Below are 62,999 nucleotides of genomic sequence, written 5' to 3'. Positions count from 1 at the left end.
ATAATTTCCTTTTTTTAATCCACCAACATTTTCAATTTGACAGTCTATTTGTTACTTATCAGCCATACTGAAGTTTACAAAATGAGAATTGCAAATTTCACACATCCCCATAACAGGTTACTACCAAATATTTAGTGACAAAATAATCAAGCTCTTTGATGATGACATGGATTACGTGGGTTTATTTGACAAATTTCAAAATTATTATATTTTTCAAAATATATTAAACTGTTTGAATTGATTGCTTTATTGAAAAGTCATGAATATATTCACAATTTAATAAAAAATCAACACAACTATACCCATATTATTTCATTATTTCCCCCTGAAGTCAGGGCACAGACACCCCGGGGTCTGCGGACCCCACTTTGAGAACCACTGCTGTAGAGAGTATCATTTAAATCATTCAATGCCAGAGACGTATTAATGAATTAATTTCAGATACTTAGGAATTAAATCGATACATAAGTATCTGGGAATTAATAATGTTATGGGGTTTATTGGGGAGTGATGATGACAGGAGTGTGTGAGGGAACAACGATTGACTGACGAAGCACCTGACAGACGATTAAAATTTTCGACTTGAATAAATGGCGGATTGACGAATGACGAAAATTAAAAAATGCCCACCTCTAAGTTATCAGTAGTTTGTCTTCTATCTCCCTTTGAGCTATGAAGTAATTCTTGTACATATTTCTTGAGCTGTAACCTAGTTATTAAAAACAAATCCCCGCCAAGGTAAAACAATTCAAAAGGTGTCTGTTTGAATTCCTGTATCGTAAAATCTACGTACAGTACAAGTCCGGTCACAACCTGTAGGTGGAGCGACATCTGCTGGCTCCAGTTGGTTATTGCCAAACTCAGCCCTGATGCCAGTGGACTGTAATGGCAGTGTAAAATACTCAAGTGGATATCATACATACAGTATTTGTTTCACTTCAGAGATTTGGGAGATAGGGAGGCAATTGAATTAGTGTAATCGTCTCCCTTTGTGTGTGCCACGAAATGGTCTCTGTGTACTGCAGGGATGTCAATCCCATTTTTATCATGAGCCACATTGGAGTTATAGTTTCTGTCAAAGGGCCGAAACAACTGTAAGGTCGAACACATTTTCGAGTTTGTCACACACTTAGCTAGTTTTGAAATCAAAGGTCAGTAAAAACTGTACAAAAGAGAGATTCCTCAAAACCTTTTAAAAGTTGAAGACAACTTGCAAGTTTGGTATTTTAGTGGGAAACATGAAGTCAAATCAGCATTTTGCGAGCCATATAAAATGATGTTTTGGGCCGGATCTGGCCCCCAGGCCTTAAGTTTGACACCTGTGGTGTACTAGCTGTCTGCCAGGACTCATACAAATAATAATTTATTGTGAACCATATACTGTCATCAGTCTTCCTTTATTATGCTCTTGTCCAACTGCATGTATCACATATTTTGCCTAACATATGAAGAAGCCAAAGCTTTTGTCTAAGTGGCCATCAACACGATATTTCTTTACTAAAATATGTTCGAGATGCATTTATTACTCAACAACTAATCGATTACTAAGTTAATCGATACATGTTTTCGATAATCATTTAATTGTTTCGAGACCTAATATTGTCCAAATGCTCAGCTTTCTTAAATATTGTCAATTTTTTTTTTACTTTTTGTGTAGAAGAAGACTGATTAGCATTTAGTGGATTCAAAATAAGACTTATAAGATATGTGTAAATATCTGCTTTTACTTTGGAAAACAATGATTTTGCTGATTTTCTAGGTTAATGGAACAAACCAATGCGAATCGAACGAGAAAATAATTGACAGATTAGTTATCAAAATAATTATTTCTTGCCCTAATCTGTGCCCCAATTTGTCCTAACATGGCAATCCGATTGTTAATGTGTTTGTGCAACATGAAAGAAGCAGCAAAACCCAGCGGTTTTTGATCCACTACTTTCTGTCACCTCAAAATGACATCACAATTTCTCACGGCTCAGGTTGCGCGTGTCACATGAACAAACTCAGAAAACAGGTGAGCCTAGACAAACATCCTTTTATTCAATTCAATTCAATCCAAACATATTTCCACAACAGGACTGACCCAACAGAAATAAAGCCAAACCCACTCTTAACACAGTCATACATGGACATAAAAATAGTTGTGCACATTTGTTTACATAATGACAAAGATATTAAATATTGGCTACGAATCAAACATTTGCGACTACTGTGTAAATTAAATCAGCGTAAATTAAAGTGACATAAAAGTGATATTAGTGCGCTCCATTTGCCATTTACTCAAACTTCATTTGTAGTGTCATAGGATAGGATAATTAGCCTCTTTTTGGCAGAGACACACCCTTGCATGTATTAGGTGTGCCAATATAAAGGTTGAAGAATAAGTCAACAATGCAATTGACCCTACTTACACAGCTATTTCTTAAATCGGAGTTTATGTATCGATTGTTATAGCTTGTTTGTTCATGAACCAGGATGTAGACAGTTAATGAACAAATAGACTTAAGAGGCATACAGTACTATACGTTATTGAAGTGTTTTTTTGTTATTGTTGCTTTGACTCACTGCTTGTGACGCTAAGGTCGCTGTGGCCTCTAGGGGGTGCTCAAATTAAATATTACCGTTGACAAATGGAAAAGGAGATACTGTACATGAATGGTACTAAAACATAAAGCAATGTCAATCTTATATTACTACAAAACACTGAGCGGTTTGCCTCAATTTGTTACACTAAATAACCATTGTGGGTGTGGAGTTAGTTATGGACTCGTTGTAGAGATGAAACTGGACTCAGTGTCTCTTGGTCTAATGTACACATTTATTATTTGTTATTTTCAGACAATCCAAATGCTCTTTCTTCATAATATGCATCCATTTTCTAGAGCCGTGTATCCTCACTAGGCTCACTGAATCTAATAATAATAATCCATAGCATGCCTACATGTTAACCTTTCATTTACATGTTCAATGCATCTGCTCAGGAAAATTTCACAGTGATAAAAGTAAGTAATATGCACGAGTGTCAAAGTCATTTTTACCATGAGTCACATTGTAATGATAGATTTTGTTGGAGGGCCGTTTTGACTGTGAAGTAAAAAAAAAAAACAAAAAAAATAGACGTACAACGATTAAAAAAAATTCAAAGTTGAGGACAACTTGCTAATTTTGCATATTAGCTAGAAACTTGATGTCACAATTAGCATAACATGATGTGACAGGCCAGATCTGGCCCCCGTTTGACATCTGTGCTCTAAAGGGAAAAAGGCATTATGTACTATACACACGTAGATGATATGTTTCATATTTTTAATGTCACAAATGTAAATATTTCAAATTATGTTACATTTTATATAAAAGCATTATGATGGAGGGGCTACACTATTTAAATGAGACTAGTGCCCTAAGAAAACCTGATATAATTTTCAGTCAACAGCAAGTGGCAATATGGCTGCCATCTGAGATAAATAAATAACCGGTGGATATTGCTTCATATTCCACAAGCACAAATGTAATCAGTCGTGTTTAGATGAGTGGTTCTTCACAAAACAAGTTATTGCAAATGACTGATTTGACATCTCCTTTAAATGTCAGTTAGAAGTCAAATCACAAAAATATGCATAGGAATCTGTGGCTTTCTTGCCTCACCTTTCCATGTTTTATGAAACAATTTGTAATATGGGGTGTATAAAAACTCATGTAAACACTATGCAAATATACTGTATATAACATACATACTGTACATCAATACCTACATGTGTGTATATTATGCACCAGTGTTAGGCAAGTTACAATGTATTACGTATTACTTTTATCATACCAAAGTAAAGTTACATTATAATATTATTGTATTTGAAATACAGTATATGTCCTTACAATGCTATTGTATTACTTTTACATTACAATCACCAAAATACCTGAAAATATGGATTTGTCATTCTAAATGTAGCTCATAATGCATCCAGTGGAATGACCTTAAACCAAAACAATTAAACTTACACGCTCAAAATGATCCCAAAATAAATGTTATTGCTCCCTTGGACTTGTAAATGATGCCTAAATCGCTAGAAATGGAAAATAAAAACGTACAAATAAACGAGCTAAACAAAGTTCTCAGAATACCAACACCGGCGGCATCTCAAGGCAACCAAATGAACTGCATTCATGTTATCAACCGCTTCAAATAATATTATTAATTTAAAGGGTTTAAGAACATTTTTTGGGCTATTTATTATAATGTATTGTAACGTGCGTTACTGTCATTTGTAAAACATGACTACTTTTTTATGTGTAATGCCTTACACTACAAAGTAACAGTAAAAAGTACATTACAAAAGTAATGTAATTACTTTAATGCGTTACTCTCAAGACTATTGTGCAGGCACAAACACACGCACACCCAACTGAATTGTATTAAAGGTTTTACTGCGGTTTATGACAACGCAGTTCAACTGCACATTCCTCTTAGATAACTACTGTGGAGGACACAAACATTTCTTTTACCAGGCACACAGGGGTTGGAAAGAAATGTGTTTTGGTCATGCTTTCGTCAATTTTCAAATGTATAGGAGTATTGTACTCTGGCATCCCTCTCTCTAAATGACTGTGACAAGGACAGCAAAGCCACCTTGTCTGCACTACTGAATCGAGGCTACAAGCTCAAGGAGCAGTATGGGGTTGAAAACATTCATGAATATGCCACAATGTCCTCAATTCATGACAATTACCATATTTCTTGGTTTACAAGTTGAGTTTTTCCCCTCATTTTAAACCCCCATATCGGGGAGGTCGACTTAAGTCAAAACCAGACCAATTTTCTCCACATCTGTGTTTAAAAAGCATTCATTTGAATGTGAAATAAGTAATATGTCATTTACAAGGCTTGAAATTATTATATAAACCTCTAATTTCATATAGTATGCATCCATTTAAGAGCTTTCAAATGCACTTTCGTCAAGCGGCGCCTTATTGCTTCATTGTTGCCAACAACGAGGCTGCGTGGATCATTTTTCCAGCGGACTTTGACCCATTATGAAAAGGAAAAGACAGCTTGACTTGTTCGTTTAAGATAAAAATGTGAGAGTAGTGGCTTGGCTCGTGTGAATGTCAGGAGGTGGGTGGGGGGGAATGCGCAAATGACAACAGGAAGAAGAGAATGTCTGGGATTTAAATGGGAGCAGCTATTTGGCATGTCAAATCGCGATGATGACTTTTAGGGCTTTTTGACAAATTTATATTGAGCTGTGTTAAATAAATAAAGCGTTGAAATTCCAAATCGTTTTATTGTTGCAGCATTAGTTTCTGCATTTGCGTCTGCATGTGTACATTGCCTAGCACTTGTCTTGTTTTCACCTCAACTCCTCTCCCTCCATACCCACAACAATATGTAATTCATATTCGTTGAGGAAATGCATCTAAACGCACCGTAATTTCAACATTTTAATAACACACACCATGTGATTTAATTAGACAGCCATGATATGTATAACCACTAAAGTCAGGGTTATACTTATACTCCCGTTTTTGTAAAATTCACGCATATTTAAGTTAAAAAAAAGGGGGGAGGGGGTTCTGACTTATGCACATGATCGACTTATAGACAAGGAAATACGGTAGTTTTAAAGAGCAAGAGCAAACAAATCAGTGTTATTTGCAAGTGGCTCAGCTCAGATAAATTCTTTCAACAGCAACAATTGCAATGATTCATTGCTGAAAACTTTAGTGGGTGTTCCGCAACTGTCGAGTGTATTGTGCCAAATATTTCTTCCCTGAATCAGCTGTAAAATATTTTGGATACTTGAAATTAACATTGACACATATGTTGTAATACTTAACATTTATTTTGCATTCCATTGCTGGTTTTCATACCATCGGTTTTCTGACTATTTATACGCACAGTTCTTAATCGTCCCTCTTTTTTTGACTATGTAATTGTTTCTGTTTGTGCCTCATTGTTACAAGTGCTGTCAAAATGCAAAACAGGAACAGGGCGGGGAAGGATATACAGGCGCACCACAGCTGGCTCTCCCCGAAAGTCTCCAGCACTGTTTCCTTTCTTGTCACGTAGTCCCAGAAGAGAGCCTCCAGTTGAAACATTGTGCACAGGGACAAAAACAGGTGAAAGATCTGGTGACCTTGACCTAGAAAATCACAGCGGCCGGGGAAGAAGCGCTCAGGTATGTGGCAGGAGAAGAAAACTGCGCTCAGAAGGAATGAAGCAATCTGGAGGGCGTGGAAGGGCAATGAGGGCTCCTCCAGCCAGGCTGCGGTTAAAAGCCGGTGAATCACAGGACTGATGTCCAGAACATACGCGAGGGTGGCCGGGATCAGCTGACAGATTTTACGACCCATTGGATACGGCCGCTGATATCTGGATTTGGCGAAACAGCTGCTAGCGCAGGAAAGCCACCCCAAGAAGGCAGCTCCGGGCAGGTACAAAAAGCTGAAGCAGCTGTCTCTCCAAGCTGGCTCAGACACATAAAAATAATGTCCAAGGGAACATCCATATTGATAAACAGCCACACCCACATAGTCCAAGAAGAAGAAAAAATAATGTGCATGCTCAGAGTAGGACTGAAAAAGATGAGCTGCTGCGCTGAAGAACAAATACGTGAGTGAAGACACAAAGAAGAGGCATAAAGGTAGAGAGGCTGCCGTAAAGGTGTAACCCATGGCGACTATTTTATCCCAACCGCGACAAAGGAGCACAAGGGCCGCGAGCAAGTGAGTCCACACATTGAGGGATTCGTTGTGTCTCTGGAAGAGGCTGAAAAGGTAACAGTGCCACTTCTGATGGACGGGACGATATCCCGACAAGATGTAAGGTTCCCGAAACAAGCCGGGGACTTGACTGGAAACGACGGTGGGGCTGGGCAGAAGTAGGGAAGAAGAAAATAAGCCCGAAAGTCGGGGGAGACGCCCGATGTGCTTTGCGTTTGGGATGAAGGTGCCGAGTCGCTGTAGAAAGTCTCCTGACATCGCTAGGTCTTGCACATGGAAGACACTGTCCCAGAAAATGTGGATGACACTGGAAGGAAAATAATACACGTCAATTGTGAATGAACGGTGATAATTTCCATATGTCCCATTTTCCGTTGCAGGATACCAAATCAAATCAGCCATTTTAACTGCTTATTAGTTATGGGACAAGATTTTATACTATGAGATCCAGTGAGGTTAAAAGATACAAGTAACATTTTTTTTTTGTCCTTGCAAGAGCACATGATCTATTTTCTTTTGGGCTGTTTTGGGCTCTATTGGACCAGAAGTGCAAAGGAGTACACAGGACAATGTCATGCCTGTTAATACTCTGCGTGACAGTAAAACACGCTGCCAATGTGGGGAGAAGTCCAACTTCAAAATAATGACAACCTTGAGCAAAATTATCACAGTATTGAAAATACACCTCCAAAACATATAATTTTAAAGTAGATAGTAGTAGTAGTAGTCGCCATTTTTATTTGTTGCTAAATATTAATTTTCCTACATTATAAATGTTGTATTTTTGAACAAAATAAATAATACATTTAAATATAATGCATTTCTTACAATAACAAACATTTACCATGCTAAATGAAAATAGATGTTAATAAAATCTAAATAAACCCTGACTAAGCAATACAGGTTTTGCTCACCCAAAAATGTTTGCGATTCTTTTTTCTGATGAGGGTTTGAGATGAGATCATAAAACGCGAATCTGTGTTTGTTATGTGTTGCATCGTACGGCGTTTGGAAAGCCTATTTTTGTGCCGAGTAACGTTCGAGACCGCAACTGAAACACCACTAGACGGTTAGTGGTGACCGACGTTCATGTTCAAATCACCAGGCGGTATTTGGAATGTGTTTTTTTACACAGCAATGCCGTCTCTGATGCGGATTAGTATTGTATGATCTCATCCGCTTGCCATTTCGCTTGCTCGCTTACTACTAACCCGTAGCTCACTTGCCATTGCTCGTTTTTGAAAGCTGAAACCTTCCCAGACAGCCAACTTTGTTTGTTGGGAGGGATGTGATTTATTTATTTATTTTTATTTTTTTTTGCTGTGAACAGGGTGGATGGCTTGCGTCCTACCTTGTACGATATCACATGAAATTATGATATTATGTTTGGCACTCTACCCGCTAGCTGCAGTGGCTTGCCTAGTGGTACTAAAGCTGAAAAACAATAAAAGGACGATATGATTGGCGACTGCAGCAGAGGAGGACTTATGTGTGATACACAGTGAAGGAAACACTTGAAGGAACTACAGGGGGTACTTGAAATTTTAAGTAAGACAAACAAACTTGATGCCTTTAAAAAAATATTATTGAATTAATGAAATGTTTCAGGAACATATAAGTTCATAAAATAAATTTGGTCAGTAGGTCATTCAGTTTCACGATTTTAAAAAGACAGATTTCCCCCATACTAGAATGGTTCGACCCAACTTGTCACGTGCCTCCTCTCGTTACCTGTCAAGTTAATGATTTATTTTTGTGAACAGATTTCTACTATGGTCACAAAAGAGGACGCTTTAAGAAATATTTTTCTGTGGACAAATAGTAATTTAGAATTATGTCCTTTTGAAAACAGGTCTGATACTTTATGTTGATTATTTTTTGTGGAGAAATATTTCTTAATAATTAAAATAATGATTTATTTTTAGAACAGATATCTAACGGCTTCTCAAAACACAGATTAAAAATGAAAAAGTACATAAACAAAATGCCCCACTTATCCCCCACTTATTTCAATAAAAAATCTATTCTTTCTTTTCTCAGAAAGACTTCAATGCTTGTACAGTTTGGCTGTGTGTTTCAGTTCCAACGGTGTTTTAATTAGCTTTAAAAAAGGCAGAGAATGACTGCTCTATAGAAGAATCGGACACATGGATTGTCAAAGCCAAACAGCCAAGCTTGCTTGCCCTGCATAGCGCTGCCTCCCACGCTGAGCATCCAATCACAGAGCGTGTACACGTGAGGCTTTCTAGCAGGCCTTACTGTTGCCACCTTGTGATCTGATTGGCTATTGCAATTGTTTTTAAGTCTATGTACCCGCTCACTCACAGTGCACAGTCACCTGCAACTGTTGATTGTGAAGGCCTCGGACAGATTTCATACAGCCTGGCGACACAAGTTACCGGTAATTGAATTCTGATTGGATAAAAACTCTAACATAAAACTACAATACTGCAAGGACCGTAACCAAATGGATATAATATGACATGAAGAGACCTGAATATGAAGTATAATTTAATTTATCTATCTCTCTCTCTCTCTCTCGCAGGAAAAAAAAGGATGCGGAATAATAGAAAAGGGGAAGTTGTTGCTCTTTTCAGTTTGTGCAATTAGATGTGGCAACAGCAAGTCACTCGTAGATTTGTTCAGAGTAAACATTTTACGAGTTTGACTAATGCAACGGTCATGAAGAAAATGTTCTATTTTATATTTTACATTGTGTGACATCCTGACAATGTTAAAAATGCAACTTCTCTTAAGTGAATGTAAACTGTCGATGGAGGCAGGCACCAAATAAAATCTCACCTCGGGTGCCACATTGGCTAGGCTAGGGTATAGAAAACATACAGGCTGATATAGGAAACATATTTCATCCAAAGATTTTCTGTTTGTTGTCATGCCTCCTTCAGATCATGTGGTCAGTGTTGGTTTTTGACGTTTTCAGCGGCACCACTACAAAGTGAAAAACCTGACACAAGGCGGGTACAATTGTGCAGCAAAAGTATAAGGATAAGAGTTATTTACAAAATGGTTGAATGAAAGTAATTCCACATTCCTAAGATTGAACAACCAGAGTTGCTTTTACTTAAGCCTGAAACAATATTAACTAAGATCATTTTTTCGTTTCACAAAGAACTTATTCATAAGAATAAAAAAGCAAAAGAAAACTGGCCAGCTAGTCTGTAGCACGTGCCATTCCAAAACCCAGATAAACTCAAACATTTTTCCTCCTACAACAATAAACGTCTAACGGAGAAACACTCAAAAGTTTGCAGAGTCATTCCCTCAGAAATGTAGAGTACGTAACTGATATGCAGATAAACATGTGAGCATCACGCTCATGCACACAATGTAATCTATACTGTTGTGAATAAAGTAAATATGCGACTGTGAAATAGTGAGAAGGGACCCACATCCTCTATTCTACAATGGTTAGCTATACATGCACACATTTAAACTTTCTATAATTCAATACATTCAGTTGGTTAGTAACAAAGGTTAAATGACTGAACAACAACGAAACGTGAAGTAAAAAGGATGCTATTCAAACCAAATAGCAACGTCTTGAATTTAAATCAAGCAAACAAATGAGCTGAGCGCACCTGTTTGTGTGGATGAAGCTCGTTGTCCTACACGAGCACGTCTGCAGAAAAGATGCACCACAATAATAAACGCCACTTGCTCGCCTCCCGCTGAACTTCCACAGCCTGGGAGCATGACGACACGCTTCAGGAGAGTTTTTATTCGTGAAGCACGACAAGGAAAAGGAATAACAACACAGATGGCCTGGGAGTTTGTGTGTGGGCGTTTTGTGGTCAGAAACGCCCCGAAGCAAAACTATATTCTCGCGAATCTCGTCAAATCATTTTTAATGAATATCGACAAATTATACTCTTCTGTACAATAGACATGAAAAAAAATGTTATTTTTGCGGAAAATCCTTATTCTGATTATTTTTTCCAGGGATAGTCACCATTTGCTAATCTGGTTAAGTTTTCAGTCGAACAGTACTATATTTGTACATCTGAAATATTTGCGAGAGTTTGAATTTGCTGAAGAGTCAAAATATTATACACAGGTCAACCTACCTGTGTACATTAATATCTTCGCAAACTAGTGTTTTGAAATCGACGTTGTGGTGGCGTGTGGGAGTTCCAACATGAATACAGAGCAAGCAACGTCATTTCTCCAACGTCATATTCTGAAAGAAACAATAAAATGTCGGTCGCCATCTCCTGGACAAACAATAAAATTGTCGAATGTTCTTGTGGTTTTCTCTTCCTGAACTTCTTCGTGTCATATTTTCGCGGGAGATCTTCGAGGGGCTATATCACGTGAACGTATAAAGGACTGTCATTGGACAATTGCGACGGTCTTGCGTAGGATACGGAAACATATTGACCAATCACATGTCACGTTCTGCCTACGTCAGGACGCCGTGGCGCGAAAAGTCTCCATTGTGGGAATACGGAGGCTACCCATTCGTCTTGGATTTGCATCACTTATTCGTTAAATCCTTTCCTTTTACACAAACTTTTGCATTATGGCTACCGATGTTGTAGATGACCGCTTGATGAGGGAGGCGCAGAGGGATTATGTGGATTTCCTGGATGATGATGTAAGTTATATTATATTATGAAGTTATTGCGTGCCAAATGAAAACATGCGGCGTCGACGCGAAGAAATTACCGTATCTCTCTTACTACATCACACATAATATACACTCATTTGTCTAAAACGCTTAACGTATAATTTGAGCTTTGTCACGCCACCGATTTAAGAATGTTCTTATATTTTCCCGTCGTAGTTGCCTTTTCATTTCAGAACTTGTGACGACCTGCAAATATCAATATTCTTTGTATTTCAGAATGACCAGGGTATTTACCAGAGCAAAGTCCGGGACATGATCAGCGAGAACAAGTCTCGTCTCATCGTCAACATTAACGACCTAAGGAGACGCAACGAATCACGGGCTGCAAAGTGAGCAAATTCAAACACGACGAATATGCAGGAGTAAATTCACAAACGTCGTTGTCGTCTTTGGCAGTGGTTTTCAAAGTGAGATCCACGACCCCCCGGGGTCTGCGGCCTGAATGCAGGGGGTTCCTTGGAATAATTTGGTTTGAAAAAAAAAATACACACATCATGTGTGTTATTTTATGTTATTTTTGTATTAAATTGTGAAAGTATTCATTACTCCTCATGAAGCAATCAATTCAACCAGTTTAACTCATTCAATGTCAGGGATGTATTTACTTTTTTTTTTTTTTTTTTTTTAAGAGTCCAGACATTCAATACCAATTACTCAAGTATCGTTTTAATGGGGATGCATAAAACACATTGTAAATGTAAAATGTAAAAATATTTTTTGGTCTCTCCTTTGACTCTGTGTAGGTGTGATAGAAGCGTCCCAGTACTTTTGCTCTGACTTTTTTTGAAGCACCAATTGGATCTTTCTCAGTGTTAGATGCTTCCTCCCAGGTTGATGAACAATGCTTTCGAAGAGCTGATGGCCTTCCAGCTGGCCCTGAAGGACGTGGTGGCCTTAGTGGATGGCACCTACGCCAAACAGTACGAGGAGTTCAACATCGGCCTGGAGGGAAGCTTCGGCTCAAAGCATGTCACGCCCAGGACGCTCACATCGAGGCTGTTGGGCAGTATGGTCTGTGTGGAGGGTATCATCACCAAGTGTGAGTTTCGTTGCGCTATCTGTCAAGTCTACCTTCAAATTGTTTTATAATATAATACTGCTTCGATGTGCCTTAGGTTCTCTTGTTCGCCCCAAAGTGGTGCGCAGCGTCCACTACTGCCCTGCCACCAACAAGACCATGGAGAGGAAGTACACAGATTTGACCTCCTTGGATGCTTTCCCTTCTAATGCCATCTACCCCACTAAGGTACCTAAACACATGCTAGCTTTTGTATTCTTCTTTAGAGTTGCAAACATTCTACTGCAAATTCTCTTGAATATTCAGATTAAAATGAAATACTGGTTATGTATTTTTTTATTGGTTAAAGGACAATTACAAAGACAGTATTAATACACTGTAATATCTCGTTTTTCATGCTTAATGGGGACCGGAACCCCCTAGCGATAAGAAACCGCAAAGTAGCATCAGCCCCCAATCCCGACGGAATTTTCATGAATGTGTATGTGGGTACTTGAATTTTTTAATTTTTACGATGCATATTTAAGACAGATATTACTGCAATACACATATTTACTTAAATCTTAAGTTATTAAACCTAATACAATAACTGTACTGTTATCTCTTCCCATCCCTTTGTTCTCACGGAGAGCCGCGGTTATATTAGTGATGCCCAGAAGTCTAATTAGAGTGAAGACGATAGCTGCTCAAGGCATTTTTTTTTTTTTTTTTAAATCAAGGCATGCAGACACGTTTCATCACTACTCTTCTCTCTGCGGGACACATTAATCATATAATTTCCCTCTTGGGTGCTTCCTAACAGGATGAGGAAAACAACCCTCTAGAAACAGAGTTCGGTTTGTCCGTCTATAAGGACCACCAGACCATCACAGTGCAAGAGATGCCCGAGAAAGCCCCTGCGGGTCAGCTGCCACGCTCTGTGGACATAATTCTGGACAATGACCTCGTGGACATGGTCAAACCAGGAGATAGAGTGCAGGTCATCGGAACCTACCGCTGCCTGCCTGGAAAAAAGGGAGGCTTCACATCTGGAACATTCAGGTGAAACTTACTTGAAAAGCCTATTATGTGGACTGGTTTCTTATTGGGATACGTTTTCTTGAGCAAATACGGAGTAAGGTCGGTGTCAAAATGACATGCGTGTTTAACAATTCATATTACTACGACTCTAAATTGTGTTGAGTTGATGAAATTTGCGAGTGCAAAGTATTTTGAATACAGCTCTCGTTTGCACGCCGTGAGTCACCACTTCACGTCTGCTTGAATCTCTCCTTTGGATTTGTGCATCAGATCCTTTGGATTTGAGTTGAAGATGCAAATTGAGATGCTGTCATGCCAAGCTAGCAGGCAAAGTCAGTCGAAATAACAAAAACAGTCGTAGAGCAATAATAGCAGTATTAATGAACCACTAATAAATGAATAGACATACATTCTGAGCATATTATGGAGTAGATTGAGTGGAACAAACTCTGGATCTTACTCCATAGGCAAAGACATTTGTTCACTATTAATTTAATATTTTCTATTCTTAATATTTTTCTTTGCTTCACAGGACCATCATGATTGCCTGTCATATCAAACAGATGAGCAAGGAAGCATCCCTATCCTTTAATGCCGATGACATCAGCAAAATTAGAAACTTTTGTCGTAGTCGCTCTGTTGTAAGTTCACATTTTACTCATTTAGTTTCATAAAGTGGTGAAGATTTATCAACAAGCACTATATCTAATGTCGTTTATGTTTATTAACATGCCGGTCTTTCTGCTTTCATCTAGAATGTTTTCGACCAGCTGGCTCGCTCGCTGGCACCGAGCATCCATGGCCATGATTACATCAAGAAGGCAATTCTCTGCATGTTGCTCGGAGGTGTGGAGAAGGTGTTGGAGAACGGCTCGCGAATCAGAGGAGACATCAACGTCCTGCTCATTGGTACGAGAATTAGCCTTGTTTAAGTAGGAGTACACGCATATTGATTTGCAATATCTTATCACAATATCTTTATCACATTGCAATTTGAAATAGTTTTTTTTTTTTTGAAAGGATGTTTTAAAATGCTAACTTGTATTTGTCACGTGACATATTACATAAGGTCAGAGTAAATATTACATTGGTACTTCTCACTGATGAATTTTGTTACGTGAATCTTACATAGGTAAAGCCGCTTTTTAAGTTATAAAAAAGGCATCAAAAACTGTAACAAATACATATTAGAATTACATTAATGCATAACAATAATATCATGTAAAGAATAATAAACATTCCTAAACCCTTCAGATTAATCACATTAATTGTAGCAGTTGACAATATGAATGCAGTTCACTTGTTTGCCTTGAGATGGTGCTGGTGTGCTGTGGTTAGTGCAAATAGAGACATCTTTTTAGGACATTTAATTTGGAAGTGTTTATTTTACATTTCCAGCAATCGTTTATAAGTTCACAGGAGCAATAATATTTATTTTTTGAATTCTTTTGTTTACTTAAGATTAGTTTGGATCATGCAAAGTGCTTCCTGTGTGATGTCTTTGCTAAAGTGCTCACAACGCGCTAAAAACGTGAACGTCAGACGCAACAGCCCAAAGTGCTTTGTTCCAAATGTGTTTTTGTGTATATATGTACAATGTCAGCCGTAACTAATGTCAATTTTATGTTTTATTGTTTATTCTTTTTTATTGTTTTATTATTAGCTCTATGTTGTTAATTATTGGTGGGAAGTGTGGGTGAAATGAGTAAAGATGATAGGTGGAAAACCATAGTAAACATCAATGCAAGCAAGCAAACCGGCATATTAATAAATGATAAAATTGCATCACAAATTAACAAATACGATTGACATCATGGATTGTGATGACATTAAATTACAGTCATGTTGGCACGAGCGCTAGTGTCTAGTGTCTCATATGCTAACAATGTCGCCCTTCATGTACCTTGAACTTGCTCTCGTGAATAGAGACAATATTTTTCCGCCAAGGCATTTTGTAAGATAAATTTTTTCGTAACAAGGCATTTGTAAGTAGAGGTACCAATGTTCTTGATTACAACCTTCACTATCGCTGTTGTGGGTGGACGTGAAACATTTGTGTGGTTTTCCCACGTCCTTATTTTCAGTCACTTATATGGGGCAGTACAGCTTTTGTAATGCTAGAGAAATTTAAAAAAGATTTTAAAGTGAAATAAAATAAAGAAAATTAAGAATTTTTCTATTCCAGACTTACTGATTTTGTCAATTGTCGTTGAATTCAGTTTTAGTTTCCAATATTTTACACAGTATTGTTTACTACAATAACATTAGTATGTGCCACACTATAGTAGTGTAATCCTCTTAATTTGAAGAAGTTTACAAAGGACTCCCAAGATTTTATTTGCAAGAATATGTTGTGCAGTCTCTGGTCCCAGGCTAAACATGGTTTTCAAATTGCCTTAACTCTTTCAGTACCATGGATGAGAATTTTCATCATGTCAAACACTTTTTTTTTTTTTTTTAATGAATGAATGGATAGATGACACTCATGGCCAGTGCTCCTCCTAATTATATTCCAATTGATCACTGTTGTATTTCCATATGCAAACTGTTATTTTGCCATCAAAAACACGTTTTTGTTCATGTTTTATGAAAGGGACGGACTGTTGAGATTGTTCGGATGTTACTAAAAAAAAAAAAAAAAAGTGTCAAAGTGTGTATGTGGGAGGATTTTTCTCCTTTTGTCCTAAATAGCTAAGTGTCACTCAAATGACCTACCTCCAAATAGTGATTACTAAAGAGTGGAATAAGGTAGAATCTTATTTTTCTTTTTCTAGGTAAAGAATGGAATCCAGTCATATGGTATCACCAATGTCTACAATCCAATATTCTGTCTGCCTTGAAAGATGCGTCAAAATGCTCGAAATTGGCTGGGACTTTAGGGGTTGCCTCTTCAGATAATGCTAGGCACTGAAAGAGTTTATGCTGTGCTCATGGAATGAGAACTAAGTAATCCATTTGGGTCAGGGCACTTTGATGTTAAGTCAGTTGACAGCAAGCTATAGTGCTGGATTAAATGTCAACCCTATGAGATGGTTCAAAGTAGGCACATTAATCTTGCTTATTATTCCACCATAACATTATAAGAGATTACTAGTGCTGGGTATTTTGTTTTAAAAGTGTGTTGTGTTATATCGCAATACGCATTGCGATATATTGGGCAATATTTAGACTTGTCAGGGCATATCGAAAATATGAATATGTAAAAATGTAAATAGCTCCCCTGTATGTAAAAGTAATGTATTGATGTGCATTTTAGGTGATCCTTCGGTTGCAAAGTCTCAGCTTCTGCGTTATGTTCTCCACATCGCGCCCAGAGCCATCCCCACCACTGGACGGGGCTCATCCGGGGTGGGCTTGACCGCCGCCGTCACCACTGACCAGGAAACCGGTAAGAAATTGTGCATAAGCTAATGTCCTTCCTGACCAATCTGATTGATTAATCTTTGCGTCCCCCCCCAAAGGGGAACGTCGCCTAGAGGCTGGAGCCATGGTGCTGGCTGACCGCGGCGTGGTCTGCATCGACGAGTTCGACAAGATGTCCGACATGGACCGCACTGCTATCCACGAGGTTATGGAGCAGGGTCGAGTCACCATCGCCAAAGCTGGCATCCACGCCCGCCTGAATGCTCGTTGCTCTGTTCTGGCGGCCGCTAACCCAGTCTACGGCAGGGTAAGGTTACAGCAACAACCTCGAGTCGGCACCTGAACACAACGTGCTCAATCTGCGCCTCTTTTGTCCTCATAGTATGACCAGTACAAAACCCCCATGGAGAACATCGGACTGCAGGATTCTTTGCTGTCACGTTTCGATCTCCTTTTCATCGTGCTGGATCAGATGGACCCGGAGCAAGACCGCGAGATCTCGGACCACGTCCTCAGGATGCACCGCTACCGTGACCCCCGTGAGCAAGAGGGTGCAGGTAATGCGGCTGGACCACATCCTCGAAGTAAACGTTTTGGTTTGAAACTTCGCTTATTTTGTTACTATGCTGATTTTTTTTTTTTTTTTTTTTTTTTTTTTTTTTTTTTAGCAATGGCTCTGGGCGGCTCAGTAGACGTCCTGGCCACGGATGACCCCGATATTGTGGCGCAGGAGCACGAAGAGCTGCAGGTCTACGAGAAACACAACAACCTCCTTCATGGAACCAAAAAGAAAAGGTGGAGTCATTTTGGGGGCTTTGAGCTGTTGCTTTTATTTATTTATTTTGCAAGTCAGATTTTAGGCTACAAGTGAGCTTCAAATACACCACTACTTTGGTCAAGTGTAAAACATGGTCTTGTGATTTTGATTATTATTGAATTAGTGGAAAACAAATTAAGCAGCAAAATCCATGGGGTTGGCCATTTTGCTGCTTTCTGGCTTTCAACTGAAAATTAAATCGCAGTTGCTCAGTCGCGTTTGGGCATGTTTCACGGTCCGAGATCTCGCAGTCTTTCTGCGGGGCCATCTGATCCAGCACGATGAAAAGGAGATCGCAACGTGATAAGCTGAGACGTGATTGGTCATTACCTGATGTCATTTTCAGTCGATAGCAAGTGGCAAAATGGCCACCTTTCTGACATACATATAAACTGGATTTTGTTGCCTTATTCAAATACTCACAAACACAGTATTAACCCCTTGCTGGGCACAGCGGCCACTTTTGGACAAGAGTCTAAACAGGCGAAACGGCCGAAAGCGTCTGTAACAGCTATTGCTTAAATTCTAACGTACCCCTAAATTTCTCAAAAATCCTGAAAATTCTTGCCTGCTTAGGACTTCAAAATAGAAACGGACTACTCATGGACTACATTACAGTTATTGTTACTTTGGCCTTGCCCAAATGTACTGTCATTACATTCTGAAATCTTCTCTTAATATTCTGTTAATTTTATGCAATTTGAAAACATGCAACAAAAGAATCATTTTTGTAAATGGGCATTTTCAGTCCATTTCATTGGAGAAAATTGATCAAAAGAATTTGAGTCAATTCAGTCAACGTTTTAGCCATTTTAGCCATTTTCAAATGTTGAACATTCACATTTTTTTGGTCATGTCCTTGGCTGGGTTTCAATGAAATTTTGAATGGTTCAGAGAGAAGATAGTGAGCAAGGAGTTCATGAGGAAGTACATCCACATCGCCAAAGGGCTGATGCCGGTGCTGACGGAGGAAGCGGCCAATCACATCGCAGAAGAATACTCGAGGCTGAGGAGCCAGGAGCAAATGGCCGCTGATATTGCTAGGGTGAGCAGTAGGACTGGGGAAAAACAAAAAAATTGAATTCATATCAGCATCATAATGTGTGTCATTTTCAAATTGCAAAGGCTGCAATATTGGGGGGGGGGGGGTCCTGCTACAGTATGCACATTTTTGTTTTTCTAACATGGCGTTCACTTAGTTAGCATATGCATTGTTTTCTTTTAACCCATTCATTCCCATTGAGACAATGCATTCGTTCTCTTTTGAAAAAAAAAATAGCGGTGTGTGTATAGGAATGGTAGCAATAAGATGAAATGGCATCCCAGTCATTCATTACAAACCTAGCTACGGATTCTAGTGGCTACTAGCAACTTTTTCATCAACAACAAGTCAGTGCTGGGCTCACTGTCAACAAAGTAGCTTGTGTTGTCAATTAACCATAAATATATTGATAATATGTACTATATATGTGTGTTACAATAGATTACACTGATAACTATGTATTGTAGGCATTTGGTGGTCATTTGAACTTCTCTTGCATGTTTATAATTATTATTATGATTTAAAAATACTGATGGGATTAAAAAAAAAATCCAATGGCCTGCAGCCTAATCTATGGAAGTGGGAATTTTTAATCTATTTTTCAAAGTACCCTGGACTTATAAACAAGTACTATATGCCATAAGTTTTAGTTTTATGGGGGAAAAAATTGATTTAAAAAAAAAGGTTGTGAAAAATGGTTCAAGCAATAAGCAATTTACTTTTGTTTTAGTGAAAGGCTAACCTACAAGACCAAAATCATCTATTTACAATGATTTTATGATAAGAGATTCATGCATTACTTTTTGCCGGGGGGGATATATAGGAAAAAGACAAAATGATCTCATAATAATCCATAAAATAATCTCAAAATTGAGGAAATAAAACAAACAAACTTTAATTAGGTCATTTTTCCAAAGTTGTTAAGCCCTTTCAGGGATTTGTACACAGAATGAAATGTCCCTTCTCCATCTCAGACATCGCCAGTGACTGCCCGAACCCTCGAGACTCTAATCCGTCTGTCCACGGCTCACGCTAAGGCCCGCATGAGCAAAGTCATAGAAATGGAGGACTCGGAGGTTGCGGTTGAGCTGGTCCAGTTTGCCTACTTCAAGAAGGTATGTTCTGATCAAGCGGACGCGGAAGCAAATTTGAATGTTCAAGCATCGGGTCATGAATGTGTCCGTTCGTGCAGGTTCTGGAGAAAGAAAAGAAACGTTCCAGAAAGGAACCAGCCTTCGACTCAGAGGATGAGGAAGAGGAGGCATCTACTCAACCAGCACAGAGATCTCTGCGAAAGAGGTCCATATCAACACAAATATTTTAGCACACAAATTAGACAATTTTGCAGCCCCTTACAAGAACCTGTGTGTTTCGAAGGGCGCGCCGTGGGTCTCAGGGCAGCGAGCCCTACAGTCCATATGACTTCAGTGAAGAGCAGGATGTTCCTGAGAGTAAGTTTTATATTACTGTACATTTACCCCAAATATACAGTATTTTCATAGGGTATTTCATAAACATGTTGAGTGTTGCCACAGTTACCTTGAAAAAGTAACTTACCGGATTTCTCCAAGTGCAAGTTGGTCTTGCTCCATCCTTCTTTTTTTTTTTTTTTAAACCTTACTTTGGGTCAATTTACACGCAATCACAAACTAAGGACAATTTAGTATGTCTAATACACCTGCCATGCATGTGTTTGGGCGCGGGGAAAATATGCAAGCTCTATACAGGGAGGCCAGAGCGAGGTGGAATTGAACTGTGGTCCCATAACTGTGAAGCGAATGTGCTAACCACTCATCCACCGGGTCACCACTGTCACCTACTGGATCCTGAGTTTTCATTTATAACACAATATCTCAAATTTTTAGCATGTTACTTAAAAGGACTCTGTATAACATTTAGAGCATTTTTTTAATTAAAAATGAATACATTAAATTATTATATATTTCAAAAACTTGCAAACAAATGTGTTCTTAACGACCAGTAGTATGTTTTAAAAATAGTTGTAGGTCTAGTTACCGCTAAATCATATTATATAGGGGTGGCACTTCTCCGTAGGCTGCCATATTTGTTTTAGCTGCGGACAATGGTAAATGCAGCACCTCCTGCTGTCCTTAGGGAGAAACGGTCTAAATATTGCAGTTTCCCTTTAAGAATTTCACAATTACCAGGGATGGAACTAGAGCTCGTACGCGATCTCGTGACACTAAAAGGCCACACGATGTCTTGAGATGTGGTGGTGTGACCTTTTGTACCATAAGTGCGGTTATAAGTTGACCCCCTTTAACATGGGGGTTGAAACTCAGGGAAAAAAAAAAAAAAAATCTGATCACTTGTTCTAAAAAGTATCATAGTTTCTAGGGAAGTCGCAAGTATCCATTTACATTTTGTTCAGAGACCTGAGTTAAAATCCAGCTGACTTCGGTCTTCCTAGTGGAGTTTGCATGCTCTCCCCGAGCCCACATAGGTTCTCTCCGGGCACTCTGGCTTCCTCACACCCTCCAAAAACATGCATGGCTGGTGTAATCAACATACTAAATTGTCCTTAGGTGTGATTAGGTGTGTGAATGGTTCAAGAAAATGGATGGATGGATTTACATATTGAAGTCAAATTAACACATTTGACAGTGTATAACCAGAGCAATTACTATAGAGTCTATTGGCTTTACTTGGATTGATTACTTTCATTTTATCGACCCCGACAACAAGTTCTTCCTCAAAAGTCTGACAGTACATTTTGCTCTTCAGTTCAGTCTACCTCTGTGAAAAAAGCAAAGACCAAGCAGGTAGAAGAGGAACAAATGGATACTTCCTCACTGGCCGATAGTGCTGAGCTTTCTACAGAAAGGTGAGTGCCTCATGTCAAAAAAACTAACAATGAACTGCGAAAGGATGGAATATTTACTTTAAGTTTTCGCCCACAAGGCTGAAGGAATTCAAGTCCTCCTTGTTCGCCGTGTTCCAGTCAACTCACGCTCAGTCAATCAGCATGCAGTTGCTAATGGACGGCATCAACAAAGAGTGTCAGGTGCGCTTCACCGAGACGGAGATCCGTGCCGCTTTGACTCGCATGCAGGATGACAACCAGGTCATGGTGGCCGATGACATCATCTTTCTCATCTGAGAGTCGGCAAAAAAACAATCTGAACGATCCTGTTCCGCGGACTTCAAAAGAGCAAGCATTTTGGCGTTTCCCCCTGCTTTGTTACGGTGTTTTTGCATTTGAGGGCATATGTTAAACAATTTGCTTAATAATGGTTACGTTTAGCATAAATTATCATATGTTGTCTTCAGTCAAAAATCTTTTTTCCCACCCCTTCAAGTTCTGTAAATAGAATGGAAAAAAACTGAAAAAATTAATCACAAAACTTGTTAAAGGAATAAAATACTTTTGTTCACAATTTTCTTTTTTTTTCTTTTCAATATTCGATGAAATGCCATTCCAATATTGAACACACACTTTTATGTACAGTAGAGAACAACCAATCACACCTAGGGACAATTTAGTGCGTCCAAAACATCTGCCATGCAGGTTTTTGGAGTGTCGAGCCGGAGTGCTCATTTAAATATTAATTTAAATATATCCAAACAATCAAAATCAAGCAGAAAATAATAAAAGTAATCTATTTAAAATCTTTATTATTATTTTTAAAGATGTCTAATACTTGTATTATTGTTCCATTTTGAATTGATTATTTTTTTCATGCAAGGTCCGGACACAGTGCTGTATAAACAAATGATTGTGTACAGTAACATGTCAAACATTACTTTGAAGAATGAAGGTCATAACAAATCATTTTATGGACTCAGTGACCAGCTGCATTTGTAAAAAAAAAAAAAAAAGGCAAAATAAAAGCAAGGACGAGGTGTTCTGTGCCGTTGGGACCATTGTAAAACACTATCCAAGAAAAATGTTCATAAAGGTCACACACTTTTACTGGAAAAGAAAACTTTCACATTATGGGAAAGTCTATTTAGCTCAAGAGAATAAAAATAATCACATAATATTAATGGGACTTGGAGCTTTTTTCTGAGGCAATTTTAAGAAATTGGGCAAGTTTCTATGAGCTACAACAGAGATCCAGGGCCATTTGTGGTCTTCACATTTTTTCACTTGGCTCAATCTTTCTCCAACAGTGGGGCAGCTCCCCTCCTGGGGGTCATGATCCCAAAGGCTTTGTTTTTTCCATGTCAAAGGTAATTGCAATAAAAAATACAATGTATTTCAGGAAATGCCACGTCTGCCTCACAGTTCAAGAGACCCCGAGTTTGCATGTTCTCCCAGAGCCCGCGTGGGTTCTCTCTGGTCACTATGGCTTCCTCCCAACATTCCAAAAACATGCGTGGTAGATGTATTGGACATACTAAACTGTCCTTCAGTGTGATTGGGTGCATGAACGGTTGTTCGTCTGTGTGTCCTGCGATTGGCTGGCAACCAGTTCAGGGTGTTACCCGCCTTCTGCCCGAAGCCAGCTGGGATAGGCACCAGCAAGCCTGCGACCCTTGTGAGGATAAACAGCTCTAGAAAAAGGATGGATGGATGTATTTCAGGCACTTCATGCACTTTTTTCAGTTTTAGAATAACTTGTATAAAGGCTGTAAAAAAGTAGTTGGTGAAAGTTGATTAATTTTGCTTCTTTATGACAACATGGATACAGTTTTAGGTATACTGTACTCAACTTTTTTTTTTTTTTAACAATTTATAGTCTTGATTGTCAAGTGGGGGGGTGCAGTTTTCTCTTTTTTTCCATTTTAGACTAACCTGTAACCTACATAAACGCTGTAAAAAGTAAGAAACAGTTGGTGAATGTTATTCTCTTAATAATTTAAGCCTTGTAAATGACGTGATCTGAATGATTTCACATTCGACTTAATGTTATTCAAATATGTGAAAAAAAAAATGAGTTATGCGCTTTAAAAGTCAACCCCCCTGATATGGGTGTTTAAAATGAGGGAAAAAAACTTGACTTGTACTCAGAGAAATATGGTATATGTATTATGTATGATTTTAAATTGAATTAAGTGTAGAATTTGAATATACCATATAAATAACTACATTTTCATTTTTTCAAAATGCTAGAGCTGATCACATATAAAATTTGACTAATACTAAATAGTTTTTGGTTTGTCACTCATAACCCAAAGTTGAGGTGTATAGTATATGTGTTTTTTTTTCTTTTGAGGTGACCTTTTCCTTCCATTTTCTACTATATTGCCCTCAGTGAAAAAAAAAATGCTCATTCCTAGTCTTAACAAATAATCTCACTGCTACACATATTACTATTCCACAAAAATCTCACTGCCCTACATCTGTTAACATCAACCTTTTAATAGTTCTCAGCATCAAAGTAGAGAGCCTTACCGCTTGTCAAAGACACAGCTTCATCTCATAGTGAGATGTTCCACTTCACAACTTCCTCTGTCTTGAGATGCACACCGATAATAAGTCACTTGCTGTTTGAACTCATTTTGCTGATTCATGACATGCAACCACAAGCTACATTACAGCTTGGGTGTTGGTATTGTGATGCAGGAAGAACAAACAAGCCAATCTTTATCTGGTTAGTACATCAAGTGAGTGGTTTTAAAACCAATGAAGAGAGTCACTCAGAGCAGAAGAGTTCTGAAGAAGACGCGAGAGTTTTGCTGAGGACTTGGCCATCCTGATCATGTTTGCGGTGAGTCTTCTGTTATGGTCATTTTCTTCAAAGTATTGTTATGGTGCCTGGAGAAATAATAAAGCTTTACATATCAATATATATTTTTTTAGTTGAGAGTGCTCTTGTTGTTGGGCCTGGCACGCACACTACAAGCTACTCGCGGGGGTCCAGTGGACAAAGTCCGAGTGACCCCAAAAGATGGACATAAGAAAAAGACAGTGAGACTGGTGGTGGAAAATTTGTTGTATGGATCAGACGATTTATTGGTGGCCAGTTCTGCTCCAAATATTGCCAACATGTCTCTCTCACCTTGGACCTACAAGTAAGACATGTCTATTCTAAGTAAATAATAAAGTGAAAACAACAGACAAAAAAAAAAGTGTTATTTGTCTTCAGCCAATTCACAATACATGTTTTAAGAGTAAAAAGAGACATTTTAACCCCTGTGGTAAATTTGGACCCAACTTGGGGTTTTCAATGTTTTTTATGTGTGATATCAAATGAAAAGCATACAAAAGGAGGCTAGAATATTGCATAGATTGTCAAAACATGAACACTTTCAGTATGCCAAGCTGCCATCCCTTCTAAATGCTTGCAAACGGAAGGTCCAGCGGTACACTCTATAGGTGTCAAATTTAGCCCATGTCGTGCTCATTCACTGCCATTGCAAATTGGAAATATTGCCAATTTTGGACATATTGAAAACCAATTGTTACATCATGCATGTCCCCCAATTTTTGCATTAATCCTTACAACGGGCAAATTAACATAAATAATAATTTATCATAAAATTTAACAGATATTTCAAACCAAACTGTTATTAGTATTGCCTTACTAGAATGTGCTGCAGAAAAATAAAAGGATGCAAAAGCCACTTTGACTTTTTTTTTTTTTAACTTTAATTTATCAAGCCCACAAAAAAATCAGTCAATCAAGAGTTAGAAAACGCTTTCTAATGATGTGTTTTTATAACCCACACCGTAATATAAACCACGGATCATAACATCAGATTGTTATGCAGAATTATTTTTGTCAAAATATATCTTTTTAAATTTTGATTTAAATTTTGATTTAAAACTTTTTTTTTTTCAATTGTCCACTTACAGCCGCCCATATTATACAGACTGGACATCCCTATATGTTTTGCATCAACATATTTATAGGAAATGGATGGATATTTCCAACATAACACAGATAGAACACTGCAGAGTTAAATAGCACTTCAAACTCAAAATATTTCCATACTGTCCTTTGTTTGAATATTCATATAAACATATCGATCATAATTCATACACACACACACACACACACACACACACACACACACACACACACACACACATATATATATATATATATATATATATATATATATATATATATATATATATATATATATATATATATATATATATATATATATATATGATTAGATGTAATTTTTATATTTGATTCATTTTAACTCGATTCATTTTAAATCTTTATGAGCACACACATTGATGGTCTATTTAAAAGTTGTTCCAGAAATTGACACCTTGAACACATACACACATTTGCTTTACTGGTCTCCTGGTGGCTAGCAAAAAAAAAAAAAAAAAGATAAGGCACACCGGATTATAAACCGCAGGGCTCAAATAACGAGAAAAAAGATTTCACATGTTCTAAAAAATACGGTACTTTGGGATACCTTTTTTCCAGAGAGTCCCGTGTGGCGTCTCGTTTCCCTAGGGTGCTCTCCAGTGCACACTGCCTGACATCTGCTTGTCTCAGCCACGAGAGTGGACTGGAAGATGTGACCTTGGAAGTCAAACCTATCATGTACCAGGTCCTGGTTCTACACAGGTTAGGCAGCCGTGGGTTTGGTACATAATTATATATATTGATTGCACTATGATGCACAAACTTGAGGAAGAATCCATTAGGATCAAATTTGGAGTATGAACATAAACATCTAATTAAAATGTGCCTGGAGAAACTTTTTTATTAATCTCTTTTCAGAGTCTCAAACCAAAGGCCAAACAGCAACTTGAAGAAGAAGAAGAATAGGAGGACAAAGTTCAGACTGGGAACACAGATGATAACAGTGGGCTGTACATGCATAAGGCGCAGTTTTTGATTTGTCTTCATAATCCATGCCCCTTTTAATATTATCATGTTTTTCCATACTTACTTCTCTATATACTTATTTCTCTAACTACAAGTCGAGGTTTTTTTTTCCTCATTTTCAACCCTCATATGGGGGGGCAATATCATGTCATTTACAAGGCTAAAAATGATTATATACACCTTTAATTTGATAAAGCATGCATCAGATATAGAGCGTTTGCCCAGAACATCGTGAAAACACACTTTTGTCTTTGTTGTCAACAATGTGGCTGCATGGGTCATTTGTCCGGTGGACTTTGACCCATTATGAAAAGGAAAAGACAGCTTGACTTGTATCCTTCAGCCCTTGGATGTGTGCTTGAAAAAGCTGGCATGGATGTCGGCAGGTGGGGGTAAAAACAGCAAAGCGCAACGTGATTTTCTAACAGTTGTCATTAAAGAACATCCCAAGTAAGATGATCAGCAAATCATTATGTTTGCTCAAATAATTAGCAGGAAGAGGAAGACGTCCGGAAGTTAAATGGGAGGAGCTTTTTAGCGTGTCAGATCGTGATGATGAATTTTATGACTTTTCAACAAACTAATATTTAGGTGTGTCAAAAAATAAAGCACTGGAAGCTCAAATCATTTTATTGTTGCAACATTGGGTTCAGCATTTGCGTCTATGCGCACACGTACTTTGTACACTTGTCCCATTTCATCATTTTAAGAATACACACCATGTTTTATAATTGGACAGGCATGATCTATGTAACCACTAAAGTCAGGGGTAGACTTTTAACTGTGTTTTTGTAAAATTCACCCAAATTGAAGGCGGGGTCGACTTATAAGTGGTGTCAACTTGTAGTCAGAGAAATATGGTAGTTTAGTTTTGTGTCTATGTTCTTTTTGATGCAAACAGCCTACGTGAAATTGAATATTGTTAAAAAAAACTTATATATTTGAGCACCTACTATTAAGTATTCATCGGTGATTAAAATATCCTAAAATTGAGTGCATGTTTGAATTTTCTTCTCCCTAGGGTTCCAGTGCAACTAACATTTAAGGTAGCAAAAATCCTAGATGAACGAACAATGAACTGCATCAGTGGGGTGCGGTATTACACCAAAAATCACATTACAGAAATAATGACAACTGCAGCCGCATGAGCATTCAATCAAGTTTTTTTTTTTTTTATAATGACCATGCCAAATGGATACACTCAAATCAACACATTTTTCCAAATTACTGTGCAAACATTTTCAGCGTTCCAAGAAAAGCCATGACTCAACAACTCAAGCAAATGACATCAATCTTTTCTCATTTTTGGGGGAGATCTTTCACAAACTGACAGAACACACGGACACATGCCAAAGATGAAAACCAACAAACCTGTCCATCTAACCCTACAAATCATCATCACATACGTGTTTATTTCATGTCATGTATTTAATGTGTGCTTCTGAGTTGTGCTTGATAAAATAAGAGTGCAATTCGTGCTGAAGATGTAAAAGACTTATAAACAACCTCACTACAATGAATGATCTAAAAGACCCTGAAAATTGCAAAATACAGCAGATTAAATTCCCTCGACCCAGCTTCTGCTCTAGATATCATGGAATAGAGTGATAAATCCCATACGGTGACTAAAACTAACTTGAAATGAGCCATTTTAAAATTGAATCCCTAGAACGCTTTTAATTTATATACAGAAGAGGCAAAAGCCGAATGCGTGTGCTCGCTAATTTCCTTTACCCTGCTACTCACTAAATAGGCAGTAAACACCTAGCTTGGCTAATCGCTAATTGAGTATGCTATATGACTAAAAAATAAGAATCGAGCGAAGCAATTATAAAAAGCAACGGCCATTTAGTAGTATTCGATTTTGATACTTTATTCTCAGTCGGAAAATTCCATCTTCATCTCCTCATTTGTTGTTTTAGTCACAGCAAATATAAAGATATTCGCTAACATTAGAAAAAAGCTTTAATGTGTAAAATAAGTAGCTTACATTGACAACATCTTGAAGTACCGCTAAGATACTGATTCGTGTCAATTCACAAGACCTGTAGCAAACTTGCGTATCGTGTTTGATCATGTGAATTCTTTAAAAAAAAAATGTAAACAGTAATATTTTGGATGCCGCTTCCACCTTCTATTCAATACATGAAATATTTGTTGAAATGCTTCGCCCACCATTTCCTTGGGAAAAATGATTTCATTTGTTCAACATCAAGCGTTGGTTAAGCTTTTTGTACAGCTCGTTCTGAAATACACCGATATGAAAGTCTTACTTCACTCATCTTTTTACTTGTTTTATGAGTTCTTTTTTTTTCTCTCCCGGATCGACTTGCACAGCTGATTTAAAAAAAGAAATCAAACACAAACCATCTCTATCTGTTCTTAATGTATTTCTTCTTCCTCCTCACTCTTTTTGTTGTCTATCGGCAGGCCTCCTCCTTCAGCTCCTTGTTCTTCCTCACTTCCTCCGCATGCTTGTCCTACCGAGCAAACAGATGGACAATGGTTGGCATTATAGAACTATTTGCATTCATTAATACATTAGCGTCAATGGTGGAGAAGCGAGCTGCACAGCAAATGTCTCATGAATAATTCAAGAAGAAACTGCTTCACATTATAGAGGAGTAGAAAGTATTGGCACCTGTGGACAAAATTTAAACATCCATCTGCCTCATTTTGTCACACTGTACTAATGTACGACAATAAAGTATAGTGTGTAGTGTGTACATATAATGTTGTAAGAAAATGGCAGTTTTATATTTGTCATAAAAAATTGTCTATATATATATATATATATATATATATATATATATATATATATATATATATATATATATATATATAGAGAGAGAGTATATATATACAGTATGTATATACAGTACAATATTGGTAAAAGGCCAATTTCATGTCTAAAGCACTTTTTTCATATAGGTCCTTTCCATGTGGGTTGATATGGGCCAGTCGCCTACCTGAGCACATTTTAAAAATGTTTTTGGATGTTTAAAATTGACACATTGACACATTGCAGACATTTTGTTTAACATGGACATGAACTGACACTGATGTTCTATCAAGATAATTGGTAGATGTTCAAATAAAGCCGGGACATACCTTCTCTTGCAGCCTCTCCAGCATGGCGGCCAGCAAGGCCTCCCTGTTCTCCTTGTTTGCCTCCATCTTTTGCTCCAGCTTCTCTTTAGCATGCTTGATAAAGTTGTTGTTCTCCTCAAAGGCCTTCTGGATCACCTCTCGCTCATGCTCCCGCTTCTCTGCCAGGTGCTTCAGCAGCTCAGCTTCCTGACACTGCAGACACATGGACAATTGAATAAAATGCAGTAAAAAAAAAAAAAAAAAAAAAAAAAAAAAAAATATATATATATATATATATATATATATATATATATATATATATATATATATATATATATATATATATATATATATATATATATATATATATTGTAGAACGTTTGTCTTCATTAGGGTATATCCCAGTTAACTATTGATAAGAGGTGTGGTATGCCTGGGTATCAGCCAATCACAGAGCACAAGATGTTTCCTGTCCACAAACAACCATTCACAGGTTTGGACAATTTAGAGTACAGTATAACATGCAAAACCTTTGAGAATGTTGAAGGACACTCACATCTGAGACCTCTTGACTGTAAACCGAACATGCTACTACACTAAAGCACATCATTTTCCAAACTATTTTAGAAATTCAATCCTGCGTAAAGCACACATTTTAAATACCTTAATTTCCCAAATAAAGAGACACTTTATCTTTTCCAAAAATGAAGGCCAAACCTATGGATGTGTCCTATAAACGGTAACTGAAAAATCAGATTTTTTTTTTTCCGACACCATTCGAGAAAGATTGCTCTGTCTAGCCACATAAGCTGAGTTTTGATGCACAGAAGTGCATTTTTACATCATCCATGTTCTTACTTAATTAACAATAATTACCGTAACGGGACGAGTTAGAGGGTTGACATCAGTTAGCTGTTAGAAGCAAGTGCCTGTTGCAGCAAACACCGGCTCGTGTTAGCTGAGTTTGTGACGGCATTATTTTCAAGAAAAGAAGCGGACAGACTGAACCAACGTCCAAGTCGATCCTTTTTCACACACAGAATTATTACTAAAACGAAGAAGATCAGGTAAAAGTTATGATGTCTCCAGCTGATTCAATAAAAAGTGCACCGGCTAAAGGAGCGGCCCCCATTCACCTCGCAGCCTGGTGCTGCTCCGTGGATCAGCTGGTACAGGGTTGCATGGGCCGCACCTGAAATAATGATGTTTTGGAACTGATGTAGTTTATCCTTTAACAGTTCATTCATTTGTGCTTTGTTTGGCCTGATCTTTGTTTTTGGTGCCGCCTCTGGCCGCTGTTGATATTACATTTTGTAGTGTGGAAGGACAGTGTTAATTCAATTGAGAACAGTCAGTCATTGTGTCTCTCTGTGAAATCTGGCCTATGACTGTCTGTAACTTGGACTTTCTTTTTAAGAATGTGGAATTTGTAATAATATAACCAAAATAAGTTTGTTGATTCAACAACCTGTGACTGTGGATAACATTCAGGCTAATGTTAGCTTTTATCTTCAGCATGGTGTTTAGTGCTGCCTTGTATGCATTTAGCTCATTAGCATTTTTATTTATGTTAGGTATTTCCTTTTGGTATATATTAGCATATGCAAAGGTTTTGCATGGATCAGAACTGGTCCATGGTGATAAAAAGGTTGGGGACCACTGGGTTAGAGAACACGGAAAGGTAATCCATTTGACTCGTTTATATACTGTGGTCTTTTGGCAGATACGCACACAATATCAATAAGCTTGATGAAACACAGATGCTACTCAATTTCGGGTATTTATGGTACAAAGAACTTGCACCAAGTTGCGAAGAAAAGAAAAAACAAGCACATTCAATATTACAGTGGCAAGGGGTTCACTGACCACTCACAATGTGGGAAATCTCAAAAAAAAAAACTCAACAAATCTATTACTTACGGACATGAACACAAGAAAATTTGAAAAGTTTACAAAAGATGAGATTTATTCTTTTTTTTGCTATAGTTTGTACATAGTTGCCAAAGTGTTGGTGCATCTTATCTCACGATAACATAGAAAATCTCAGAATTTCACCCCAAAATCAAGGGCACCTCTTAGATCTAAGGTGCGTCTTTTAATTGAGGAATTACGGTATTTGTCTAATGTATAAATAGGCCGCACGTCTCAAAATATTCTCAAGGTTTACTGTTGAGTGAAATATAGATAACAATCACTCACTTAGGTAAGAAATCTGCCACAATACGGCACTGCTCTTGTCTGTGACGACCACTTCAACAAAGCTAGATGGACAAACCCAAACACTAGTGTCACCTTGGCCTTTGCGTGTCGACTGATTTATAAAGGGAAACGGTAGGACACAGATAAGAGGAAATAGGGAGGGTGTGTTCAGGTGGATGGAAATAAAGGGAGGAAAAAGGAGAAAGGAACGATGAAAAGGTGGACATGAAAAGGGCAATCATGCACACACACACACACAAGTGCTCATTGTGGCTCATTTCAATGAGCAAATTGAACCTGGAGGAGAGGGGAGGGCAAGGAATGTGATAAATTACAGTCTGTTCCACTTATTTTTTTATGTGTTATGCGGCAAGGCATTCATTCCTGCTTGATATTCTGTTTTGCTCAGCATGCAGCTGGTCACAAGGACAGTGTAGCAGTCGCTATCATTTTCTCACTATTACTCCACATGAATCACGAAAGTCGACATGTTTTATTCTTAATTTAATCAAGTAAAACACTATAAGAATGTGCATAAATAAGAAAAGCTAGAGCTTAAAAGACCATGCCAATTATACCCCAGATAATAATTTTAATCAAGGAGCCTCACCACTGAAAAGTGATAGACTGCGATAAATGCAATGCAAAGATCAATATTTATTGGGCTGCCATAAGTGTTTCGAATAATGCATTACAAAAGTTATGTAATTACCGTAATGCATTACTTTTTGCTCTAATGCAGTAATGTAAGGCATTACTCTAGTAATATTTTACTCCATACAAATGACAGCAATGGGCATGACAATGCATTATAAATTACAGTCCCCAAAACACTCCTAAACCCTTTAAATTCATATTGTTAATTTAAGCAGTTGATAACATGAATGCATTGTTTTGGTTGCCTTGAGATGGCGCTAATGTATTGTTGGTATTCTGAGAACTTTGTTCAGGTCAATGTTTCTCAAATAGTGTGCGCAAGGTGATGCCAGGAGGACACGGAGACGACACCTTTGTTTTTGTAATATAATTGAGAAGTACGGTTTATGTCGTTTTATTTGTATAGTTTTATTTTACATTTCCAGTGATCTAGGCGCCATTTTTAAGTCTGAAGGAGCAATAATATGTATTTGGGGATAATTTTGAGCATGTGAGTTTAATTAATTTAGTTTAAGGTCATTCCATTGAATGTAATGAGCGTAAAGAGCTACATTTAGAATGACAAATCCCTATTTCCAGGTATATTGGTGAGAGTAAAGTGAAAGTAATGCAATAGTAGGGTAATGCTTTACATTTCAAAACAGTAATATTGTAACGTAACCAATTATGTTGGAATGACAGCAATAAGTCATAAATAATGCATTACAGTTTTGAAGTAACTTGCCCAACACTGGTTTTAGACTAGTAGTGACACATAGAGCATGTACATTATAAAGAAAATTTTTCCCACCAATTGTATGGTAGAAAGTATGTTAATTTTCGATTTTGAGCATGTTCACACCATCGTGTGTTCATTGTTAAGGGTGAAATTGTCTTGATGTTTTTGAAAATTTGCTTTGCACAGTGAATTCGATTGGCAGGAGCGAGCCTCTGTGAATAATTCACCTCCTGTTGTAATGTTTTTGACACCTCTGTAGGAATGGTCAAATAAATTAAAGGCAATCTGAGATGAGACCACCATTTTCCTCTCCCACCTTTCGTCTCTCTTCTGCGGCCTCTAGCTTTTTCTGGATCTCCTCCAGGGAGGGGTCTCTGCGTTGAGGCATGGATGTATTGAGATCTGGTAAACCGTCAAATGATGGCGGTTTCAGGATGACTTCAAAGGCCTGACCCGACGCCCTCTTGTTTAACTCTTTGACCTCCACGTCCTTAATGGCACTCCATCCCAGATCCACTGCATCTAAAAAGTATAAATTCATTTCTGTTATTTTATGCCATATTCCATTTTTGCTGAAGAGATGCGTTTTACCTTCTGCCTTGTATGTTGGATTGTCTAAATTCTGCGGCCGAAAGCAGGCGCAAAACAGAGACACCAGGGGGAGCTCTTTCACCTTCTCTTTGTAGGCTGCTTACACAAAACAATTCATGATTTTACAGTACAGTAGACACAAAACAAGGACAATTCATTTTTTATAGTAATATCAACAGGATGGATGATTGGCATGCTGAAACTACACTTTGAACTTTACCTGCGAGAGTCATCTTCTCACTGCTTATGTTACTATGCAAGGATGTCTGAGATCCTTTTCAGTCTGCAGAGAAAGATTTATAAGATTACAAACTAGAATAAAACAAAGTGAACAGGAGAGAAATTAAAGGCTTCAAATGAAAATAAAAACTGAAAAACAAAGGGGAAATGCGGGGAGAAAAGAAAGATAAATTAGTTCTCGAGCCAGGGAGCTTCTGACGGTTTAATTTAAGACAGAGAAAAGCCAACCGAAGAAGTGGCATTAAATAATGAATTGCAGACACACACGCACGCGCGTACACACACGCTCCTAATTATTGGCAAGAGACTTGCGCAGTGTTTTTAGGGGAAATGATGATTAATCATCATCTGGGCACTTCTCCGAAAAAAATGACAGTAACATACATTTTTCTATCCCGGCAGTGACGCACAGCAGATAATAAAGAAACAAATGATACTCTAACCTTTGTATGTAACACAAAACAAATTGTAGCAGCTAGCCACTTGTTTAATAGACCTCAAAGCTTAAGAAGTGTTTTGGACTTTCTGTTACCGGCTCTTGAACTTATTCTAAGTTGTACTCAATTTACACTAGAGCAACCCCCCCCAAGTTTTTCAATCCACACTAAAAACATTTATGTTAAGTTAATTAAATACTGCAAGCTTTTTATCTCCCTTTTCAGTGCTTGGTGATTGACCTTATACCGGATCAAGTTTTACGCCGCCTCTCACTCATAGTCCGCATCCCTCGTGAGGACAAGAGGTCAAGAATCTGGATGGTTGAAATGTTATTAGCAGATATAGGAGCATTTCCTTTCTTAACAGCAGGTGGAAGGAGTGGCTGGTTTTGAGTAGATGAGGTGGGTTTTACATGTGTGTGTATATATGTGTGTGTATATATGTGTGTGTGTATATATATGTGTGTGTATATATATATGTGTGTGTATATATATATGTGTGTATATATATGTGTGTGTGTATATATATATATATATATATATATATATATATATATATATATATATATATATATATATATATATATATATATATATATATATATATATATATATATATATATATATATATATATATATAATGATTATCATTATTGTTCTTGTTGTCAGTGCTATACTATCATCACAAAACATATAAAGCATTCAAAAAAGCAAGACATAGCATTCACAGTTGAAGCAACTTATATCATCTGATGCAGCAGTATAAATATTTATGGAGAGTGGTTCCACTGGACAGTCAAGTTGACCTTCTCATTGTAGCATGAATTACTATGCTTATCTTAGTCACCCAGTGATAGTGGTATCTGAAATTCATCCGTTATTATCATTTTTTTTTGTGTGTGTGCAGGCAATCCAAATGCATCGTAGAGCCATCTTCCCTTTCATTCACTTCAAGGAAATAAATCATAAAAGCAAGATGGCTATTTTTCAAAAGGCTGAGACAGTGCTTCTCAAATGTGGTGTATGTTTACCCCTGCGGCCAAAGGCACTCAAATGGGTACGTGGGATTTTAAAATACATTTCAAAAGTATCATGCATGAAAAGTAATTAAAAAAATAATAACATTATTCAGTATTTCAGGAAAATATACTGCAAATTCATAAAAAGACTTACATTCAGTAGGCTAATCAATTTCATTATCCTAAAAACCCAGCCACCCTCATTTCAGAATGGTTTAGCCCAAACTGCCATTAAGCCATCTGGCAACACCTTTTAATCACTTTATTCAAAATGAAGTTAATGATTTCTCTTTGAGAACAGATTTTTACGATGATTCCAAAAGAGGACACTTAATGTCGATCACAATTTCTGTATGTGTAAATATTTGTAATGATGTTAATTAATTCTATTTTTATCATTTTATTTTGTTTTAGTTTAAATGAGACCGCCATGTAAATGAAGTTCAGATGTTTGAGAAATCAGACTAAATCAGCCGTGTTTTATGCATATATTTTTTTCTTACCAAACAAAAATCCTTTGCAGTGGTTAGGGGGTACAGTAGTTGATTGAAAAATATTCATCACTGAAAAAAAAATGAAAACCACTGGTCTTAGGTACCATGAAACTTTCAATATATAGAGAATTTCACACCTCCCTTCTAATTCTTGCATGCGCTATTTATGGTTTTAACCCCTGTGTGTCCGGGGATTTTTCACAAACCTGGCCTTATCATCACCCAAATTGGGGTGACTTTGAAAAGCTCATAACATTGTCAAATATAAATATATTTTTCCTGTCAACCCCTCAAAATGTTCATTGGCATCAGCCATATACATAATTATTTATTGTCACATATACTGTGTGTATTCCAAGGCTGTTTTGTTTTAAAGAATTTTCATTTTGTGAGGGGAAAAAAACGCTAACAGCTATTCAATGCTGCAGATTTCGCAGACTCTAATATGCAGATGTACATAATGTTATGTGTTGCATGAAATAAAACGCTTACCTGCAGCAAATTAAAAGCTTAACTGCAACATTTAGTTCTTGGATTGAACCTTTTTGTCAATGTCAAGTCCCACAATGCGTAGCAAGAAGTTTGCATTATGAGAGTCAAGCTAAGCCACTCAATGAAGTCATTGAAAGGCTTGCAAATGTCATAAATTGTCCGATAGCGCCCCCCGATGGTTTTGGGGTCCCAATAAAAAAAATTCTATTGCACACCGTTTGCGATTTGCCGTTGAAAGGATTAATAAAAAAAATTAAAATAATAAGTAATAATTAATAAAAAAAATAGGGGACATGCATAAAACATTGGGTTTTCAATATGTCCAAAATTGACAATATTTCCAATTTTTAATGGCTGTAAATTAGCCTGACATGGGCTAAATTTGACATCTGCGCGGTGTACCTCTCGACCTCCTGTTTGTAAGCATTTAAAAGGGAAGGCAGTACGGCATATTGAAAGTGGGCATATTTTGACAATCCATGCAATATTTTAGCCTCCTAGTGTTTTTTTTTTTGTGTGTGTGTGCATGCTTTCCCTTAGATATCACACATCAAAAAACATCTAAAAGCTTGAGTTGGGTCAAAATTTCCCCCAGGGATTAATATCTCAAAAACAAAGGTATAACAGCTGTGGTCCAAGACTTTTGCACGGAACTGTTTGTTCATATGACTGAAATCTCAGTCAATTTGAACGTCTACGGGAATAGCTAAAATTACCCTTGCTCTCAAATGTATAGATGAATTGCACTGCTCGGTTGAGCGCTTGCTCGTGCCTTGCTTTCGTGTAAGCTCCCAAGTTTCAGATCGATGCTTTGTTTCCTGGTGGACAAGAAAGAGCCATTCATCTCGCTTTGTCGATAAACACAAAAGGCACTTCATTAGGTACGCCTTGACAATGTAATCTAGCCATCATAATCATCCATCCATTCTTTATACCCAGCGGACTCTGGGCAAAAGGTGGGGTGCAGCTTGGACAACAATCGGACAACAATAATCGAATAGACGTAAACGGTGAGATTTATGATGCGGCGCTTGTAAGCTGGAGCTATCCTGGCTGATGGCCGACAGGCAGACTACACCCTTGAGAGGTCAGCATGTAGTCAATCACAGAGAACATACAGTGACAGACAACGGTTCACACTTACAAATACACCATCACTGAGTGGGAAGTGAACCTTAGCTGAATGAAGTCAGGAAAGTGAAACACTGAACAGTCTGTTTTTTTTTGCCTTTAGTGAATCGTAATGATGTGGGATTTTAATGCATGGCAGCCAATAACAATTGGAGAAATAAACACACAATCACAAAGGGATACTTCAATTGTTCAGACATTTTCAGCAGTAAAAAGTTAATATTTAGTCTGTAATTAGTTTGATAATTAAAGAATTTCTCAGATACAATTAACGCAGTAATTCCCGAAATAAAAGACACACTTTTCTTTCCCCAAAATGAAAGCCAAAAATATGGGTGTCTCCTCAGGGTAACTTAAAAATGAGATTGCTTTTTTATTTGATAACGTTCAGGGAAGATTGATCTGACAGCCACATGAGTTGAGTTTTGGCGTACAGAATTATAACAGCCGTATTCTTACTTACAATAGTTACCGTAATGAAGTGTTTCTCAATTATATTTTGCCGGGCCCCCCCTAGAAAAGACCCCCCGATGCACTGAATATAAATAAGATTATTATTGATGAAAATTGTTTAAGTATACCTACACATGTATCCTTTTTAACATTAACAACAGAAAAACGCAATGCAAATCAATTTTCAACAACTGTTAATTATTTTTATCGTGTTTATACGGGTTATAGGTTAGTCTAAAACGGAAAAAAAAGAAGCAAGTTGCACCAAAGTGCCTGAAACTAAAAGAAAATGATGAAAATGATTACTTTATTGCAATTACATTCCACATGACAAAAACAAACCCTTTTTCCTGGGATCATCCGCGCCCCCCCGGCATCACCTCGCGCGTTCCAGGGGGGCCCGCCCCACTATTTGAGCAGCACTGCCGTAATGGGATGAGCTAGAGGAGGGGGTCAGTTGGCAGTTAGGATCAAGTTCTTGTTGGAGCTAACAGCAGCTCGTGTTAGCTGTGGTTGATATTGTTAGCTGTGTGTGTTATTTTATACGGCATTATTTTTAATAAAAGAAGTAGGCAAGGCTGAACCAAGGTCCGAGTCCATCCTTGTTCACACACAGTAATGTTACAAAAACCGAGAGGAAAAAGTTATGATGTCTCCAACTGATGGAATTGAACGTGCACTGGTTAGAGAACATGGAAAGTTAATCCATTTGACTTGTTCATTAATTGCGGTATTTTGGCCTATCTGTACACACAATCATATAATATAACACAATCTGCTCAACTTCGGATATTTATGGTAAAATGAACCCAAACCACGTCACGACAACCGCTTTGAGCGCACTCAATGTTTACAGTAGCGAGGCGTTCACAAACCGCCCACAATGTGGGAAATCTGTAACACGCTCAACTTAACGCACATCAAATATATAACTTTCACACACATGTCCACAATAAAATATGAAGAGTTTACAAATGGACTTGGTAAATGGACTTTCATTTATATAGCGCTTTTATACCTTAAGTACTCAAAGCGCTTTACACTAACCAGTCATTTACCTACTGATGACGCAGCATCAGGAGCAACTGAGGGTTCAGTGTCTGGCTCAAGGACACTTAGACATGGTCTTGATGGTCGGAGGATCGAACCCACAACCTTTCGGCTGGGAGACGACCACTCTACCACCAAGCCATGCCGTCCCAAAAGATGAGATTTATTCTGTTTTTTATTCTGTTTTGCTATAGTTTGTATATTTGGGGAATTAAGGTATTTTTTAAAACATATTTTGCCACTTGGTGTTGACAAAAAATTGACATCACATTTGTTCAGGGTTCAGGTAGCAACCAATCACGGGCCAACTTGTGGTCTGACCACATGATAAACAGGTGAGCCGGGATTGGTAGTTACCTTGAGCAAATGTGCTGTCATTTTCAGTTGATAGCAAGTGGGAAAATATGTTTTAAAGGAAAAATTGTATTTTCGTCATGGCATGAAGTGTATATTACTTTTACTGGCACGAAGCATTGACAAATAGCTAAAAACGGGGTGACTGCTATATAGCATACTTCATGTCCTCCTTTCCCAATTTGTGGCAAAGATGGCAGGCGATTCGAAGGCCTACGTGCGATTACTACTCAAAAGTTGTAAAAACAACCAAATAAGAGAAACGTTTTTTACTGAGGGGACATAAAAAAGTTAATAGAAAAGAAAAAGGGAGGTTCAGGATCTACACTGATCCGGTTTTCACTCGCGGCATGAGCTCAAAGACGACAACTGGTGGACTAGTAAGTATCTTTCGATGCTCAAATCAAAATGGTAATGCTAATGTTAGAGATGGCGATTAGCATGGTAGCAATAAATAGCAATTGGTTTGATAGATTGCACTTCCACACTGGCAGGTCCATCCATGTATCAAACCTATATAAGGCACAGTTCAATTCATGATGTCATCAATATTTATCCAATTTAACAGAAATGTATTTCAGTCCAAATGAAGGTGACTGATGCTCAGGCTTTCACCATAATCAACAAAACCTGAAATGTCTTATTGTTGCTTTCAGTGTATTAATTGTACATAAAAAGATAGTTATCAATGCATTATAGACAAAATCTAAATGTTTACTGACAATAGATTAAAGAATAAAATACCCCTTGTAGTTAAACTTGATTAGCATTTGTTGACTGTGTTTAGGCCAGTGGTTCTCAAACTTTTTTCCTTAACCCTAACCCTTCATTAATTTAGGTTTGCTGGATCCTGCAGAAACTGTAAGACTCTGACGTGCCTTCAGATACCCAGAGGTTTATTAGAATTTTATTAAAATTCATTTTAAATTTGATTTTAATCCGCAAGCCCAGCAGATACATTGTGTAAGATCCTCTGTTTTGTTCATGTCTCCTGTGTCACTAATGGCAATGCACCTCCCCATGAAATCCATCCATCCATCCATCCATCCATCCATCCATCCTGACTAGAGTCACAGGCTTGCTAGTGCCTCGCCCAGCCGTCTTTGTCTTCCAATTAATTTGCTCTTAATTTGGAAAGAAAACTGTCCCGTTTCTGTCACAGCATTAAAGGGCATTCAACAGCATTTGCTTATACCTAAAGGAAACACACCACTGAAGTCCTATCACATACGTACCGCCCCAGGGTACACATACCCCCATCTAGGAACTGCTGGTCTACTCTAGGCCATTCTTAATGCAGTTATTGTGTTATTTGATTTTGTTATTCTGTTTGTGATTTTGTTTTGCGGCTCATGAGTTGCTTTTTTTGTCATCTACTGTACACCAAAGTTACATGTGTGTATTGTCACTATAAAAAAAAAAATCAATACATCAACTAATCCTTTGCATTGTAGCCTTTCCAGTTACCATTGCTTTTACTATTAATGCAATTACAAGAAATGTGAAATTAACTGAGTATATTTTATTCATCAGCGTTTGATTTTCCACAATTGAACAGAAAGTGCCGGTATATATTTGCAATTTATTGAAAGCTTATCGTTTAAAATTCTTATCGTATTATAGACAGAAATTCAATATACATATACGTTTCTAAGAGCATTATAGATCTTTATGAACGTACAATCCACAACACTTATAAAGTGGGCCAATTCTTTTTTTTTCAAAATTCCATAAATGGTCCCTTGCTAATTAATAGGCACCCACCAAAGATGATTACGTGATATAAAAGCAAAGTTAAATATCAAACGAGAATAAACTTTCAACACCATTACCATAGCAACATACACACACCCTTTTTGACGCACGCACATATACATCACATACACCCTTGTTCTCTGCTGTTCTACTTTTACTCCCCCAAACCAGAAACAAAGCCACATCTCCACATTTGGCTTATCAATAATAAATGACACACACGTTGCGGGCACGCCGAGTTCTCTCATTAGAAGGAACAAGAACGATGCTTTCCCCACCCACAGCCCCATTCATTTGCACTGATGAAATCAGACGTTTTAGTCATTGTATCTAAGTCTTCAATAAACCACCTCAAAGGATATAGGACAGAATTGTTTATGATGTAATATGTGAGACTCACCCCCACTGGCGGACACTTCTTGCTGATGCTGACTGGCGACTTTGGTTCCCCCTCGTCTGGCAGCACAGATTCAGGCACCGGGCAACAGCATCAGCAACAGCATCACTGCTCCCTAAATGACATCACCTTGAAGAAGTCTCATTGGTCAGAGACTCTGCCAGCATCAAGAGTCATTAGCCACTAGGAGCAGAGAATCAAGATACAGGGAGGAGGGTTCTTAGCTCTTTGTGTTGTCATGCAGGGTGGGTGGCACAATCAGTTTTATCGTCTAGCGCAGGGGTGTGTGCATTTTTAGGCCTGCAGATATGCAGGAGTTAGGTGGCGGCGTGTCGGAAAATGTTGAGGCATGGATGCATGTTTGTGTTTGTGTGTCAGTGAGCAACCCACTAAAGACGCACACAGGATGCTCAATAATTCAACTTCTAACTGTAAACACAAAAGAGAGTTGGAGGCATTTACAGTGGGAACCATACTCTTGACTAAGTCCACCATTGTTGTTCTTGATACAGCAAAAACATGACTCAACAATTTAACTTGATATTAAAGCGTCACTACAGCCAAGTTTTGCTTTAAAATGATAGCTTTGTTAGTTTTACCTGTATATGGCATTTTTTTTTATAAAACAAAGAAAATAGGATCTGTCATTATCATTACCTCTGTTATTTGTCCTATGCACAGTAAAAATGCAACAGTAGTAGACTAATGAAAGTTGTGCTTTGTTTTCTACTAATATAACAATATAATACAATAAAGCTATACATTATTATTATTACTTTTATTATTATTAAGTACACCTGTGTTAATTATTTTAAAACAGATTACACCTTTGAATTTTGATTATCCTTGCCAGGATTCAAAAGTACCTTTTTTTTGTTAATTAACAGGTTAATTAACAAATAGTAATTAACCAACATAGAGAAAGAGAGAGAGATCGCTATTGTATAGTGTGAACGTTTGTATGGGCAGTAATAGAGAAGAAAAATATTGCACAATGTGCTCGACAGATTGTGATTATGGCTCTTATTTTCTCCTCAAAGTCTTTGCCTCCTGTTCCCTTCGCTTCTGAGTCTTTGATTGTTGCAAACTATGACAATAATCAAACCGCACTGAATTTGCAGCAGACGTACTATGTTGGGTAATAATAAATGTATTTCTCCCAGTATAAGTTAACCCACCCCCTTTTTTTTAACTTTAATTTGGGTGAATTTGACAAAAATGTGAATATAAAAATCCCTGACTTTAGTGGTTACATGGGTCCTGGCTATCCATAGCACATTGTGTGTGTTATTAAAATGACAAAATCACAATACTTTTAGACACATTTCTTTATCGTACATCAAATAATATACAGTTGCAGTTATGAGGGGAGGGAGTAGGGCATGAGGAAATGTACGACTTATGCGTGAAACTAATGTTGCAACAATAAAATTATTTGAAGTTTCAATGGTTTATTTTTTTTGACGCAGCAAAAAATAATTTTGTCGAAAAGCCCTTAAAGTCATCATCACTATCCAAATAGCGTCCTCTTCTCCTTGCTCATCAATTGCATAAACATCCTCGTTACTCCGCCTCAGGTAGACATCTTCTGACCCTACCAATTTGTTTGGAATGGAGGTCTTTGAAGATGATTTGCTGATCATCTTTCTTGGGATGTTCTTCACCCAAGAGACGACTGTTGTAGATGAGAGCTTGTTCTTGGCTGTTTTTCTACCCACCTGTCAACATTCAATCACATCCTCAAGGGCTAAAGGAGAAAAGTCAAGCCGTAATTTTCCTTTTCATAATGCGTCAAAGTCCACCAAATAAAATAGCAATGCAGCCTCGTTGTTGACAACAAACACTCAAAAACAGATGCGTACTATATTGAATCAGAGGAACATATAATCATTTTAAGCCTTGTAAATGACATGATATTACTTATTTTACGTTCTAATTAATGTTATTCAAATACAGATGTGTGGAAAAAATTGGTCTCTTTTGAGTTATGCACTATAGGTCGACCCACTCTAAAATCAGGAAAAAGTTGACTTGTACTTGGAGAAATGCGTACAGTATACTAAGATGTTTTGTTATACTTTAAATTGGAATTGGGTCGTATTCATATAAAACTTTTAAAACTTTGGCCTATGTAAATAATGACAATGGCATAGCTCATGTTGCCATGAAATAAAAGTAATGTGGCTTCATTAATTAGCATAACGCAGAATGTTTTCGACAAACCCATTCAAAGCATATGGGATGTCAGGGCGCAATAACAAAAAAGCAGTTGAGAGCATCTTGGCATTGTAATGGCATCACATGCCACACCCAATACAAGAGGAGTTGACTTTAGAGCACTAACAGCAATAGAGCAACTATTGCGAAAAGCACCCATGCTAATTCCCAATAGGCCCCTCAAAAACTGTTCAAATATGAGCAAGCTTGCAGTGGAGTGACTATTTTCAGCAGTGAAAACCAAGATGACAAGTGCAGTCAAAGATTCTTTGTTTCACATGTATGCATAATTTCACTGAACAAGCAATGTATGTTTACCTTATTTTATTATCGGTTGGAATGATCACATTAGTATGATGCATGCTACTTTTTGAGCCTTTTATTCATGCTCTGTTCCAATTGCCACACCCAAAAATGAGGCACAGACAATAGCGGTGCACAACGCCACTTCTTGACATTTTACAGGCAAACATATTACAGATTAACGCAGAAATGTCACTTGAAGAAAGACATAAAAATTACAGATGTCCTTAATTTTGGTCCTCTGTTTGCAGTGACAAATCACTCTTCCTTGTTAAATTAGTTATTACTATGTCGTATTATTTATGTTTCTGAGAAGGCTTTCCCATTTGCCTCCACCTCCCATTGTGTACTGAAATGCAAGCCAATTCATGGTATACTCGTCGGTGTCAAGCTAAACTCAGCTTCACTTATTATTCATTTAACTGTAGATTCTTCACGTTTCATATGGAATAATTTGCTTTAAGAAATCAGAAGAGCATTTGTTCAAATTAAAAAAAAAACATAAAACGAACAAAAAAGCAAACAAGCAAAAATAGAAAGCAGGGGGCTGTCACACCCTTTGATGTTGTATGCAGCTCACAAGCTACATGATGTCACCACACCATGCACTGACACACACGAGCTGCATGAAGAGGGTGAGAGAGAGGCTAAGAGAGAGTGAGAGGCACCAGGTCACATCAGGGTGTGTCCTGCACCGCCTCCCTTCTCTCCTCTCCACTCCTCTCCCCCTCGCGAGTCGCCGCCACTGATGGGAAGTGCACATGTGACACTGGCCACTGAGCATGTCCTGGAAATGAGCTCACTACCAATAAGAGAGCGTTGATACTAAGCGAGAAGGGAGGGCGGTAGGAAAAAAAGATCAAAACGATTGTCTCAGAGAAGGAGGGGAAGACCCGGTGAAGCAGGGAAAGCTAGTCAGGGAACACCCAGGAGACAAAAGAACTCTTCAGGGAGTGGGGGCCCTCCCCCTGCAAAAAAGAAAGAAAAAAAATCCCTGGAGATGCTGAATGGAAAAAAAAGACATAAATACAGACTTCACAGAAAATGCAAGATGATGAATTGTTAAATGAAAGCTAAAGACATTTTATTTTTGCTGGGTTGGTCACTTTTCAAGTGGAAGATATGGATTGTTTTAACTAATTTGGATTACTATAATCCAATAATATATTAATAAATATAATAATGTACCCACCACATTTATACGTTAAAAGCCCTGCCATAACACAGTTACAGTAGCAAAAGCCCTAATCTCAAGTCTGACATCATCTCTCTGTGTAGGATGAGATCTCAAGATGAGATCATCCCAGTTAAACTGCAGAGGCGTTACTTCTGTGTGTGTGTGTGTGTGTGTGTGTGTGTGTGCAACTTTGTGCGCTGAAAGTGTGTGCTTATTTTTCTTGTGCTTTTTGTCATGCGAATGCGCTTTAATTCAAACAAACACATATGATGTGGCTTGCACATGGGTCATGTTAAGGTTATAATAATCACAAATGGTATCTTCATTGTGATGTGCTCCCAAGTTTGTATCTGGCATTAGGCTAGCACTGCACTCAAGTCAGGTTATTGGTCACATATTGGTGTGATCTAATTGAAAGTGAAAGGCTTTTAACAGAATTGATTTGGAGAGCCAGGTTCTGTTCGCAGACTTCTACCCACGTGAATTTTAATCCTGTTGAACTTGAGCTGAATAATGGACCACTGAGCAAAAACGTGTTACGAATGGTTTACAGCAGAAGTTCCCAACCACAGGTACGGTACCGGTCAGTGGATCAAATGGTACCGGGCCGCATGAGCCGTACCCGAAATAATTACAATGATTATAATATCCGTGTTATCTGTTAATCTGAGTCCGAAAGCTACTTTGTTTTGAAAAAACGCTTATTTTGAAAGCTGGGCGGATTCTCTGATTTATTTTGGTGACTTGAGTGGCGAAATTTCACTCATGAATAAGTTAAATGAGTAAGGAGCAGATGTCTTTGGGAAGGGGAAAAGGCCCAGTCAAGAGACAGGTGACGAGCCTACAAATTTGAAGAAAAAGAAAGCTTTTAAAAGGCAGTTTTTTAGCAGTTTAATAGCAATTTTGTTACACCCCTTTCATCTCTCTGATTTGTTTATATTTTTTTATTGTTTTCCATTACTTTGTGGTGTGACAGTTAATTATAGGAGGATTCAATCACTTCATATACCCATTGAAGGCCCACATCGGAAAATCATTACTCGTAACTGTTGTTAGGCTTTGAAATTCTTTTCTGTAATGAACTGTACTCCTGCACTCATATAATTTGGCTCAATCGAAGAGTCCAAATACGTTGCTCGTACCATTTACAAAGTCCATGTGGTATTTGTATCTTTGCACGTAATTAAGTTTACAACTACTATATATAAACATATAGATATAGTACACAATATTTTCTCGTCCTTGAAAGAAAAAAAATCAGCCGACACTCTAAGGGTTAACGTCGGATAGCACTTGGCACTGAAAGAGTTAAAGTCAGGTGTCAACAGAACAAAACCAATGCCTTTGAAAGTGGTAATGTACCTTGATATTTCATCCTACGCCAGTGCTTCCATTTCAGAAGCCAGGTTTTATGACAGATCATATATTTATGAATTTTCTTTGTACTTTGTAACTTTTCCACTTGCATCGGATTTTGAGTCCCTATTTAACGGCTTGAATCTTAATGTAGTGCAGATGCCGCGCATGTAAAGCCACAGAAGTGTGTGCGGCAGGTGTCAGAGGTCTTTTGCTGTGACGTGACGTTAGGACAGTTATGAGTCTCCGGTGCCAAGAACAGGATGTTCAGGTCAGTGAGGAGGAGGCATTCTTTCAAGACATATATACGGTTTCCCCCCTTAACATGACAAAGAATTGCTTGGGTCTCCCACTGGGTCAGAATTGATTGTCTTCATTGATGTTATGGAGAAAGCGGTAGTGAATGTACACATCTTAGTGTGGTGGTTATATCAAAACTTAATGAATATTTTACCAGCTATTGTCTGCTACAATTGGATACCCAATGATGAAGTGCAATACACAAGACACACACACACACACACACACACACACACACACACACACATTTTGATGGGGTCTTGTGTATTGCACTTCATCATTGGGTATCCAATTGTAGCAGACAATAGCTGGTTGCTATATATATATATATATATATATATATATATATATATATATATATATATATTTTTTTTTTTTTTCTTAGAGTACAAGTCAACCCCCCTTTTTTTACTTCACTCTGGGTGAATTTTACAAAAACGCGAGTGTAAGTCTATCACTGACTTCAATCATCTTTCGACCTGTTCAAAATCTGTCACTGTTCAAAAACACGCGTGCAGTATTTTAGTCCAATCCTTTGATCTTTAAATCAAAGGTATTCAAATCAAAAGGAAATAATTTAAACAAGCACACTAGGGAACTGAAATTTGTCAACATGCCAAAGTTTAACATGGCACAACCACTGTGTTATCACAATACCATGAGAGTGCCATCCCTTGGCTAAAATACTGTGAGAATGATATGGAAAAAAAATGACCCCAAAATGATCAAAACACTGCACAAGGGTTAAATAAACTTATTGTTATTTCTCAGTCACCCTCTAGTGTTTGTTATATGAAAGTGCACTTGACACTCTTTGGTCCTTTAGTGTTCTGCATTTTCAGCATTCAATGCCAACTTGACAGCCACATAACGACAGCCAGCCCTGTTTCATCAAATTGTGCTCCGAAGAGCTAAACTGCACTTCGTTTCAATTGCAGGAATGCATATCGTCATCCAACAGCAAAGTAGCAAATCCAGAGAGCTCAATACATAGCAGATGTCTGAGTCAGCAGCAGAATTCGCTGAAAGGTGACTGGTATTCAGTTCCTGTTTATGGCCATGAGTCAAGATTTTATTTGGCTTGGTACCAAAAAATGGCAGCTTTAACTTCTTGGGAGCATTTTACAGAACACAGTAGGGATTACTCATCACTAATATCACAATTTCGGTTTAAAGCTTTAAATTGGAGAGGTCCAAAGAAGCATCTAACCACATGAACCCAAATCCCTCTCAGTGGCCTTGCTGAATTCCAAACATGTGGAGTTTGACTTTTCAATTATGTGAATCTTGCTGTGATATTCTATGCAGTGTACAAATGTTTTCTTTTGCGGGCCACATAACAGGAAAGTAGAAAGACATAATGGCCTCATATATACAGTATTTTTTTTTAACTTATTAAATGCAGTAAAAATCAAGTAAGCGAGCAAGCAATCAATGTACATATTGTGTGTATAATGTAGTTGTTTTTAAAAATTGCCATGTCAATGCTTTTTAACGGTGTCTACGATCAAACCTTTATTACCGTATTTTTTGGACTGTAAGTCGTGACTTTTTTCTCATGATTTGAGCCCTGCAGTTTATAGTCCAGTTTGCCTCATCTGCAGTTGTTTTCTTTTTTTTTTTTTTTTTTGCTAGCCACCAGAGACAATCCACCAGTGAAGAAAATGTGTGTAACTGTTCAAGGTGTGAATTTATGGACCAACCATGAAATAGAACTGAAAAGATGTGAATGACTGAATATGCTCAAAAAGAGTTTCAAAAACAAATTATTAAAAATAAAACATTATGTCTAAATTGAATAAGATCTTGCATACATGTGATGTATTTATGATTGTATGTATGATTTATGTGCATTTAGATCATATCTTCACTGACATAATCAATCAATAACAAGAAGGGCGACAGCAGAAGACACTACCATCATCCATCCATCCATCCATCATCTATAAATATGTTGGTGCTAAACATGCAGACATGTTCAGTTTGTTGAAGATAGGATGTTGCTATAGGCAAGCAATTAAAAAAATTAAATACCAATGGCTGTAAAAATGTGTTTGGTGATCCACAAATGGCCCCTGGGCCGTAATTTGGGCACCACTATATTACAAGCACACGCACACGCACACGCACACACACACACACACACACACACACACACACACACACACACACGCACACAAAAAACCCAAATGGTTTCATTTTTAACAATGGACTGCTCCACTACCCACCATGCAATTTATGAATGTAAGTGTTTTAGTTTAATTTAGCTATTATATTGCTGATATTTGCAATATGGATAAACTCTGAAATCTTTTATTAAGATTCTTAATGATTGATGGGTTCCTAATTTTATTTCAGCGTAAAATACAAGGCTTTGATGACTTTTTAAAACATTAAATCACTTATTTGTACGGTCAGAACAGATTTACGTGATTACAAAATAAAAAAAGACTAAATTCATGTGGAAAAAAAAAATCACTCAAGTTCCAATTTTAAAGTGCGCATAATTTCTTTATTGATATAATACCAAGTCTGGTAAGGTATTTATTTTGTATTCTGTCTTGTCCTACCTCTTAGTTGTGACACCTGATTCCCATTAACAGAACAAACTAAAAAAAAAGAGGAAATGACTTGTATGCATAAATTAAGAGAACTTTTGTCTGGCCAAACAACCCTCTCCACTGAGTACTTATTCAAGTTTTTTTTTTTTTTTTTTTTAATAAACCCCAACAATTGTATTGCTTTTAGAGGTGGCTTTGACACTCATTAAAAAAGCAGACTGTGGACCTTTGCAAAGATTAATAGTTTTTAAGTGTTCTTTCAGTTCACGTGACAAGGTAAGCGGTCCAATCTCTGTAAAATAAACATCACTCTGCCAGTTACATGACAGGTTCCTTTAAGTTGAAAAAGTTCTACACTAACCATAACAATATTAGTAGTACCTCTCAAGATGGGTGGATCAATAAAAAAAAAAAAAAAACATAGCAAGTTTTAAGTGAATTAAAAATGATCTACAAATCAAACAATTAAAGAAGCCCAAATCATGACTAAACTGACTCACAGTTTTGACAAATTATGTCAAACTTCACAAGTTACAAAGGCATTTTTTGAGGTTAACGTCCAAAATTAAAAAAAGATGCAGGTGTTGACCCACTGAACAAACAGAAGCAGAGGTAGCTCAGAACTGACTTTTGAGCCCGTGACAGAAATTTGAACATTTTCTCCAGGGGCTGAATAAGGGTTTCTGTTTTTCCCGGACCAACATTTGTTAGATGAAACTGTCATGGTCCACGTAATTAAATGTAACATCTATTATTAAGGCATGGTAACCTCCTGCTCCAGCAGTCTCTCAGTAACCTAATGATGCATTCAAAGTATTTCAGGGTAAAGAAAATGCCAGGACAAATGATGTTTTAACCCCTGGGAGTACGGGGGATTTTTTCACTCACTTGGCCTTATTATTACCACACATGGGCTGACTTTGAAAGCATTATAACGTCATAAAATAAGAATACATTTTTACTTTCAACACCTAGGCCTTTGTTCAGTGGCCTCAGTTCATACATATCCATACACATAAACATTTTTTGGAGGGGTGGGGGGCACAGGTCCCCTTTACGTACAAAAATTGTAAAATGAGATGATAGCAAAAGTAACTAAACTGCATATATTTATGAAATTGAAATAGGAATATGAAATTTGTCATAATTAGTGTATTATGACTTTTGGTTTACATTATGGGAATTCAGGTAAAGCCAATCAATGAAGCATTTGAAAGGCTTGCAAATGTCATAAGTTGGTCACTAGCACGTTGGTTTGGGGGTGTCAACACAAAAATTTCTACTGCACCCTGTTCGCGAGTTGTCATTGAAAGGATCAATGTAAAAATTGGGGGAATTGCATGATAAAACATTGGGTGTTCAATATGTCCAAAAGGGACAATATTTCCAATTTTGAATAGCAGTAAATGACCCTGACATGGGCTTTTGACTATCTATGCAATATTTTAGCCTCCTGATGTTTATATATATATATATATATATATATATATATATATATATATATATATATATATATATATATATCACACCAAAAAGCCCACATTGGGTCAAAATTCCCCTCAGGGATCAAAGTTTGCCCCAGTGGTTAACAGTAAACTAACTTTCTGAAAATTCAGACCAGTGAACTGTGTATGAAGGGATTTTTTTTCTGTGATGCACATTTTAGTGTTGGCTAACAGGGTTAGCCTCAGGTGACATATGGCACTTAAAGGGACAGTGTTTAAGATTTAGCTAATTTTTCTAAAGGAAACATTAAATGATTGTAAATGTCAAAAACTTGCAAATTAATGTGTTCTTAATGACCAACAGTATGTTTTAAATAAAATCATAGGTCTAGTTACCATTAAATGATGTTACATGAGGGGTGGCAATTCTCTGGAGGCGGCCATGTTTGCTATAGCTACGGAGGATGGTAAATCCAGCACCTCCTACTGTCTGTAATGAAAAACTAAATCTTACCAGTCCTTTAAAGCCTCATTGTGTAGAATTAAGAATTGCCGTTTACTGGTATTACTTGAATGCTTAGACTTTAGAGGGAAACTAGAAGAATATCAATCTGAAACATTTGATGTGTGAGTGTGCTCTTAAAATAAGAACATATTTCCTGCCCTGGGCATGAAGCCAGCTACATCTAGCATTCAGACATATTTACAGTGAACAGAGCAGCAATTAAATCATTCAAGCATACAGAAAGTAATTATATATGTCACTGATTACGCTATTATTCCCCATACACCACATATATTGGGTAAAACATACTGAAGAGCGTATTTTGCAGTAGTTTGGGCCATTAACAAACAGATGTGGGCTTGTGGAAAATTGTACTGCACCATTGGATCCTGCCAATTGACCAGCACACACGCAAACACACACATGCACATGCACACACGCCCCCCCCCCAACACACACACACACACACACACACATACATGCATAAGCAAAACCAGACCTCTACCACACCTTTGATCAGTTTACACCTTGAAAGAGTGCTTCCCATAAATCAGCCCTCTAAAGAGGCGCTCAGTGATCAGATGATGCGCAACATTCCTCACATGTGCCATAAAAAATTGGGACACGTGTATTGACAGTAGTAAAGCAAAACTAGAATTTTGCAAAACAATAATTTTGTGAATTGATAAACTGAATGAAACTCATAAAGAGCCAAGTTAAAGTTTTCATGCGTTATTGAACTGAGAAAAACAAAAGGACATTTTAATATCAATAACTTGGAATAAAAAATCTAAATAATAATGATTACTTTCCTTAAAATATCATTTACATACATATACACACACACACACACATATATATTATATATATATATATATATATATATATATATATATATATATATATATATATATATATATATATATATATATATATATATGCACATATAAAAAACACTTCATTCACTAAGGGGTTGTCCTTCTGCAGTCTAAAAACCCAGCAGGTAATGCATTGTAGTCTTTTTATTGCTTGGAGGTAAAACAGCCGCCAACAACATCTTAAAACACAAACAATAAAGTTGTGGGCCGCTAAACCCAAACAAAAATTTAAAATGGAATAAAACACACCAGTGAGCTTTGAATGATTAATTTGTGATGACGTTTTATGAGTCTGCCACTCTTCAAACTGACCCACCTTTTTCTCCCCCACTGTTGATCTAAAAGAAGCCAGTCAAATACAGATTTAGACTAAAATACTGGTGAAAATCATTCAGGGAAGAATCTTGACCATGATTTGTGAAAGCACCTTGAAAAATCTTCTGTGTTTTTTCCCTCTCCAACTTGGATTTTACCTTTATATGTCCTTTGTTTTCCCAGCGGTGTCATTTGAAGACAGGAAGTACCGAGGCCTTCACATTGTGCCCTTGCCTCCTTCTCCTCTGGCTCTACATCACAACAGCTGGATCTGTAGGGGGCAGCAAGGGAGATGAAATATTGCATCAGTGACAGAGGTGCTCTGTGAAAACAAAGATAAATTGATTGATGCACAATGTGGAGACGTATACCCTTTACCAAACCTCCACCCCCGCAGACTCACTCATGTGCTGGGGGAAAAGGGCAAAAGTGAAGTCTGCACGCTTTCTAAATGTGTTCCATGAAATATATTTTCAGACGTAAAAGATCTGTCTGCTGTTATGTGGGCAAAAAGGCCACATTACAGATGAGACAACAAGTAAAAATTGTAATGGCACAACTCATTTCAGTCTACTAAAAGTCAACAATTTATTTAACAAGGTTTCTGGGTCAACAGTGTGTACTTGTATATATAGAAGTAATTGTGGTGCCAGAAAAGGATTTAACATTTGACCTCAGTACTTTGGCCACCCGGTGGCAGAGATTATTGAAAAACAACATTTGTCTTGCTGTGAGAAATGGAGTTTGCAGACCTTTTCCTGAAAGCTCGTGCCTTTCAACGGGTTTAATCAAGACCTGTTCTAAACTCGCAAAGAACACTTCAGATAAATATTGTATATCGTGTAATAAATTGAAACAAAGGGCAGAATTAAACGTCCCTTAGTCACTATTATTTTGTTTTGTAATCTCTTAAGGATGGCTGTTACGAGGCGACCAGAGTCAAACGGGTGGTGGATCCCCAGTAGACGAACAAGCTCGTAAGCAGTTCAGAAATAAAAGCTTAATAACAAAGTGCGCAGGCAGTGTGTGGAAAAGTTCACAAAATTGCAAAAACGTTTAAAGTACAACCAAAACGACCAAAGTAAAACCCTTAAGAGAGACTTCAAAAGTAGTCTATAGAATAAATGCACACGAGGGCAGCATAGTGGGGGGAGAGTCCAGGAGGATGACGCCCTGTAAGAAAGGTAACAACTGAAAACAAACACAATGGGGGAAAAACCAGAGGACAAGTACAACAAAAAACTCTGAAAAAAATACTGAGACAGTCGGCAGGAATCGTGGCAACTATCAGGATCTAACTCAGCGCCGTCCTGCTCCGGCCGCACTTAAGAAACCCACTGATGGCAGATGCACGTCAGGTGCGCAGCCGCTGACTCCGCCCCCTTGGGAGACATGACAAGGGCAGAGTTAATGATTTTCGACTTTGCTATAATGACCAGGTTAAAGTTAATAATATAAGTCAAGTCAGATTTATTTGTGGAGTCTCAAAGGGCATACAATTGGTTTGACATTCTTTTCTCTTACAAGGGACACTGTACTGTACTACCAGAGGTGGGCACTTCATTAGCACTGATCGTCAGTCCGTCACCGACAGATGCCCGTTTTGCCGGGAATGCTAAAAAAAAAAAAACGGCGAATTACAAATGTCAGAAATGCAATTTTCATCCATCGTTGTAATCATCCGGATAGACATTGGGAATTTTACAAACAATTATACATTTACATTACATATTACTCTTGATTTACATATTTACTACAGCTATTCCCTAATTATTGTGAGAAATCAAAAACATGATCAGTGTCTTCACATACACTGGTTCTCAGAAACAAAGAAGTACCTCTTAGGTTCAAAAAGGATGGCCCCTGGCGTAGAGTGATGTCATGGACAGCCAAATCCCATCTGTGTGTAAACATGTAGTCTCATCTCAATCTTCCATCTGTACATTTTCTACAGCCGCTTATCCTCACAACGGTTGCAGGTTTGCTGGAGCCAATCCCAAGTGGCTTCGGACACCCTGAAATGGTTGCCAGCCATGCAGGGCACACAGAAAAAAACAACCATTCACACACCTAATGACACCTAAGGACAATTTAGCATGTCCATTACAACTGTAATGCATGTTTTTGGAGTGTGGGAGGAAGCCAGGGTCTCCAGAGAGAACCCACGCTGGCTCGGTGCAAGGTGGATTTGAACTCGGGTCCCTGAACTGGAAGGTAGAAGTGCTAACCACTGCTCAATTTGTCCTGCTGAAATCAAATTTCTTTTGTGACTTTTTGCATTAAAAAGCGCCAACATAAAAAACTTCTTCTGTGACTTATGCACACACATGCCCCTTTAAACTCACCTAACTTGAATATTTGATCTTTCCTGGCATGCTCTGTGCCCGAGTGCGTGTGTGGTACTCTTGCAGGGCTAACCAATATGATGCTTCTGAAGTGTATTTTGGGATGTTCATTTACTTTGATTAATATCTTTAGTATGTCGGCTAAAGTCTCATTGTTGTAGTTTTTGCCAGTATAACCTCTAAGTCAGACAGAGAACAAAGGCATTCCTCATGGGCCAGCCTTGGAGGTTGGGGGTTGCTGGACCTCAGATCATCAGACCACTTGACCAATGAACATTTGCTAGAACATTTGTGTAGCAAAGGAGGAGATAGAGGCGTTTAAAAAGCAAGAACAAAAGGGCCATGTGGATTCTCGCCATCTTGACCTCATAAACGAGCCTGCTTAACATCAGCAGTATGAAACTATGGAATAAATCTTTTTCCAACCAAGATGCCTGAGCCCAAAAGGTCTTTATTTTCATCACCAGCCTGGCAGCAGATTCCGGAAACGCAGCTTTGCCAGAACCACTACCAGCTTCAATGAAATTCACCATACTACTATGGATGGGACAGTGCTGGAGCAAGGCTCAGTTACAGACAGTCAGAGAAGAGCATGTGAGTTTATTGGCTGTAATATTAATAAAAAAAAAAAAGACAGATGCACCAATATGGTGTATTTAATCGGCCCAAGTTTTTTTTTTCTCATATGTGAAACAATCCTAAAATCAGAGCAATAGAGTAAGCTTGGCTTTCTGCCCCAGGTAGCAAATTAAAAAAAATCTTCCCTTCACTGTTGACTGTAATCTTTAAAAAAAAATATGTGAAGGATCAAACTATTCTTAGCAGAGAACTATGAAATAAGTATGCAATTAGGTATATTTCAGGCGTAATCTACCAATTGATTCTTGAACAAGACACTCCATATAATCTCTATTGGCATGAAACAATATACAGTTGTTGAAAAGCGGTTTTCTAAAGATGTACAACACATAGTCCAAATGTACTTGGAGGGGGATGCAATGTAACATTCCTCTAAAGATCTACCTACCCCCATAAGACATATGAATAATGACTTCCAATTGTTTTCCATGATCTCACGTTACACAGGCACATGTCAGCAAAAAAAAAAAAAAAAAGCAGTAGATCATGAAATATTTACTATGGAAGATTCCAGGTTTGCAGGACCCATAAATGCCATGTGACAGTTTGTCATAGAGTCACTATACAGCAGGATCAAGCAAGTGTAGCATGATTACACTGCACTATATGGGACTGAGATCCTGGCATTAATCATTATTTTTCTCCATAGAAAGAGGTCTAGAGTAGGTTTTAAATGTGTACCATAGTGTTTAAGTTTCAAGAATGAATCAAAATGTGTATCTGTTTGATCTGTTACTTTTGAGTCGGCAAAGTTCTGAGTCCTGACCTCCATGATGAAGAAGCTCTAAGCGCTCTGTTCCCAGACCAGCAGGGTCCCTCTTCTGTGCACAGCAGGGGAAGCCGGTGAGGTCGCGGTCACAAGGTTTAATGACCAGCATGAAGAGGTCCTTCTCAGCTGTTGCTCTGCATCCTGAAGTCAATTGTTAGCTTGGCGAGTCTCGCACTGTGATTGACAGCAAGTTGGTCACCCGGAGCAACATGAGTCCAGAATTGTGCACTCTTGGAAATAACCTCAAGTAACGTTTGCAACGCATTTCTACTATTAATACTATTCATGACGACCGGCGTCAAAGAGACAGCTATATTAGTAAAAAAATCAATTTGAACTGTGTTAGCAGTGAACGGGTTAAAATTTGTCTCAGTGGCTTAAGATTTCATTCTCACCTTGTAAAGCTGTGTGAGCTCTGAATCATTGCCTGTTTCCAATAAAATTGCGACTACGATAACCTATTTGTCATCCACCATGAAAATGTGAAAAAAAAGAAAGACAGGAATTCTATGAAACTCGGAATGGCAAATTGGAGTCACAAGAGTTTACAGTGGATCCTGCACAGTTCAACTCTTCAGAATGTGTAGTTTGTTTAACATTTTCTGAAAAAAGGCGCTTAAGTGTGACATAGGCTGGTCATGCAACCTTTGCAAGTTTAGCTGTGACTATTTGTTACCTAACATAGTTAGGCCAAAACATTTTAAAAAATCATGAATTTAATAAAGTTTTTGGAGCACAATATTCAATAGAAAAAAGTAAGAAATGTATTTTAACATACACCTAATGCATACATTTTCTCTTAACTATGGTTATAAATCTGCATGTTTTATCTTCTCTTGCCATGCGTTGTGACCCAGAGACATAAAAAAAAGAGAGAGAGGTGGAGAGAGAGGCAGAGAAAGAAAGGGAGATAGAGAAAACATCTCTGATTTAAGTGAACAATTGTGTGGATTACAAAAACTTGGGCAAATATGTGTCAAACCGGAAGGAGCAGCATATTTGGCCTTTGATTAGCGGTTGTTCTGAAAAGTGAAAGTACAGCCCCCCCGCATAGTGAAAATCCAAAACTTTCAGGACAAGGTTTTTTTCTCTCAGCTCTACCCATAGAACCAGGGTAAACTCTTGTACTGCGACATCTTCGCTCAGGGTGATTTTGTGTGTGGTAGGTGACTTTGAATGCTAACTGTGGTCGGCTAATCTCCCAAACTGTAACAGTCATCTCAGAGTTACGCATTGCCAGCAGTTCTATATACAGAGGAAGTATTTGGTTGCACATGGTGGTGATTAGGCTGATTGAATGGAATATGATCAGACAGGTAGGTGAAAGACAAAGTAGCTGAGGCCTAGTCTTGTTCTTAATAGGAGATAACTGTGCAAATAGAAGATAAATGTCTTTGATCTTCCCTTTCAGATTTTTTCCTCATGCAAAACATAGGTGTCTAAAAACTCTAGACAAATTGGAGGATTTCCAAATATTTCGGCTCTACGTTTGCATTTAAGTCTTAAATGAGTTTTATATCATCACTGTCTTGCTCTGCGTCTGACGCAAAATCACATGGTTCCATATTGGTCATAGTGTTAACAGTGTAAGAGAATATTCAATCAATTTACTGGTGACCTGTATAACAGTCTGTCTGTCTTTCAACCAACATCAGCTCGTGTAAGCAGTGAAGAAAATCGGAACACACACACACACACACACACACACACACACACACACAAAGAAAACAAACATACTCAAGGTTGTTATCATACAGACACACTTAAGGTTGTTTGTATTTATATTGACTTATTTACCTAACCCTAAACGCTATGGTCCAAAATTATTGCAACATTTCTATTTTAGTAAATATTGTGCACTGTATCTTCCATTCAATATACGATACACAACAGTTACAACCGTTTTCTTCTTGCTTCACTTGTCCAGGTTTTCTGTGAAATTCCAGAGCGCAGAAAAATTTTATGAAGATAAATCTAGGAGGCACTATGGCAATAGTCTGATAACACTACAAAGAGAGATTAATCAAACACAATCTAACAAGAAGTACACGAATAAAAGCAATACAGATTCGGGAGATCTTAGTACTTCAAACAGCTGCTGCTTTCATTAGAAAGCAAGGGGAAGACATAACATAGAATGGGAGGGGAGTGCATGGGGGGTGATTGTTTGTGGCGATCCAAGTGATGTCTGGTTTGCTTGAGGTGCCTGCAGGTATCTGAACTTCAAATCGTTCTCACACAGCAAAAGCCGTCATAATATTCATGGATAGACAACCGTAAGTGGAAACGTAAATTACAAGCACAAAATGACAACTTGTACAAAGTAATGAGGAACAATACAATAGCAACAAAAACATGTCTTCATGGCCAATAACATGGCTGGTTAATGTCCAATATATGCACATCACATGCACCCTGTAAGCAATTTCAGGCGTCTTTTATACCACAGGTGTCGAAGTCCAGTCCTCCAGGGCCGGTATCCTGCATGTTTCTCAAACACACCTGATTCAAAGGATTAGGATCGTTTTCAAGCTCCTGCAGAGCTTGTTAATAAGCTAATCATTTGAATCAGGTGTGTAAGGGAGAGAAAACTAGAAAACATGCAGGATGCCGGCCCTTGAGGACTGGAGTTTGACACCTATGTTTTATACAGTCAGTAGAACTCTCAATTCATAATAATCCATCTAAAATATTAAAATTGTACAATATGTGTGTTTTGATAACCCTTGATGGCTTGTACATTGGGGTCTTAATACTTAGAAGTTACATTACATTTGTTGAGTGCACTTTTTTCTCTTCAGATGCTTCTCTTAACACCCCCAGGACAGACCTTGGATAAAAAAAATAGATCAAAGTTACAAAGTCAATTAAAAGCTAGACAAAAAAAGTTTTACTATTTTTTATTTGACTAGATTAAATGAAATATGTTCACATTTGGAGTTCCCACTGAACTTTCCTATATTAAAGGGTGAGCTCATAGGGTAAATCAGCATTTTGTGTGCAATAATATGGTCTATGCATCAGGACTAGTACAAATACAACATTTTGATGTATAATTTGTTAACTTGCTGTTGACTAAAAATGACATCACAGTTGCTTTGGAGTTCAGGTAATGACCAATTATGGCTCAGCAGTTTTATGATTTTGGTCATGTGACATTTGCAAGCTGAGCAGCGATTGATCATTGCCTGAGCAACTGTGATGTTATTGATAGCAAGTGGCAAAACAGCCGAATTGTGAGATGGATAAAAACGTGTAGAATTTACTGCTTAAAGGGGATGTAACATGATATTTAAATACAGTGGACCTCTGGTTTACAACGTCCCTGCCTTACGTTTTTTCACCTCACGACGAAGACCGTGCTGTTTTTTTTGTCCCCTCTTTACGGCATTTTTTTATGCCTTACGATACCTCACACATGGCGGTCAGTGTTCGTGCATGTTCTGCGAGTCACTCACACTCATGTTTCTATACATACGTCACTGATTACATCACTACATTGCTGGTCTGCTATTGGTCGGCATCAAGACTCCCTAAGATGCTGGTTTACTATTGGTTGGTGTCCCAGAAACCCTAAAATGCTGGTCTGCTATTGGTCGGCGTTACGACACCAAAATAGCGAAACATTAAAGCTTTCTTCTTCTCTGAGTGCTTACAAAATCATATTTATAGTGCATTTTAGTGCTAAATTCAAACTTCAATTGGTTAGCCATGGGTCCCAAGATTTCTAGTGGTTAAAGAGAGAAGTAAGAAGACGATTTATATGGAAACGAAGCTAGAGATAATCAAGAAATACGAAACTAGCCTGGCCTAGGCTAGGATTTCCTCACTAGGGAATATGGCCATAACAAGCGTCACTCAAAAGTAAATAAATCTTTTATATATCTTTTTATTTACGATGTTATTTAATTGTATATTATATCTAAGTAGCACTCACTATACTATTTTGATACCAATTTTTAATATGTATATACAATTTTGATGTTTTTACCAGGGGTTTTACCCGCATTAGCAGATTAACATAGGTTTGGATTGCCCGTCATATGGTGAATTCACATTATTTCCACAGTATAATATGTTCATATAAATTACGTTTGGCACATTTGAAGTTTAATTTCTCATTAAGTATGAGTTATTTGGTACCACTCTTTCTAACCAGGAAGTAAAATGGCTTGTGTGCGCTTACCATGACGTGCCATCTTGCAGCTCAAGTGGCGGGCCACGCAACATTCATCCATCAAAAACACAAGTTCCGTCCGTAGGTGAATTTTTTACGACTGACGCTAATTGTCCGGCTGTGTACTCCAAAACACACTTTTTTTTTGTTCAACATTGGAACATGGTTAAAAGTTCCAAAAAGTTTACTTTTGAAGTTATGGCCCCTTTAATTCATATTCTAAAAATGTAATACAGGTATTCATAAAATCAGATTACTGTGTTGTGGGGCTGCATATATGTAAAATGTTATTTTCAAGGAAATTTTGAGGTTGACTTCCCCTGTAAAGACCTCTCATTGAATTGCTTCATGAAGTTATGCAAGGGGGAGATGGAGGACTTTTTGTGAAATCTCAGAAAGGTTTTTTGAGATTTTGACGTTCATTTTTTTAAAAACTAATGTAACTGAGGTCAACCTCCAGGAGAACAAAAGTAGCATCTGAGGTGTAGGTGCTTCTAAAGTCCAATGATGAGCCAACAGATGAGCCAACATTTGAAAATCGAAGGGCACAATTGACTTTACATTCTTAATTTAAATTCCCCGTTTTAATACACTGGTACAGTCACATTTAACAAAAGATTTTAACATTTAGCATAGGGTTTTTATCAACATGAGTAGTTTAGTTGTTTTTCTCCACATTAAACATATATTTTCAGCAACAAATGTATCACAATTAAAAAAAAAACAAAAAACGGAATTACTAAGAGTAAAGATCACCGCTTTAAACTTTTAAGTTACATTTGTAAACATCTGGTTTTACTTTAACAACAGCCAAGGCTTCCCTCTGTCACCGATTCTGTTTTCTAGACGCAGCTGTGGTGTTGATCAGTCTGATTTGGGGGTCTTCACATTGCATCTCTGCTATTAGCAAATGATGTAGTGCATGAATCATTGATCCAGCCACAACATAATCAGTTTTGGGCAAGTTACTTCAAAATTGTAATGCATTATTTATCACTTGTTACTGTAATTCCAAAGTAATTAGATACATTATAACATTACTGTATTTGAAATGTAAGCTATTAGACTATTGCATTACTTTTACATTATCCTCACAAACATCCCTGAAAATATGGATTTGGCATTCTAGCTCATTACACTCATTACACATCCAGTGGAATGACCTTAAACTAAACTTAAGTAAACTTATTTGCTCAAAATTACCTCAAAATAAATAATATTGCTTCCTTAGATTTGTAATTATGCCCAGATTGCTGGAAATGTCGAATAAAAACTCACAAATAAACCAGCTAAACAAAGTTCCCTGCATACTAACAAGACGCCAGCACAATCTCAAGGCAACCAATGAACTGCATTCTTGTTATCAACTGCTTCAATTAATACTATAGATGTAGAAGGTTTAGGAGCCATTTTTGGGCTATATATTATAGTGCATTGTAACATGAGTTACTGTCATTTGTACTGAGTAAAATATATATATATATATATATATATATATATATATATATATATATATATATATATATATATATATATATATATATATATATATATATATATATATATATTTTGTTGTATTTAATGCCTTACACTTCTGTGTTACAGCAAAAAAGTAATTTGTTACAGTAATTAATTTACTCTAGTAATGCATTTCTTGCAACACTTTATATGATCAATATATTAATCAATAATGAAAATAATTATGAATCACAAATCTAATCAAAATTTTGTTAGTGCTGCCAAATATTCCACATTTTTGCTTTAATCTTTTCTAATCTATTACATCCGGGATGAGTTAACATCCACCCACTCTTGAACATAGCAGTAAGCCCTAAAACCACAAGGTGAATTGTGTGATTTAAAATGATGCATGATCTTTGAAAGGATGGCGTCAGGCTAAATGATGTATTGCCATTAATTTACAAAATCTGTGAGGCAGTAAGCCAAATAAAGATAATAAAATGTTATATGTAGTTACTTAAAAGACAAAAGTCACTTTACATTTCATCAGTTTAAATGAAGCTCACTTTGCAGCTGGCAGATTTATTTGAAACGGCGTTTGATGATTCAGAGGAGATGATGTCATCTAACGCGCGCTGCCCATGATAAGTCTAACCACTTTGTCGGCGAGTTCCCAGAGATCAAAGAAAGTCCACCTACTGTATCGGAGTCCTGTTGCTCCAGTCAGTGATGACTACTCTTCCCACACAGTTGGCACCCACGGAGCTCACCACTCGCCAATGTTCCCGGCACATTCACTCATGGAAAATCCCATCATCCTGACTCAAGTATAGTCTTATTTTGCCTGTGAGACCACCAGTAAGAAAAGCAGTAGAGACTTTTTCATGTTGTTTGCTTCCATGCAATGCTCCCCCCTACAACTGCGTACCTTTTTTTTGTGCAATTCTGAGTTCATATTCAGAATGAAGTAATTGTGTTGGGCATGAATTTTTTTCCCTCCAAAAGAGCGTCTCCCAACTTTTTATTTTTTATTTTTTGGCTTGTGTACTTTCTTCAGTACCATAAGTACCATCATCAAAATGTCAC

The 62,999-nt window shown here is 37.6% G+C and overlaps 4 protein-coding genes across 5 annotated transcripts; 2 read left to right on the top strand and 2 right to left on the bottom strand.

Moving 5' to 3' along the window:
• Positions 1-5,818: 5,818 nt before the first annotated feature.
• On the bottom strand, positions 5,819-10,904 carry paqr8 (progestin and adipoQ receptor family member VIII). Of its 2 annotated transcripts, none has more exons than XM_088403461.1 (2): positions 10,803-10,904; positions 5,819-7,024 (listed from the first exon to the last, which is right to left on the bottom strand). In XM_088403461.1, exon 2 carries the CDS (start codon positions 6,973-6,975, stop codon positions 5,899-5,901), a length of 1,077 nt encoding a protein of 358 aa, XP_088259587.1. In that variant the 5' UTR covers positions 6,976-7,024; positions 10,803-10,904; the 3' UTR covers positions 5,819-5,898. The 2 variants fall into 2 exon arrangements, with proteins under 2 accessions (XP_088259587.1, XP_088259586.1); XM_088403460.1 differs by lacking the exon at positions 10,803-10,904 and adding an exon at positions 10,317-10,457.
• A 260-nt stretch (positions 10,905-11,164) lies between these two features.
• Positions 11,165-22,462, top strand: mcm3 (minichromosome maintenance complex component 3). Its single transcript, XM_088403351.1, has 17 exons — positions 11,165-11,332; positions 11,582-11,694; positions 12,196-12,404; positions 12,481-12,611; positions 13,186-13,424; positions 13,936-14,044; positions 14,159-14,312; positions 16,660-16,791; positions 16,865-17,073; positions 17,149-17,323; positions 17,435-17,561; positions 18,478-18,628; positions 19,600-19,740; positions 19,818-19,924; positions 20,003-20,076; positions 21,371-21,470; positions 21,548-22,462. Exons 1-17 carry the CDS (start codon positions 11,258-11,260, stop codon positions 21,744-21,746), a joined length of 2,445 nt encoding a protein of 814 aa, XP_088259477.1. The 5' UTR covers positions 11,165-11,257; the 3' UTR covers positions 21,747-22,462.
• Positions 22,463-24,256: 1,794 nt separating this feature from the next.
• il17a/f3 (interleukin 17a/f3) lies at positions 24,257-27,285 on the top strand. The gene is made up of 4 exons (XM_088403524.1): positions 24,257-24,300; positions 24,393-24,604; positions 25,981-26,124; positions 26,281-27,285. The coding sequence occupies exons 1-4, from the start codon at positions 24,292-24,294 to the stop codon at positions 26,396-26,398; spliced, it is 483 nt and encodes a 160-aa protein (XP_088259650.1). The 5' UTR covers positions 24,257-24,291; the 3' UTR covers positions 26,399-27,285.
• Positions 27,286-27,535: 250 nt separating this feature from the next.
• stmn4 (stathmin-like 4) lies at positions 27,536-41,612 on the bottom strand. The gene is made up of 6 exons (XM_088403523.1): positions 41,469-41,612; positions 33,864-33,926; positions 33,644-33,739; positions 33,369-33,574; positions 29,500-29,691; positions 27,536-28,868 (listed from the first exon to the last, which is right to left on the bottom strand). Exons 2-6 carry the CDS (start codon positions 33,874-33,876, stop codon positions 28,809-28,811), a joined length of 567 nt encoding a protein of 188 aa, XP_088259649.1. The 5' UTR covers positions 33,877-33,926; positions 41,469-41,612; the 3' UTR covers positions 27,536-28,808.
• Positions 41,613-62,999: the final 21,387 nt, after the last annotated feature.

This window comes from Hippichthys cyanospilos, chromosome 20, assembly GCF_059441005.1.
Source record: "Hippichthys cyanospilos isolate Australia breed blue-spotted pipefish chromosome 20, RoL_Hcya_1.0, whole genome shotgun sequence".
In the NCBI taxonomy this organism is placed as follows: domain Eukaryota; kingdom Metazoa; phylum Chordata; class Actinopteri; order Syngnathiformes; family Syngnathidae; genus Hippichthys; species Hippichthys cyanospilos.
The sequence above is the reverse complement of the archived record's forward strand: the minus strand, read 5'-3'. Positions and strand labels throughout refer to the sequence as shown.

Bases quoted from the DNA above. Each gene is read 5' to 3' on its own strand.
- mcm3 (XM_088403351.1), top strand. From the start codon at position 11,258: ATGGCTACCGATGTTGTAGATGACCGCTTGATGAGGGAGGCGCAGAGG. The intron at 11,333-11,581 runs GTAAGTTATATT...TTTGTATTTCAG, and splicing joins TGGATTTCCTGGATGATGAT to AATGACCAGGGTATTTACCA. The intron at 16,792-16,864 runs GTAAGAAATTGT...CCCCCCCCAAAG, and splicing joins CACCACTGACCAGGAAACCG to GGGAACGTCGCCTAGAGGCT.
- stmn4 (XM_088403523.1), bottom strand. The intron at 33,575-33,643 runs GTAAAACGCATC...TATACTTTTTAG, and splicing joins TCCAACATACAAGGCAGAAG to ATGCAGTGGATCTGGGATGG. The intron at 28,869-29,499 runs GTATGTCCCGGC...TTTGCTCGGTAG, and splicing joins TGGAGAGGCTGCAAGAGAAG to GACAAGCATGCGGAGGAAGT.
- paqr8 (XM_088403461.1), bottom strand. From the start codon at position 6,975: ATGTCAGGAGACTTTCTACAGCGACTCGGCACCTTCATCCCAAACGCA.
- il17a/f3 (XM_088403524.1), top strand. The intron at 24,605-25,980 runs GTAAGACATGTC...CCTTTTTTCCAG, and splicing joins CTCTCACCTTGGACCTACAA to AGAGTCCCGTGTGGCGTCTC. The intron at 26,125-26,280 runs GTTAGGCAGCCG...ATCTCTTTTCAG, and splicing joins CAGGTCCTGGTTCTACACAG to AGTCTCAAACCAAAGGCCAA.